General features: G+C 36.2%; 1 pseudogene; it reads right to left on the reverse strand.

The window, feature by feature from the left end:
• Positions 1-45089: 45089 nt before the first annotated feature.
• Positions 45090-59489, reverse strand: LOC101275854 (serine/threonine-protein phosphatase 4 catalytic subunit-like; annotated as a pseudogene).
• Between the last annotated feature and the right edge of the window lie 12600 nt (positions 59490-72089).

Here is a 72089-nt window from a genome sequence, read left to right on the forward strand (position 1 = left end):
TATAGATGTTAAAAATGCCAGTATATGTAGAGAAATAAAATGGAAATACTGGGAGGAGGTTAGATATTTAGGACCAGAGCTCAGTAAATTTATTTGGGTTAGAAATACATAGACGTATGAGAAGCTGGCATTATCAGTTAGTAACTGAAACAACTGAAATTGGCAAGTTCAACTGAGAAGAGTGTGAAGAATAAGAAGAGAAGAAATACCAGGACTATGCTGCTGAGAAACAACTACCTTTAATGGTGGGAAGAGAAAGAAGAGTGAATAAAGATATAGGGAGGTAGAAGAAAAGCCAGGAGAGCCTGGGATCTTTCAAGCCAAACTAAGAGTTTCAAGTAGAAGCAAAGGGTTAATGGTATTAAATGCTGCAGAGTAAAGTAAAATAAGGACTAAAAAGATATTTTTAAAATTTTGTTTCAGTGAAGTTCTCAACGGCCTTGAAGAGAGCAGTTTCGTGGACTCAGTGAAGAAACAAGAGTGAGATAAGAAGTACACAAAAGGTGAGGAAATGAAGATAGTGTGAGCAGATCACTTTTTCAAAAAGTTTGTTGTGAAGAAGAGAAAAAGAGGATGGTAGCTGGAGGAAGATATGGAATCAAGGGAGAAGAATATAAATACGGTGAGGTTCTCCAAGGCGACTATGTTTAGATGGGAGGAAAGTCATTCAATTCATTGTAACAGGAAGGAAGGAAGATTTAGAACCAGATTTGTGTATGTGCAGAAAATAGACATTTAAAAGAGTTTTAACCTGATGGCTTTATTTTCTCTATGAAACAGCAGTCAAGCTCATCTGCTGAGAGAAAGGAGGGAGGGTTAAGAATTATGGAACAGTTTGAAATGACTCTGGAGAATGTGTGACCATATTGACCAAAACAGCGTAACAGTCAAGGGCATGATTAAGGACGAAGACCTCAAAAGGACTGTGGTCCTCTTCATCTACTCTTCCTCTTTCTGCTTCTTAACATATACACATTTCCATATTTCTTGTTAGTTTTTTCTTAGGTATTTCTTTTATTCTTATTAGGAGATTTTTTTCCATAATATTTTCCAACTAGTTATTGCCAACATAATTTAAATTTTCTATATTGACTTCTGGCCTCCGTGCTGAAATTTGTTATCTGGAGTGGTTCAGTTAAAAAATACCTCTGCAAATAATGACCATCTCATCCCTCCTTTCTGAAATATATTTCTCATTCTTTTCCCTCTTCTATTCAGTTACTACAACTTCTGAATAATGATGAATAACAAATGTTACAGAAATAATCATTTTCTTGTTCCTGAATTTAACGGGAAAGCCCTTGGTATTTCGCCATTTATTAGGATTCATTTAGCTCATAAATATTCATTGAGCAACTATCTCATGTAGTCATTGTGTTAGGTACTGTGGTGAAATAATTTGACACCATTTTGGATGTCATATAATTTAAAGTCTAGTGGAGACATAAAGATTTTAAAAGGTTATAAAGATATGATCTCACAGTTATAACTTGTGATAAGTGTCAGGAATGAAAAAAAGGGGGATGCTGTGAGAGAAAATAATTGGAACCCTAATTTAGATTGGAGGGTGAAGGAATTCCTCTCTGAAAAAGTGACATTTAAGTTAAAACATAAAAGTGAAGGCAGAATTATAGAAAAATCAGGTCAAGATGTAAAGGTAGGAATGAGTAAGTGGAGTGGGAAGTTAATTAATATAAGAACATTAAATGAGATTACAGATTGAGATTACTTTGTATAATGGAAGGTATATAGAGCATATAATAAGTGCTTAATAAATGTTAACTCTACATATAATTTTAGATGATAATTTGAAACCTTTCTTATATTAAGAAAGTAAACTTTTATGCTTAGTTTACTAAGAAGAGTTTTTAAAAATAGGAACAAATTTAGCATGTTACCAATAGGACCCACAATTGCATTTTGAGGTGATCATATGGTTTTTCTTCTTTACATAGGAGTGTGAAAAATTATGTGACTTATTCCAGGAATAAGTCTCATGGGGTCATGATGTTTTTTATCAATATATTTTTTTCATTTAGCTGGGCTTTGACTTATTTGAGATTTTGTAAATATATCAATAAATTGGTTTTTAAGATATTTTTGGTTGTTATTTATTTCTTTGAGTTCATTAACGTAAGTAATTGTCAGCTATATCATTACCAAAGTTATGTTGTTTGGAAACAACTTCACCAGCATAAGAAATTTTAAGGTAGCATTACTGTAAAACCATCTGAGCTTTGTGATTTAGAGGAGCACACATTCCTTTGGCAAAATTATCAATTATTTCTGGTTATGTTCTGTTTAGGTTTTATGTCTTATTTTGTGCCAGTTTTGGTAATTCATATTGTCCCAGTTTAGGTGACCACTGGTTTTCCACTAGGCTGCTTACAACTGGTTTCTAACTGGTCTTACTAAATTCCAGTTTATTCTTTTCATAGTAATGTCAGTGTGATCTCTCAGAGTTGTTATTCTAATTAACTTACTTCTCTGAAGACACCTCAACAATTCTCCATTTCTCTCAAGATATTGTAAAATACAAACTCCTTACAAAAAGTATGAGTCATGAGTCTCTTCATTATTTTTAAAATTACATCAATTAACTTTCTCTCGTTTTAGAAAAAAATGTTTTTATTGAAGTATAGTTGATTTACAATGTTGTGTTAGTTTCAGGTGGAGAGCAAAGTTTTTCAGTTACATATATATAAAACTGAAAACAATATGTATATTTTTCCTTTTATTTCAATTCCCAGAATATGCTAGGTTCACCCTACCCCTGGGCATCTGCTAGCATTATTTCCTCTGGCTAAAATTCCCTTCTTCATCTGCTTCCCAAACTCTGGATAACCCTTCTTGTCCTTCAGGTTTCTGCTCTGATGTAACTCTCCCCAGGAGGCTCTCCTTAATTCCCAAGATTATATTGTGTGTCCCTCGTACTGGAGACCTATATAGCTATGGAAGGACAGTAAGAGAGTATTTGGTCACTTGTTTGTCTCACACAAAAGACTATAAGCAAATTGAGAGTGGAAATATTGTTTTATTCATCTTTGTATTTTCAATGTCTGGAATCAAGGCTGACACATAGAAAGGACTCAATAAATATTCATTGAATGTTGAATGAATGACAAGTGTGAATAATTTCTAATTACACTGAAATTTTTTGCAACTCACATTTATTTAGCCCTTCCAAAGTATTTAACTTAGTTATCAGAGAAATAACACATTTTTCCTTTTCCATTCATGTATCATCAGTCTATATAATATTTAATTTAATTACATAGTTACAAATACAAGTGAAACTGGTATAAAGAAGCTTAAGAATAAAACCTTGACTCTTGCTTGACACATAACTGAACCCATGAGGGCAGAAATAACTTACTAGCCATGAGTACAGAGATGGGCAATATTTGTTCATCTGTGAGCTGGTTAAGTGGAAGTCTTAGAGTTTCTATGCAATCTAGAGGCAGCTCATAATTTGAAAAAAATAGTTGTTGAAGTTTATTTGTAAGCTTGTCAAGTTGGAACCTAAAACATATTTTGTCGCTCAAGATAAGAAATGGATAAGGTTCACAAAATTCTGCAAAAAGTCCTCCTTAACATGGAAGTTGAACAAATACCATGTTATTATAGCCTGAGTTTTAGGCCCAGGGAGCTGGGGACTGTATAATATAGAAGGAAGGAGAAGAAATCATATGAAAAGGACTTTCTTTTTTCTGGTTACTGAAAAGACTCTTGGAAAATTTCCACAATGCATAAAAAAGATTTTATTTGTGAACTCAGTTGCTTCTGCACATTTCTCTTATCTCTTATTCAATCTCTGCCTTGGGTATTCCAAAATGTTCTATTTACTAAAATTATTCAGAAGTTCCTAATTTTTAGAATTCACTTCTTTTTCCTGCTATTTCTTTACTTATTGGCAAAGCACCACTTAATCATTCCACTGATGTATGTCAAATAAACAAATTTTTATACCTAAACTGAATACAAGTATAAAACTTCTGTTTTGGAAGATACCTGGCTTACACATTTTGGGACTTATCTTTGGAATCATTCACTCTGTTACTGCTAATAGGGTCATGCACATTGTATTTAGATTGTTCAGACCTCAAATTACCTGTGTAAGAGATGAGGAAAACTGATTTACACAGTTTTACTAATCCTTTTTATTTATCCGTCTATCTCTGCAACACTAGTTTACTAGAAATGCCTAGTCAATATCTCTGTTCTCACACATTGCTCTAAGATAATTTATCTCCCATTAAATGTTTGCTGAAAAACTTAAGCTTGGTGTGCAGATAAACACCAGGGAACTCTCTATTGGCCATTATAGGATTTGAGGTAGAAACTGCATTCAAGTTGGGATCTCTCTCGTTCTGTCTCTCTCTCTCTCTTTCTCTGTGTGTCTCTCTCTGTCTCCCTCACCTATATTGAGTCTGTATGTTGTGACTATTGATCTGGACAATTAGCTAGAGCTGGACTTTGAGCTGGTCAAGGGCAATAAAGGATACATTTATGGAAAAGCCAAAACTAAAGAGCCTTTCCCAGGAAACAAGTTAAGAAAAAGGCAGACATGCAGAGAGAAGCACACCAGGATGTGGCTACAGAGGGAAAGAGGCAAGATGGCAGCCTGATGACTTTCAGATCAACTGGAACCAGGTATCCTGCAAGTGCTTTATTTCCTTGAGATTCTCTAATTCAATAAACTTGCTAATTTGCATAGTGTACGTGGGTGTATGTTTCTTGCAACCAAAAGATTTCTGGCTCATTCTCTGTACCATGTTGAGAATTTGAAAACAAACATGTAAACTTTCAGCTGGAAAATGTGACTCATTGAAGAGATAGGGTAACAAGCAAGAAAAACATCAACCCCTCCACCCCCACTCCTGCTTTTGTTGTCCTTTTCCATATAAATTGTAGGGCCCAAGCCCCCCACTAGGCAGATATCAAAATCAGAAGTTTGCCTCTGAGGCTCTCATTCTTTCCTTTTATCTATTCTCTAACTTATAGAGGGACAATCTTCTTTTTTGGTGCCTAGGGACTCATGTGTGCGTCTTTCTCCTTATCATAACCAATTTCAGGAAAGCACCTTATACATTTATTTACACAAAGGGAAAATTAATTTTAAAACTGTTTTCCATCTTTCATTATTCATCCATATATGTCAGAGAAGTTCCCTTTTACAGTATTCAAACTGTTATGGTACAAAATAAATCTCAAATTGGGAAATTTCAGCTGGTAAAGGAATGTATTTTGGGGGCAACCTGAACATGTTTGAAATCACACTGCAGAGATGGCTGTCTCCTCTGTTTCTGTGTTAAGGCTTGCTCTGATTTGAGTATGTCTGTGACAGGGTGTGGAATGTGAATATTTGAGAAGAGACCACCCTGCCTGTTTGGATTAGTGTCTGTATCTATTTTAACAAGTATGGTGCCTGGGAGTTCAGTTATTATGAGTTCAACTCTAGTTTGGGGTTCTTCATACATTTCAAAGTTAAAGGGCAAAGTACTTGTAGTCTTTTCTCTCTTTTCTCTATGCTTCATAAGACTCTTTGAAACATAATATTTTCTCTTAAGTGGACATGTCTTCAAAATGAGCCAGCTGGTTGACAGATAGCTTGCATATGCTTATGGAGAAGTACGTTCATAACATACAACTATGCAAAAATGCCAGAATTGTTTTCTCAAAATTCAATTTTGCATAGTTCTGTTAATTAACTCACTGTCAAACTCTGCATAAATTTGAATTGCTTCACTTTGCAGTTTCCATGCTTCTAGAAAGCTTGAACGGAGATCAAACAAAAACTTTCAACCTCACTAATGCCAATGACAATGTAAGACCAGCTCCAAATTTTTTCCATCATGTAATCAATAAAATCATAAGAATTTGTAAACAGTTCTGTCAAATCTCTGGACATATATAGCCTCAGACTTGAGGTAGCCTGCAAAGTCACAGAAAAAATGTCTGAGGAATTTTGGTTTTCTGTTAAAATCCTCCAGACTCAACTGAAACCTGGTGTGCTTAGATTCGTTTATTTTAGGGTATCATGTCACAATTTCCAGCTACTGAATAATGATGCCAAGGAAGTTTTATTAGAATTTTTATTCTGGAAGAGGGTGCACAGTAGAATTACAGAAACCCAAGTTGAGAAATTAGAGATATGGACTTTATTTCAAGCCAGATTCTTGACTCATGATGAATCATGCATTTTATTTCTAAATCTTTCCATTTGAAAAACAGGACAATACATTAACAGTGTCCAGAACTCCCCAAGGAAATGCAACTCTGGGTGATCTGATGAGCGTAGATCTTAACCCAGGGACCTTGTTTTTGTCCCTAATGCTACTGTCTTAGTTCATTCAGCTTCCTATAACAAAATGCCACAGACTGAGTGGTTTATAAATAACAGAAATTTATTGCTCACAGTTCTGGAAGCTGCAAAGTCCAAGATCAAGGGGCTGGCAGATTCTGTTTCTGGCGAGGACCTGCTTTTTAGTTCATAGATAGTTGTCTTTGCACTGTGTTTTTACCTGGAGGAAGGGTAAGGGATCTCTCTGGGGCCTCTTTTATAAAGAAACTAATCCCATTCACAAGAGGTCTGTCCTCATGACCTAATCATCTCCCAAAGTTCCCATCTCTAAATACCCTCACACTGGGGATTAGGTTTCAGCATGTAAATTTGGGGGGAACACATTCAGTCTATAGCAACTGCTATTAAATTTTTTCTAACATGACATCATTAATCCACTTATTTATCTCACTAATCTTCTTTGAGTGTCTACTAGATGCCAGGTTCTGTGCTGGGAAGAAGAAATTCAGAGGTGAGTAAGTTACGGTCTAAAGAGTTTACAGTTTGTCAAACAATGTGGAATTATAGTGATAGAAATAAGCAAAAGTATTATGTGAACCCCAAGGAGTGACACCTAACCCATTTGAGTGGGGGGTCATGGGATGGGTGAGGAGAAGAAGGGAAGGTAAATTGAGGAGGTGATGATACTTGGGTTGAACCTCCAAGGACATCTAGATGAAAACCACACCTAGAAGTCAGCTTGGACAAAGGAACCCATAAAAGAAATAGCAGAGAACGAGGTTTTGGTGTGCTGGAGTTAAGGGTGAGGCAAGGATGCTGAGGGATGGCTAAGACTGGAGAAAGAGGCAGGGGCCTGATAATGAAGGATCACAGACGTCAGCAAGTCCCATGAAACCCTTAATCCAAATACCTTTCACCAAATTATGGGGAGATTAGCCATTTCTTAATCATCTTTCTAGCACCCAAATATAACACAGGCCTACCAGCGAGTAAATGCTTAGTATAGTAAGTATTGCCTGGGTAGATTCTCTAGGTCTGTTTATTTTATTGTTATAAAAAAAAAAAAAGAGAGACATTTTAAATTTTAGATATCACAGGTTTAATTAATCATGTAAAATTGGCTCAAAATTTTTTGTATAGAAAATAATGTCAAATATTCTTTCATCCATTGTTTCATGTCTTACAGAGTGAAAAATACTTCAGGCAACACAAATCAATTAAGAAAAATGGACAACCCTCACTGGATTGAGTGGTATCCAGGTGCTAAGCCCTGTGGTGCATCTTAGCATGTGTATTATTTAATACATAAAACAACCTCATCAAGTAGGTTCTATTATCCTCACTTTACATATGGAAACGCTAGTGTCAGAATTGTGAAATAATGTGCCCATGTTCAGATAATAAGGGCGGAGGCAGGGTTTGGACCTCGTTTTGCTGGCTTCAAACTGTAGTATACTATAGCACTTCCAGAGCTAGGTAACAAATAAACAGGAAAGAACTTCTATTTAGATTAATGCAAAAAGTTTACACACACACAAAAAGGGCAGACTTTTTTTCTTCATTTGATGATATTTGATCTAAGATTACTAGATATTATCAGGAAATGTTTGACCAAAAATTTAACTAACATTATGTTTTATATTGCTTTAATAGATCAGGACCTTCTGATTCGGAATTGCTGAAAAAAACCCAATACATCACTCTAAAATCTTTTGAAAATACCTCTTAACTGAAGCTGCCTTAAATTGAATTGAGAGAGGGAAGCTTGTCTCTTCTCCTGTGGTTCTTGGAAGGTTTCTGCTCTCTTTGTGGTTAGACATGCCCTTGGCATTTTTTCCTTCCAGGGAGACTGTCTGAATAGCAGCATTCAGGTTGTCAGAACTTTCTCTCTGCCTGAGACTGTAATGTGAGAGCTTATAATGTAGAGTTTGTTACTGGGCTCAAGTGATTATACCAACACACCCAATGTTCACTCTAAACAAAAATGAATGGAAGAATAGATGGAAGATACCCCATCAAGACAGGAAACTAATGGTAGCCAGATGAGCTTTATGTTTGGAAGAAAAGGTATATAGGGCAATCATACTGAAAACTTGGGTTGCTTATAATGTTTATGTTTGTTTTTCCTAAAAAAGATAAAAACAACTCTAACCTCTTTTCATGGGGCTCCATATATTTCCAATTTTTAGTAATTCTTCCACTAAAATGTTTAAATAAAGAGGTGTAAAGAAAGAAAAAAATCTATGTTTTAATCTGCAGTTAAAGGCTTGCTTTCTTTAGTGATTTTCCCAGTATGTTAGCTAAAGGGTGATTTAGTCCCATTTTCTCACCCCTAAGCTTTTCTATCTCTCTAAAAGTCATTCTTTTCTCTGTCTTTCTTGCACTCCGACATTCTCAACTTTCCTCTGCTGAGAAATATAGCCCCAAGTTTCAGAGCCCCAGTGGGAGGCGCCACATAACACTGATTGGAAGACGGACGATGTGACGGTTAATTTTTTGTGTCAACTTGATCAGGACATGGGTTGCCCAGATTAAACATTATTTCTGGGTATGACTGTGAAGGTGTTTCCAGAAGAGATTAACATTTGAATTGGTGGACTGAGTAAAGTGTTTTGTTCTCCCCAGAGTGGGTGGGCATCATCCAATCCACTGAGGGCCTGAATAGTACAAAATGTGGAGGAAGAATAAATTTACTCTCACTGTCTGACTACATGAGCTGAGATGTCAGTCTTCTCCTGTCCTCTAACTGGTACTTATATCTTTGTCTTTCTTGGTTCTCAAGCCTTTGGACTTGGATTAGAATTTATATCAGTCTTTCCTGGGTCACCAGCTTGCAGATGGCAGATAGCTGGATTTCTTCCTCCATAGTTACATGAGCCAATGCCTTGTAATAAATCATATATATATATATATATATATATATATATATATATATATATAAATTATCCTATAGGATACATCTTATTGATTCTGCTTTATCTGGAGAAACCTGACTAATGCAGAGGGCATGTGTGTATTTATATTCTTCCCAAGAATATGATCTTTTCTTTCTTCCCCAATGTTTGGGTTCAAGTCTTCAGTGCACAGGCTCAAGAGGGCACACAGTCTGACAGGACCCTACATTCTTGAAGCCTTTAGTATTACTTCTCCTATCTGTCTTCTTTCCTTTCGAAAGTTCAGACATGACTAAAAATTATACCAATTCTGTTGCCAGCTCTCTCCTCCTTCCTTTCTTTCTTCACCTTCCCTTCCTTCAAAATGTCCCCACTCTGACAATCCTCAGGGACACTGGACCTTCCTTTCCCCATCATCATCATCAGATGCAGTGTGGCTAGTGATCTCACTCTCTCAAGTTCAAGAGAAGTCCATTTGTCAAATAATTTAAAGTACATTATTGATGGCTGATAATATATTAAAATTGCTTAATCCTAAAGGAGTAAGTGATATGAGATGTTGACACACTCTCATAAGTAGAAGAGAAGGATCTTCTAAAAAGGAGCAACCAATCAGCAGGGCAATCATGTCCTCACCTCCAGAGATGGTCTCTTCTGTACCATCATGGGTCTAGAACTGCCACTCAAATACCTCAGTCCTCAGATGATTTATCCTTGTCTCTCTTTTAAGACTGAAAAGTACTAATCAACTTTTATCATGTTGATGAAAAGTATTCATCAATATGTTTCTGCATTGGATTTTTGTTCATTTTTTTTAGAACTGGAAAATATCATCAATTTTAAAGAATCTATTATCAGATAGCATCTATTAATACCCCATAAATTTTTTTTTTGCACAAACAATGAAACATTTCAATCAAAATATAACCCCTAGAGTAGCCATAGAGGAATATGTTGCCCTTACATTAGGGAAAGAATGAGGAATTTAGATTGAAATATGGTATTTTATCACATAATACATAAGATCTCAGCATTAACTCTTGGTCCAAGTGGCCCTTGTCCAACGTGTGTGTTTATATTGGCATCTCTTTTTGAAAAATTTTTTTATAAACAATTGACCTCTCACCATAACTTTTCTCTTAACATCTTCTAAAAGAACTATGATCCATAATAACATTGCTTATAATACATATAAAGAACATTCTTTTTCCTGTAATTTGGTAAGAGTCTTAGATTTACAAAAACTCTTATAATTTCAAGAACATTAAGTAAGGTAAAAGCTACAACAAACATTCAAACACTTGCAGTATTTTCTCTCTCTTGAAAAAGGGTAAACTTTTTAAATGTTGTTTAAATGCCTTAAAAATCATGTCCCCTTTGATTTAAGTTTATTCAACAAACTACTCAGTTTCTATTTTCTGTTTTATTTGTTCCTGGGTGTGTCATTGAGAAGAATAGTTTAGCACTTAACAGTAATGGGAATGCAAAAAGCTCGGTCAAGGAATTTGGGGGTTTCTGATAGTAGTTTCAAGTGATACCACAGTTTGTGTATGAGATCATGCAGGGCGTGGAAACTGAGGAACTAATTTATGCACCAGAGCAACAATTTACTATGCATGCAATAAGGATCAGACCTAGATGAGACACATTGTTGTCTCTGATCTTCACAAAAATCCTGGAGGGTAAGATTTCTTGCTGTGATTTTACAAGGGGAAACAGGTAGAGAATTAAAGCAACTGGCTTAAGGGTACAGAGCTCCCAGGTTTTAGAGCAGTGATTTAAAGCTTAGACTGTTGGCTCCCAAACCCATGTTTTTGCCATTAAACCTTAGTATTAAGCAAGATGTGCCCCTGAAACAGTGTTTGGTTCTTCCAAAAATGGGATCTGCTTTAATTTTTATATACCGTAATTTCTGGAATAAGTTTTAAAATAATGCTATCTGGGACAATCTTCCAGAATCTCAGTGAAACACTGTAAACAATCTAAGAGTCAATAAACAGACAAATGGATAAAGAAGATGTGAGATATATATATATATATATATATATATCTCACATCTTTATATATATATAAATGAATAATATCTATCTATCTGTCTATCTCAGACACACACACCACACACACACAATGGAATGCTACTCAGCCATGAAAAATAATGAAATTTTGCCATTTTCAGCAACAAGGATGAGCTTGGAGGATATTATGCTAAATTCAGTAAGTCAGACAAAGAAGGACTAGAACTGTCCTTCAGTGTCTGGTTTTAGGTGGAGTCTGGGCTCTGCTGTCTCACCTCTGTGGCTCATTAACTCCGAGCGCCTTGGAAAGCCAGCCCCACAGTTCCTCTTGCAGCCCCAGCCTTGCCCCCACCCAACCCTGTGATTCCACTTGCTGTTTCCCTATGGATCTCCGTTGCTCACCTGTGGGCCACCTATGCATTTAAATAATGTAACTAAACTCTTCTCATTTAAAAAAATCACTTATATGTGGAATCTAAAAAATACAACAAACTAGTGGATATAACAAAAATGTAACAGACTCAGATATAGAGAAAAAACTAGTGGTTGCCAGTGGGGACAGGGAAGGCAGGAGGAGTAGGGGATTAAGAGGTACAAACTATTCTGTATAAAATAAACTACAAGGATGTATTATACAACATGGAAAATATAACCTATATTTTATAATAACTATAAATGGAGTATAATTGTTATAATTTTTATAACAATTAAAAATTATGAATCACTAAATTGTACACCTGTAACTTGCATAACATTGTACATAAACTATACTTCAATTAAAAAAAATAAAATAAAGTCTTTTCTTGGTGAAAATAGTCCTCATATACAGTAAGTCCCCTACATAGGAATGAGCTCCATTCTGAGAGTGCTTTCATAAGTCCAATTGTTCCTAAGTCCAACAAAGTTAGCTTAGGTACCCAACTAATACAATTGGCTATACACACACACACACACACACACACACACACACATATATATACACACACACACACAAACATACAGTATATATACAGTACTATACTATATGTACATTATGTATAGTACTGTAGTGTAATAGGTTTGTAATACTTTTCACACAAATAATACATAAAAAACAAACACAAAAGTAAAGAAAACATTTTTAATTTTACAGTACAGTACCTTGAAAAGTACAGTAGTGCAGTACAGCAGCTGGCATACAGGGGCTGGCATCGAGTGAACAGGCAAGAAGAGTTACTGACTGAAGGAGGGAGAGGAGGTGGAAGATGGTAGAGCTGAAGGATCATCAGCAATAGGAGACAGAGGGCAGGCTGCAATTTCACTCACGCCTGATGTTGATTGCAGAGGTTCTGGTTCCTTGCTGGATTCAGTTCTATCTGCCTTCTTGAAAAAATGATCCAGTGATGTCTGGGTAGTAGCTCTTTTTTTCTCATCACAGTTGACATGGTAGCACTGGACTGCATTTTGAAAGGCTGCTGCAACCTTTGTGTACTGTTCTACATTTGGGTCCTGTGCCTCAAAAACTAACAGTGCCACGTCAGATAAAGAAAATCCCCTCTCTGTTACCTGTGTCGTGAATCTCTTCTGTTCTTCAGTTACTTCTTCTTTCTCTTGTCGCTCCACTTTCTCAATTATTTTCACTTTTGTTTCCATCGTTATTGCTTGGCGCTTCTTAGCAGTACCAGCTACACCACCACTGCTTTTATGCTTGCTTCCGAACATCCTACCTTTGAAATAAAGATGCTGTACTACTGTAGTCTATACAGTACTGTTCGGTAAGGTACACAAAAGCACAACCACTTGCAGAGGATGCACGCACATGACAATGTATGCCAGACATGTGAACTAACTTATGTGATCAGACATGCAATGCACGTTCACATCTTTGAAAGTTCACAACTTGAAGGTTTGTATGTAGGGGGCTTACTGTAGTACATAAAAGCGCATACAAAAAGCATCTTATTATACACATTGTCTTAGAACTTGATATTTTTGGTTTAAAAATTGTTTATGAGTGTTGACCATGTTATTATCAATAGTCCTACTTCATTCATTTTTTCTCCAACTTTTGTAGCTATAGCAAAACTATTCTTCAAAGTCATGACAAATCATCCTCCCAACAGAAGTGTATGAGTATTCCCATTTTCCACAACCTTGCTGTGGCAGACACTACTAGTTTTCTATCTAATACCCATTTGCCATTTTTTTCTTACTAAATAGAAGCCAGATTTCTTTTGGTGGTAACATGTCTAACTTCTGAAAGTATATTTCCCAGCCTCCTTTGCTAACTAGAGGTGGCTGTTTGATTTAGTTCTGGCCAAGGAGATGTAATCAAAATCTGTTGGATGATTCTAAAGTTTTTCATCTGTCTTATAGGTCCCAGCCCTTCTTTGGATGTTTCCTTGTTTTTGAACTGCCCTGAAGTACAGATATGAGGTTAGAGATAGAACAGTGGTCTTGAGTCCATGAAATATTAGTATGAGGGTGATAAACCTACAATAACAATGATGTAACAGAAAGATAAAAGGATGCAGGGCCATTGATGGAGCTGCTGTATTGGCTATGACTGCCAATCTCTTTACTTCTGGTTAATGGAAAAAATAAGCCCTTATTTGGTAAAATCATTGTAGAGAAACATCTGTAGAGAAAAAAAGACATTGCTCTGACAATTTTCATTACATCCTTGGCAGGTTATTGATGCATTTTAAAAAGATGATTTTTACATTTAAGCCCACAATTTTAGATGTTATGTATTCAAAGATCTCAGAGTATCTAATCATTATTTTTGCCAAAAAATGAAGCCTCTTCAATCCTTTAAAATTTGAACTCTTAATTAAATCAACACTTTGCATACTTGTTTGAAAAAATTAACTAAAGTTCATAGTAACTCAAATAATTACTCTTTTCAGTTCTTTCCTTTTCATATAGACTGATCTGTTTTCTGGTCCATTTGGCAGGAATACAATAGTAAAATTTCTGTGATTTCAGTAATAAAAAAAGCTGGGAGGAAAAGTACTTCTGGAGTGACAGAATGAGGAGCTCTGCTTACCTTCTCCCCCGTGAAACAATCATGACTAGTGAAAATCATATTAAAAAAACACCATTTAAAGTCTCTGGAAATTGCCCTAAGAGCACACAGCAAAAGGAGAAACACTTATTTAGGAAAATTTATTAAATCTCAGAAGAGTGAGAGTCTGTTTCATTTGAGTCATGACCCATTCCCCCACCACCAAGCCCTCAACTAAATCTGCCTCTTCCTCCAGCGCATTGTCTAGGATTATATTTTCTCTCAGTGAGGGACAGGCCACCAGCATTTCTCATTCTCTCCAGTCTGTGTTGCAGAAGCTCTAGTCAGCCAAGCACAGAAGTCTGGGATTCTCTTATTCCACCAAACCCTCAATCATAGACTGAAGGATTGCATTAACCCCAGTTCGCTCATAGAGCAGAGATTCCACACTGGGAGAGAAAAGCCAAGAAGACCAAAGGCTACTGCCCCCACTCAGTACCATACTCAGAGAGTAGGGATGTCCCTTGGAGACAAGCAGACCATCATATAGGTTTTGCTTAGAGAGGGAGGCAGGCTGTAAACACTGAGAGTTCTATAGCTCATCCCAAGGAAACTGGGTTTATTTGGAACAGAATGAGGAAGTTCAAGCCTAAAGATTCTATATTAAAAGAAAAAAGGAGACTTTGGTGTGAGCAGTTAAGGAACAGCTAGTAGCTCCATGATAGCAACAAGTGAAATGATAGATTAGCTAGTAGTCTAGTTAAAAAAAAAAAAAAGATGGAAAGAGAAGCTAAGAAGAGCTCTCCTGGGGTATGACCAAGTCACAGAGACTGGCGTAAAAGACTACTCTTGCAGAAAACCTGACTTTAATTGGTTCAGAATGCAGTGATTTATGCCCTTGGGCATTTCCAAGAAAAAAGAAAAAAATCAATCAGCTAACATTCATTAAAGTTTAACAGCTGGGGAATAATAACACTCTAAGACTAGTATGAAGACACTAGAGAACACTAATAATAACACTAGAAAATTTTAGTATGAAAATCAGGAAAAGAGAAAATCAAAGACAGCTCAGCTAAAACCACTGTCATCCCTGGGCAAAATGGATATCAGTGTGACTGTGCACTTGCTCAAGGCTATGCTATCTGAGCAGTGACATAAAGGTCTTACACTAAAGCAGAAATAGAATTCATTGAAATACTCCCCAAAGTCACTAAGCAACTAAACAAGTAACAACTACAGTAAGCCCTAGGTTGGCAGGAGGACCAGTATCCAGAGTTGTTACATCAAGTTTTCAACAACAACTACAAAAATTTGCAAGAAATGCAAAGAAACAGGGAAGTGTGATACATACACAAGCAACAGAGACTAAGTTTAAAAGGACTCAATAGTGGATTTAGCAAAGACTTCAAAATAGCTATGATTAATATGTTCAAAGAACTAAAAAAAAAAAAATCCTTAAAGAATGAAAGAAAGACATGATGAAAATGTCTTATCAAATAGAGAACATCGGCAAAGAGAAATAGAAGTTACAAAAAAGGAACTAAATGAAATTTTGAATGTGAGAAGTATAATGAGCAATATGAAGAATGAAAACTCACTAGAGGGGATCAATGGTAGCTTTGAATTGGCAGAAGAAAGACTCAATGAACTTGAAGATAGATGATTAGAGGTTATGTAATCTGAAAAACAGAAAAATGTATGAAGAAAAATCAACAGAACCTAGGAAAAATGTGGGATACTATTAAGTATGATTGAAATACAGGAAAACATTTTTAAAAGAAAGAAGCAGAAAAATTATCCAAAAAGCAATGGCTGAAACCTCCCAAATATGATGGAAAAAATGAAGTTACATATTCAAGAAGCTTACTGAACTCCATCTGGAATAAACACAAAGATATCCACATCAAAACACATCATGGTCAAAAGGTTGAAAGTCAAAATCAAAAGGAAAATTGTGAAAGTAGCAAGAGAAAAATGACTTGCCAAGGACTTGGGATTACCCCAATAAAACCAACAGTTGATTTATTCAAAACAAAAGAGGCTGGAAGACAATGAATATTCAAAGTGGTGAAAAAAGTATTATAAATCAAAGTTCTTATGTCAATCAATAGTATCTTGCAGGGCTTCCCTGTTGGCACAGTGGTTGAGAGTCCACCTGCTGATGCAGGGGACACGGGTTTGTGCCCCAGTCCGGGAGGATCCCACATGCCGCAGAGTGGCTGGGCTCGTGAGCCATGGCCGCTGAGCCTGCGCGTCTGGAGCCTGTGCTCTGCAAAGGGAGAGGCCATAACAGTGAGAGGCCCGCATACCACAAAAAACAAAACAAAAACAAAACAAAATGAAAAAATATCTTGCATACTAAAGAAAGTTCTTCAGTCTGAAGAAAAATAATCTCAGATTGTAATTCAAATTCACATGAAGTAACAGAGTGTTTGTAAAGGTAATTATGTAGGTAATTAAAAAAGACACTATAATTGGATATTTTCTCCCTTCTGTTAACTTATTTAAAAAGCAGTTGTATAAAACAATATGCATGTAATTATTTTGTTGTGCTTATAACATACAGAAATACAATATATTCACAAAAGAAGTGGGTGAGAGCAAAGCTGTATTGTAGTGATAAAGTGGTACCAGATCATAACTCAAATCTACAGGAAGATGAAAAAAATAGAAATGGTCAATAACAAGATTAATATAATGAAGTTTATAAATATATAATTGCTCTCCTTTCTTCTTTTAGCTGCTTTAAAAGGCATAAAATTCTACAAAGTAAAAATATAATAGTGTATATGTAATATGTATAACAATGTAAAACATTGGTAGCACAGCAGAAGAGAAAAAGAAATATAACATTTATAACAGTCACATTTCTATATCTCAGTGGAACTGAGTACTATAAATCTGAGGTACACTGATAAATTAAGATGCATAGTGTAATTTCTAGGACAACCACTAGGAAAGTAACTCAAAAAAGTATAGTGAAAAAATTGTTACAGCAATTAAAATAAATACTTGCTCTCGTCTCTTCTTTCAACTTCTTAAGAGACATAACAATTATATAAAGTAATAATTAGAACTTTAGAATAATTACAATACTGTGTTCATAACATAGTCATAACATATATAACAAGAATAGCATGAAAAGAGGGAAAAGGGAATAGTTCTATATAGAAGTACATTTCTATATCTCATTAAAATTAAACTAGTGTAAGTTTGATATAGATTCTTCTTCTTTTTTTTTTTTTTTGTGGTATGCGGGCCTCTCACTGTTGTGGCCTCTCCTGTTGTGGAGCACAGTCTCCGGACGCGCAGGCCCAGCGGCCATGGCTCACGGGCCCAGCCGCCCCGTGGCACGTGGGATCTTCCCAGACCGGGGCACGAACCTGTGTCCCCTGCATCAGCAGGCAGACTCTCAACCACTGCACCACCAGGGAAGCCCTGATACAGGTTCTTAAAGTAAGTTAATACATCTATTGTAAGCCTAGAACAACCACTAAGAAAATAACTTAAAAATATAGCAAAATAACAAAGGAATTAAAATGATACAACAAAATTATGAATGAAATATTAATAAAATTCATGGAAAAGAAAGAAAGAAAGTAGGGACAGAAGAACAAAAAAGACATGAAACATATATAAAACAAAAAATAAAATAGCAAATGTAAATCCAAACATATCAATATTAACATTAAGTGCAAATGAGTCAAATAACCCAATGAAAAGCCAAAGATTGTGAGACTAGTTTTTTTTAAGTCCAATTATATGTTGTCTACAGAAAATATATTTTAGATTTAAAGATATAAATAGGTTGAAAGTTAAAGTTTGAAAAAAATATACCATAAAAGAAGCAATCATAAGAAAGCTGGAGTGGCTATACTATTACTGGGCAAACAGACTCATATACAAAAAAATGTTGCTAGAGTTAAAAAAGGAACATTTTATAATGATAAAATTGTCAATCTGTCAGGTATTACACAATAGTTATAAATATATATGCATCTAACAACAGTATCCCAAAATACATGAAAGAAAATCTGATAGAATTAAAAAGAGAAATAGAATATTGAAAATAATAGTAGAAGATTTCAATACCATGCTTCCAATGATGGATAGAACAACTAGGCAAAAGACCAATGAAGATACAGAAGACTTAAACAACACTATAAACCAACTAAACCTAATAGAAATGTCTGGAACATTCCACCCAGCAACAGCAGAATACACAGTCTTCTTAAGCACACATGAAAATTTTCCAGGACAGACCATATATTAGGTCATAAAACAAGGTTCAGTACTTTTAAAAGGATTTCAATCATATAAAGAATGTCTCCAACAAAAGTAGAATAAAATTAGAAACAAATAATAGAAGAAAAGTTGGAAAATTCACAGTAATATTGAAGTTAAAAAACAGACTCTTAAATAACCAATTGATCAAAGAAGAAATCACAAAGGAAATTAGAAAATACTAGGAAATGAATGAAAATGAAAACATAAGATACCAAAGCACGGGACACAGCTAAAACAATTCTTAGAGGGGAATTTATAACTCTTAATGCCTATATTAAAAAAGAAAGATCTCAAATCAATTATCTAGTTTCCACTTTAAGACACTGGAAAAGAATAGCAAACTGAACCTAAAGACAGAAGAAGAAGGGAAATAATAAATATTAGAACATAAATTAATTTGAAATTTAAACTACAATAGAAAAATCAATGAAACCCAAAGTTGGTTCTTTGAAAAGATCAGCAAAATTGGCAAATTTTAGGTAAATTTACCAAGAAAAAGAGAGAAGACACAAATTACTAAAATAATGAAAGAAGAAACATCACTACTGACCTTTCAGAAATAAAATTAATTATAAGGGAATACTGTAAGGAACCATATGCCAATAAATTAGATAACTTAGATGAACTGAACAAATTACTAGAAAGGCACGAACTATTAAAACTGGCTCAAAAATAGAAAATCTGAATAAATATAACAAATAAAGAGATTTGATTAGTAATTTTAAAATTTCCTACAAAGTATGTGAATTGGTTCAGCCACTATGGAAAACAGTATGGAGGCTCCTTAAAAAACTAAAAGTAGAACTACCATATATATGCGGCAATTCCACCCAAAACACTAAAATCAAAAAGATACATGCAACCCAATGTTCACAGCAGTACGATTTACAATAACAAAGAAATGGAAGTAAACCAAGTGTCCATCAACAGATGATTGGCTTAAGAAGAAGTTTTATATATATATATATATATATATATATATATATATATATATACATACACTATGGAATATTAGTCATAAAAGAGAATGAAATTCTGCCATTTGCAGCAATGTGGATGGACCTAGAGCAGCAGCCCCCAACGTTTTTGGCACCAGGGACAAGTTTTGTGGAAGACAATTTTTCTGGTGGGGGGGGGATGGTTCAGATGGTAATGTGAGTGATGGGGAGTGATGGGGAGCAGCAGATGAAGCTTCGCTTGCTCACCTGACACTCACCTCCTGCTGTGTGGCCCTGTTCCTAACAGGGCATAGACCGATACTGGTCTGCAGCCCAGGGGTTGGGGACCCCTGACCTAGAGAATACTATACTTAAGAAATAAGTCAGAACTAGAAAGACAAATATAAGTTATATGTGTGGAATCTTAAAAATAATACAAATGAATGTGTACACAAAACAGAAACAGACCCACAGACATAGAAAACAAACTTGAGGTTACCAAAGGGGAGGAGGGAGGGACAAATTAGGGGTATGGGATTAACAGATACGAACAACTATACACAAAATAGATAAACAACAAGGATTTACTGTATAGCACAGGGAATTATACCCAATATCTTGTGATAACCTATAATGAAATTTAATCTGAAAACATACTAAATCACTATGTTGTACTCCTGAAACTAACACAATATTGTAAATAAACTATAATTCAATTAAAAAAAAAAACTTTCTACAAAGAAAAGCCCAGCCTGGATGGCTTTACTGGTGGAATCTACCAAACATTTAAAGAAGCAATACCAATTCTTCACAAACTTTTCCAAAAAATAGATGAGGAGGGAATAATTTCTGACTCATTCTATATGGGTGGCACATCCATGATATATATGATAAGGGATTTTAATTTAGAATATATAAAGGACTCTTATAACTTAATAAACAAATATAAATAACTCAATTGAAAATGGGCAAAGGATCTACATAAACATTTCCCCAAAGAAGAGATATAAATGGCCTATAAATGCATGAACGGGTATTGAACACATTAGCCTTTAGGCAGATCAAAACCATAGTGAGATACCCCTTTACATCCACTATGATGACTAAAATAAAAAAGACAGTTAATAAAAAGTAATGGCAATGGTGCTGAGAAATTGGAACTCTCATACGTTGCTGGTCGAAATGTAAATCAGTTCAGCTGCTTTAGAAAACAGTCTAGCACTTTCTCAAAGGTTAAACAGAGCCAACATATGACAGAATTTTTGCTACTAGTTATATACTTAAAAGAAAGGAAAACATATGTCCACACATGATCTTGTACACAAATGTTCATAGAAGCATTATTCCTAATAGCCAATTGATAAATTCATTTAGTGGATGAATGAATAAATGTAGCTTATCCACACAATGGAATATTATTTTCCATTAAAAAAATTGGAGCCACAACATGGATGAACCTTGAAAATATTATGTTCAGTGAAAGAAGCCAGTCACAAAGGACCACATATTGTATGATTCCACTTGTATTATGAAATATCCAGAATTGGCAAAAGTATAGAAACAGAAAACATATTAGTGGTTGCCTAAGCCTGGTAGAAGTGGAAGGAGGTGGAATTGGGAGTTGACTGCTAATAGTACAGGATTTTAGAGTGGCGAGTGATGAATGTTCTGAAATTGTGAAGATTGTTGTGATGTGGTTGCACAACTTTGTGAATACATTAAAAACCATTGAATTATATATTTTAAATGGGTGAATTTTATGCTGTGTGAATTACATCTGAATAAAGCTGTTTTAAAAATCCTTAGGAAGGGTAGCTGCTAAAACATTACATTTTAAAAAATTACTTGACTTTTTCTGTTAGCATATATTGAAAGAATTTCTTCATCTCATGACTGATATACTGTAATAGAGGAGAAATGGGAAAAAACAAGGATCAAAAGAACCACATTTGTGCTTCTTAGCTGGTGGTTTACATGAAGAATTGTGAAATACCGAAGGCTTCTTTTTCTTGTAGATTATTCAGACACAATGGAATGCTTAAGATTCAGAGGAACTTAGAGATCATCTACTCCCCCTCCCCAAAACTTTTAAAAAAATTAGATATGGAAAGCACTAGGCCTTGAAAGATAAAGTGATTTGCCCAAAGCCCTGTGATGTTGGAGCCTCAACTATAACCCAGGTCTTTCGTTTCCTAGGCTGGGACCTAGTTCAGATTATGATTGTGGTTGTGATACATGACATTCAACTCATTATTTTTTTGTTCTTGGATTCATCCAAAATCAAAATACCTGTGCTAAGAGGCATAGCTTCACACCCTCACAACAGGATTTGATCTTTACTCCTTTATTTTCTGATGCCAAGTTTTCCGATTTGTCAATGAAACTACAGCATATATTCATGCATTCATTCATTTTATTTAAACAGCGCTGTTGAACCCATACTATCTACCAATTTCTGGGCCCCGCAATTGCTGATCTCTATGTGGGACCACAAACATGAATAAGACAGACACTCTACAACCTGGGATACTAAGGTAGAAACATTACCCAAAAACTTAACAATAAAAACAGATTAGTAAGCTAGAGAGAGAAGGCAGAAAAGGTGTTCTAAAGAGAGGGACCAGCATGTGCTAAAGGACAGAATTATGTTGGAAAAGTATAGTGGGCAAGTACTTGAAGAGGCACTATGAGTTTCATATTATTAAAATAGAACATAAAAATAGAACAAAGGCACAAATCTAAAGGAGGCTGCCGGTGGATTTTCACAGAGAGCAGGCCTATGTCACCAAAAGACAGAATAAAAAACTGAATGTTATCAACAACCCAGAAATCCTCCTCTGCCCCTCCAGATACTACCTCCCTGCAAAAGTCACCACAGTCCTATTAAAAGGCTTAAAAAGAGAATGAGACAATCAGTGTAGAGGATCAACCAAAACAGAAAGGGATTAATGGAGTAGGGCAAACAAATTTAGCAAACCATTACACAGTCTTGGAAGGAGATAGAAAAATCAAGGAAAGTAACTCCAATAGGGATGGAGAGAATAAAGGGAACTAGAAATTTGAGGGCAACGTTTCTCAAACTGGACTGTGTATCAGAATTATCTGGGAGTATTACACAGAATACAGGTTCAACACCACTGAATCTCTAGGTTTCAAGACCTGGAATAAGCATTTTAAAAGCTTATATGTTTTCTCATATGTAAGCAAATTTAGGAACCACTGACTTCAGAGACAGAACTCACCAGTCATGGAGATTGCTTAACTACAGGACATGAAGAAAAGGGACAAGTCAGTAGAAGCCATGACATTTCTGTCTTGGGCAGCTGAGAGAAATAAAAACAAGAAAGTTGTTGAGTTTGAGGTGACTCTACAGCATCAGAGGTAAAGAGATGATAAGCTACTGATATTATTAGTCTTGCATTAAGAATAGACTGTGATAAAAATCTGGGAAGTTTTAAATGTATGTGGTAGTTGATCTAATTGTATTGAAAAGTTTATTTATTTATTTGAACCATTACTCAGTTTCATTGGTGTGGATGACAGAGTAGTGACTACACTTTAGTTATTTTGAACTAAGTATCTAATCCTGTCTTCCAAATGGTGTACTAGCTGACTTAAATAGTTTAGTGAATATGGATTCCTATGACATCTTTGAATATATTAATAGCAATGGGTAATCTGACTTTATTTCCTTCTCCTATATGTCTCTTGTGTTTTGAGATGAAGGGAGAGGTAACTGGACAAAAATATAAATATCACAACAATGTTATACACACAGATACATTTTAATATGAACCATTGGTGGCCCTGTATGATTAAACAGTAGAATAAGATAGACAACTGGTGAAACTACTGCTCCTCCATATATTATGAATATTAACAACTCACTTTAAGGAAAAAGACTTAAAGGAATGTTGCTTTACGCAAAATACGAAAAAAATTTCTTCTGCCCATTTTTTAATCAGATTGTTTTTTTGATGTTGCGTTGTATGAGGTCTTTATATATGTTGGATATTAACCCCTTTTCAGTCATATCATTTGCAAATATTTTCTCCCATTCAGTAGGCTCTTTTCATTTTGTCAGTGGTTTCCTTTGCTGTGCAATGGGCAGAAGAATTGAATAGACATTTTTCCAAAGAGGAAATGCCGATGGTCAACAGGCATATGAAAAGATGCTCAGCATCACTAATCATCAGGGAAATGCAAATCAAACCCACAGTGAGATGTCATCTCACATCTGTCCGAATGGCTATCATCAAAAAGAACACAAATAACCAACGTTGGCGAGGATGTGGAGAAAAGGGAACCCTCCTACACTGTACATGGGAATATAAATTGGTTCAGCCACTGTGGAAACGGTATGCAGGTTCCTCAAAAACTAAAAATAGAACTACAATATGACCCAGCATTGTCACTGCTGGCTATATATTTGAAAAAGAAAACAAAAATACTAAAATCAAAAAGATACATGCACCCCAATGTTAATAGTAGCATTATTTACAATTGCCAAGATATGGAAATAACCTAAGTGTCCATCAAGAGACAAATGGATAAAGAAGATGTGAAATATATACACACACACATATACACAAAATGGGATGTTATTCAGCCATAAAAAAGAATGAAATTTTGCCATTTGCAACAACATGAATGGACTTGGAAGGTATTATGCTAAGTGAAGTAAGTCAGACAGAGAAAGACAAATACTGTATGATATCACTTATATGTGGAATCTAAAAAATACAACAAACAAGTGAATATAACAAAATAGAAGCAGACTCACAGATATAGAGAACAAACTAGTGGTTACCAGGTTGGGAGGGGTGGAATATAGGTGTGGGGGAGTGGGAGGTACAAACTATTGGGTATAAGAGAGGTTCAAGGACATATTGTACAACATGGACAATATAGCCAATATGGAAAGTAACCTTTCAAAATTGTATAAAAAGTTGAAAATTAAAAACAAACAACCCCCCCCACAAATTGTATAGAGGTGGTATAAACTAATAGCACTAATTGTGCAACAAAATATTATGCTAACCAAAATAAACAGTTATATAATTGCCTTGAAACATAAACTGAATAAACTTCTCATCTCAAAAAAAAAAAAAATAAGAAAGATAGGAATTTCTTGGTTTCCTTAGTATGTGACCCAGAGGCTTCTCTTAAATTTGCAAATATGCTTTGTTTAACCACTTAGAATTAAAGTAATACTGAAATGAATATAATCACAAGGAAAAATATTGCAATCCACTTCCAAATATTTTTGTTTTAAAGTCATATTAAGATATTTGAATAAGCTTGTAGACCTAGTCTTAGAACTCTTCATTTGTTGGTTTACACTAAAAAACTAACAAGGTGCCCATCTTTCTTCCCTCCCCTGATATTTATTGAGAGGGAGAAGAAATAAATGAAGGAATAATATATGAACTCATTGAAAATAACTAGGCCCTGACCAACCAGATATTAATCCAGCTCCCTAATTGAGTCAATTGAATTGCTATTTTCATCTGTCAGAATTCAAACTGATACCAACCTCTTCAATTTTTAGCAGGTTTTCTTCATAATTTAGTGTAATGTAATATTTTGCCCATTTTCAATACATTTTTCACTAAGAATGATCACTTGGAATCATGAAAACAACCACTATAAAAGTATGATTTTACTTTTTCCAAGATTTTTCTTCAAACAAATTTTTAAGCTCTCTTTTATTTTATTACTCGATAGAGGTTTCCATGTATGTTAAAGTGAGTATGAAAATGTGTGTATAGCAATAATCTAAATTAATTATTTAAGCCCCGCTGTATTATACACATTAGGATAAATGTTACCATTCCTAAACTACATTATCTAAATCAATAACATATCACAAGGCTCATTAATTCCCTATGTGTTAATAGTGAAAATTAAAAATCTCCAGGTAAATCCATCATTTTCCTTCTCTTTTCTGTGCTACTCTAGTACTCTGTGCATACTTCTAGCCTAATGCTTATCCCCGGAGCCACCATGCTACCCAGCGTCAGGGAAACATTCACACTGTAGTCTTTTGAATAGCTGTGTGTGTTCAGCTCCAGTGGGCATCATTCGCAGAGGCTGCAATGCAAATATACCCCTGGAGTATGGCCCTGCTTATATCATTAAACCCTAACTATTAACTTAGTTGTTTGTTTGCCCCACCAGAGAGAAAGCTACCTGAGGATGAGAATCATGTCAGGCTCAATTTTGCATCCCTATCTCTAGCCAGCTTCCTGGCATAACACTAGTGCTGAAGAAGTTTTTATTGTGCAAATGAATAAACTGATTCATGAAATATGGGAAGCAGTCATGCTGTACAATGTACCATGTGATTCAGATGTTCCAATTATCTTTTGTTATTAGCCGCAAAATTAGTGGCTTAAAATATGAGCCATTATATTTTTTAGTATTTTTAAATTAAAAAAAAATTAAAATTATTTTTCATTTCATTTTTTAATTGAAGTATAGTTGATTTACAATATCATGTTAGTTTCAGGTGTACAGCACAGCAATTTAATTATATATATATATATAAAAATATATATATACTCCTTTTCAGATTATTTTCACTTATAGTTTATTACAAAATATTAAGTATAGTTTAGTTCCCTGTGCTATACTCTTTGTTGGTTATCTATTTTATATATAGTAGTGTGTATATGTGTTAATCCCAACCTCCTAAATTATCCCTCCCCCCACCCCCTTTCCCCTTTGGTAACCATAAGTTTGCTTACTATGTCTGTGAATCTATTTCTGTTTTGTAAATAAGTTCATTTGTACCATGTTTTTTAGATTCCATATATAAGTTATATCATATGATACACTTAAAAGCTTTTGCACAGCAAAGGAAACCATAAAGAAAACAAAAAGACAACTTACAGAATGGGAGAAAATATTTGCAAGTGATACAACTGACAAGGGATTAATCTCCAAAATATACAAACAGCTTATATAGCTCAATATCAAAGAACAAAAAACCCAATCAAAAAATGGACAGAAGACCTAAATAGACATTTCTCCAAAGAAGACAACCAGATGGCCAAAAGGCACATGAAGAGATGCTCAACAACACTAATTATTAGAGAAATGCAAATCAAAGGTACAATATCACCTCACACCAGTCAGAATGGCCATAATCAAAGTCTAAAAATAATAAATACTAGACAGGGTGTGAAGAAGAAGGAACCCTCCTACACTATTGGTGGAAATGTAAATTGGTACAGCCACTATAGAGAACAGTATGGAGGTTCCTTAAAAAGTTAAAAATAGAACTACCATATGACCCAGCAATCCCAATACTGGGTATATACCCTGAGAAAACCATAATTCAAAAAGAGTCATGCACCAAAATGTTCATTGCAGCTCTATTTACAATAGCCAGGACATGGAAACAACCTAAGTGTCCATCAGCAGATGAATGGATAAAGAAGATGTGGTACATATATACAATGGAATATTACTCAGCCATAAAAAGAAATGAAATTGAGCTATTTGTAGTGAGGTGGATGGACCTAGAGTCTGTCATACAGAGTGAAGTAAGTCAGAAAGAGAAAAACAAATACTGTATGCTAACGCATATACATGGAATCTAAAAAAAAAAAGAAAAGAAAAAATGGTACTGATGAATCTAGTTGCAGGGCGGGAATAAAGATGTGGGCATATATCTGGAGAAAACTCTAACTGGAGAAGATACATGCACCTCGATGTTCACTGCAGCACTATCTGCAATAGCCAAGACATGGAAGCAACATAAATGCCCATCAACGGATGAATGGATAAAGAAGATGTGGTACATATATACAATGGAATATTACTCAGCCATAAAAAGAATGAAATAATGCCATTTGCAGCAACGTGGGTGTACATAGAGATTATCACACTAAGTGAAGTAAGCCAGACAGTGAACCATTTTATTATATCATGTGATTTTTGTGAGCTAGGAATCCAGGCAGGGTTCAGCTGGGTAGTCCTTTTTTTCTACATAGTATCAGCTGGGGCCAGAGGGAGTGAGTCTTGTCTGGAGGGTCCACAAGAACTTCATTCACATACTTGGTTCCTGCGCTGAGTTGGCTGGAACAGCAGGGGATTGGCCAGCATCACTTCATCTCTCCACATGGTCTCCTTGGTCTTCCTCACAGCAGGGTGGTCCCAGGGTAGTTGGACTGACAGGGAGCCCAGGGCTTTAAAAGCAAGTACTACAAAATACCAAGGCAGAGGCTGTAAGATTCATGTCCCTTGCATTTTGTTCATCAACTAAATAGCTAAGGCTAGCTGAGATTCAAAGGAAGGATCGTTAGATTCTACCACTCAGTGGGAGGAAAAGCAAAGAATTTTTGGCCGTCTTTAATGTATCACAGATATTTGGATCCAACCTTTGTTTTTCAAGAAAGAGGTTAAGTAAATTGATAAGAAAATTGATGTCAGGAATGTTTATATATTTCGTGACTTCTTCTAGGATTGGCACCTCTTCCACCCAACGTTCCAAATCATCTACATTTGCATCTATAGCTATATATTTCTAAAGTTTAGAATAGAAATAAGGAAAGGAATCTCAGTAATCTTTGAGATCAATTTCACTATTATAAGTTTTCTTTACAAGTTTCCTAAAAATTAACCTAAAAGTTTAATATATGTGTTATGCATTCTGTTGAATAACCTGGAGATAGGCAGCACATTTCATAAATATTTTCATTAAAATTCAGGAAAAAATGTCAAAGATAACCTCCCACTGTCTATACATAGGAATTTTAAGGTGTACTTTTAGGAGTATTTGACTTTTACATATTTCCTGGCTAAAAGTATTGCAGTAATACTTTATGGAGTCCAGTGTGCCCTCTTGTTGGTTCGTTTCTGTTAGAATGGTCCGAATATGACTTTCTGAGCGTAGCCTTGCTCTGCTTATTTATTCCTTAACTCACCATAAAGTGCCTCAGTTGTGATTTTCCACTCAGGGACTTCTATTGTTTGTTTTCTCAGTCTTTAGGGGAGAATGTCAATCCTACCCACAGCTCAGCTGCTAACGCCTAAACTCAACTGGCAACGGAATACAGCTGTTTTCCGGCTACTTGCAATGTGAATACCTATGAAGGCTCAGCTGAAAGAAATAATATTTGTGGAGGACATCTTAGAAAACACCCATCCCATCATCTAGAAACTCACAGCTCTCCCTCTTGGTCAAGTCAGTCTTGGAATTACACATTTTAGAATGCATCATATTGAATTCTGACAGATGTGCCTATCGCAGAGACAATCTTACAAAACTCCCTGCAACAGAATAAGAATGTGGGTTATATTACACAAAGTTCTCACTACACATATCAAACAAAAAATTCCTCTTTAGTTTCAGTATCAGGATTGGTTGTATGCCTTAAGTGTCTGGGTTTTTTTTGTTTTTAATATTGTGAAGACCGTGGATCATGTAACTGATCAAATTTCTTTTTTCTGATGGCTGATAGTAAGTTTATAGACAGTGGCCCAACTCCAACAATCATAAGAGACTTTGTGACATCAGATGATCTGCACTGATATAATTCCTCGTCCTACTAAACTCTTTTCATCCTATTTTTCTTTTGCCCATTTTTTTCCTTTATTTTAAAAACAGATTATCCTGCTATGTCGAAGTGAATCCAAATCCATGACATGCTTTAAACCATTTTGAGAATAATAACGGGGTACAAATTAATAAAAAATTCAAATGAACAGCTGCCGGGGACCTGTTGGCCTATTTTTTCACCTACCCTGGGATTAAGGTAGCTGCTTCTAGATTTGAATATAAAACCTCTGGTAGAATAGCTTTCTTGTTTTGTAAAAAGAAAGAAATAGCTATGCCTATAGAGGACTCCTGGAGAGAGATACCCTTGTATTAAGCAATTATGCCGCCTCAGAGAGTTAGCAAGTTTGGGGACTACGGAAGAGACCCCTCCAATTCTCAAACCCCAAAACTTTCTATTCTACTGCCGAGCTTGCAGAGGGCGTGTTCGCATTCTGCTTCCTGGGCCTGGGACAGAGGATTCCTGGCACCCCAGCCTGGCACAGGGACTTAACTCCCACAGAAAGAGTGTTCTAACTTGTAGTTAATGTATGGTTTAAAAAAATGGTGAACACACACACACATGCACACACACACACATATTTTAGACACATATAAAAGTAAGTACAATTTTTGAGCTTATGTGAATATCTTATCATAATTTTCTAACATCATTTCTATGCAAGTTCCAAATAGCCTTATTAGTAAATTTTCTGAGCAAAATTTGTGAGCTGGGGACTTCCTTTGCCTATATTTGTGCTTATATTGAATATATTTTTTCAGGAAAAGAAAATGAACACAGGCTATATCTTCATTAAACACAGCGGAGGAGGGATAATTAGTATTACAAAGGATGCTATTTGCACTCATTTACTCAGTAAAGGAATTTTACTGCTTGGTATCTGGCATTTGTGTTTCTTTACAAACCATAAAATCAAAATCTTATTTGTAATGTTTTTGTACAGTATGCCAAATCAGTATAGAGTAACTAAATTAGAGGGGAAGAGAAAAAATATTTAAACTATCATCTATTTAACAAATGTTCAACTATCAACTGCTTAGTAGTAAAATTAATACTGCATAAAATTGCATTTGGGACTACACTTAAACAAGTAAAAATAAGAAAACAAGAATGATTTTAAAAGTAAAATTCATGAAGAGTGTGGAAATTTCCAGAGCAATGACTCTTATCTGTGTCTATGTTGAACAGAAAATGAAATCAAATTAACTTCTCATCTTCACATGATAACCCTATTTACACAGTGACAACTTCTTTGCCAATCACCGGCTGAGAGTAGGTCTTCAGAGAAGTCCATAATGGCCTCCAAAAGGCAAGACTCTGGAGAAATGAGACAGCGAACCACTGCAGTGAGTTTCTGGATGTAGTTGAGGACAGTGTGTGTGTGTGTGTGTGTGTGTGTGTGAGAGAGAGAGAGAGAGAGAGAATCTGTTACCAGGGTGACCAGAGTGTCACGAAAGGCACAGCTGGCTGCTTTTGTCTGATGGGGCAACTGAGAGGCCATATATTGTACCTCAGAACAGTCCATTATAGGAGAAGAAGGGGTAAACCATTTATCTGCTGGTTATTTCCAGTCTCATATGTCTCACTGGTCAGCCTGAGGAATATTATCACCTCTGAACCTTGGCCTTGTGTTATTGAGTGGTTCTGGGCAGCTCCTGGGGACAGCTGAGTGTTAGGAGTTTCTCAGTGGGTGGCAGAAACTTTATGACTAAGGGGGATGGGATGAGCCATCTCCAGAGTCACTCTCACCAGGCAGTTGGCAAGGCTGAACTGATCTGGGGTGGCACAAAAACTGAGGTCAATACACACATCAGATAATCTCTACTCTTAAATTTTGCATAACCACCAAGAACATCTAACATTTATTTGCTGCTTACTACATTCCAGGTTTTATTTTAAGCGTTTGATTTATCTCTTCTAATGCTCAAAAAAAGACCTGTAAGAAATGCACTATTGTTATTTCTATTTTATAGATAAGTGAACTGAAGCAAAGAGGGTACAAGTGGAGTTGGGTGGAGTTGGGTGTAGCTGCCCGATAAGTCTTGTTCATAAAACTTCTGGGCCTTAATATGACAAAGTTTGGTAGAGCAAATACATTCCACTGAATGAGGAATACATTTTAATTCTATTACTTTTCAAATAGTTGACTCAGTTTTAGGTTTCATAACAACATTATGGATAACAATTGATTTATAAGAGCAATTTTCAGTTGAATAGCTTTTTTTTAAATTAAAAGTTTTATTTTGAGATAACTGTAAATTCACATGTGGTTCTAAGAAACCGTACAGAGCTACCCAGTTTCCCCGCATGGCAACATCATGCAAAACTCGCGTGTAATATCACAACAGAAGGATGGCATTGATACTGTCAAGATACAGAACATTCTATCACCACTGGATCCCTCCCACTGCCCTTTTATAGCCATCCCCACCCCCTCCTCCCTGGCAATCACTGTTCAGTTCTCTGTGTCTATAATTTTGCCTGAAGAGCTTTTTAGGAAGTATTGCAATCAGTGTTTTCTTGACCAGAGCCTTCTATAATTACTCCTCTCTTCAAATACCTTCCTTTTGAGGATTTCACTATAATTTAGCAACTCCTTCAGTAGATAAAAGGAAAAGAGAGAAGAAATTCAGTAAGCATTCAAGCGCTATCAGATCCCCAAAATGGTTGGATGCAAATAGTAGTTTAAATAAAATCCTCAGGAAACCTAAAATATTTACTAAGTGACCGTCTTCCATTGTCACAAATAATTTAGTGTTGATGCTATAAAAGACTCCTTGAGTAGGGTGAGCTTGGAAATAATTAAAAATTATCACGCTCTGATCATTCATTAGTAATTTTTAAAAGAATGGAGCATTGTAGATAACTTAGCAGCCGACTTAAAAAAATGCCATGAGCTGAGCCAATTATTTTATCATCATTCAACTGATGAATAAAGTGGATGTGGACTTGGTGTTGTGATTAATAATAGGTCACTTGGTTATGAGCTTTGTGCACAAAAACAATTACACATCTAGACCTTGAGAGAAAATAGTCTTATAATTCGGGTGGTAGTCTTAATGTAATTATTACCATCTGGGTCTTCCATTGACTCCCCCCACTCCCATTTCTAATACTGTTAGCAGCAATATCCTTGCTTCTGTTGCTGAGGATCCCTTGGAATAATAGTGGTCTCACAGGAATGATTAATGACTCAATCAGAGAATGGGGGACAGGCTTCCAAGTACCGATTCAAACACTGAATATAATTAGCATATTCGTTTTTCAGAAGCCAGTCACTTTTTATTATAGCTCGTGCTGTAATTCTTTGACTGAAACTTGTAAGTAATTATTTTACATCCCTTTATTTATTGCAGTGACCTCTAATGCTAAGCATGCTTTTAATTTGGGGAGAAGACTGCCTGTTGCGTGACTTCTTAGGGTCTAGGCTTTTGATGTTGGATAGTTTGTCCTTAGTAATAGTCTAATTATCCCACTGGAGGAGATGTTTTGTTTTCAAAGGGGATTATTCATGGCTTAAATCGGATACCCTGAAGCTGCCAAGTAATAAAAGAGATGGTTAACATTCTAAATCATCTTGCCTAACTAGTAACTAAAAGCCAGAAGTGTTGGTGTTAGTTTGGTGACCAGAGTATTGCATTCTTCTTGCAAAACTGCATAATTGAAAGGGTGGGGTCTGGTTTACATTCCATCTCAAAAGACTTTTATAGCCCTTAGAAAGCTGGAAATCTGCTTCTTGTCGAACATCTCTTTCCACAACAGATTAGGTTCATCCTTTCTTCACTAAAGTCATTGGAAAAACTTCAACATTCAGTTTTTTTCAAGTCTCAAAGTAATGAATCCCCTCAATATCTTTTTAAGTTGAAACACGTTCCAAATAATTTAGTTCCAGCTTAATTTCTTAGTAAGCAATAAATAACATTTCATTGGTGAGCAAAGGCACATCGAACATCTGCTTTGGTGAGCTGGAAATTTCCCAGCTTGTGGGAAGCATTTCTCTTCCCTATGTTGCACTTAGCCTGGATGAACATTCTTGATGCCAGGATGCAGTTTCTGTTCCCCCCTCTCCTTTTCCCCAGTAAGAGTTAACATAAGGTGGGAACAAAAGAAAAATCAAACACTGAATTGGAAAGGAGGACTGGAAGTAAGTCTTTGATCCAAAAAACAACTGACTTGGGCAAAGCAAATAAAAAGGTACAGTGAAGGAATGAGGAATTAAAGAGGAATAGCATATATGACCAAGTCCTCTGGACGGTCTGCCATAGCACTGTGACTGAAAGTCCTGACAGGGTCTCTATTGCTCTCCCCTAAACCATTCCATATGAATGTCTAGCTTGTTCTCCAAGGAGGAAGATTTTCATACCTGCCGTAATGAATGTTTCTGAGTTGCACTTATTTCCCCATTCTCATCCAAACTCAGAGCCCGCTGCCACCATTGAAGGTTAGTTATTCTTTTCTTTCTCCAGGTGAAATAAAGAATAATTAACCACTATTTATGATATAATAGCTCTTTCTAGCCCAGAACAGTGATTAGCTTACCTCTCAAATACTTTTCAATCAGGTTATACTAATTTTCAAATATAATATTGCTAGACTTTATGGGCTGGGTCTCTGTACAGCCAACATAACTATCATTATGCAGCAAATTATAATATAAAATTAATATGACTTCCATTCTTAGTCAAATGTAGATAAAAATCTTTTCGGCTTTGTGCCATTTTACCCATTAGTAATATCTTTTTTTCCCTTTATTTCTAAACAGTGGGAAAATTCTCTCATTGTTGTACTTTGAAATGGCCCCAATCTCCCTACCCAAACAAATAATTCTACACTTATTTTTACTACAAATTCTCCTCTCTTTATTGCCCATTTGCTTCATTTTTACCTTGTTTTGGCTCATTTTTCATTGCCCTTTTTTTCCCTAAAACTGTTTTCAAAAGCAAATTTTCTGGCTTTTAATTTTATGTCTTAATGGGATCTTAGCTGACTGTTGTCTCCTTCATGCCCATATGCAGTCAACTCTCACTGAATTCTAAAAACAAAATCACTTTCCACTTTTAAATTAATATTTCATTCAAGTTTTGGAATTTTTTCTTTACCTTTTTTTAACAAGTAGATAATTAACAATTCTTAGCCAAAAAAAGAACAAAAAGGAAAAAAAAACAAATAGGAAATTTCTGTCTACAGTTTTTAAAAAATACAATGTATTTTTTACATTGTAAAATAATTTATACAATGTAATTGTATATACAATTTTATACAATGTAATTGTATAAAATACAATTTTATACAATGTAATTTTTCTTTTAGTCTTGTAAGTTGCAATAAAATTAAGTTTCCCCACCCAATCAATTGCTTCACATTGGAAACTCTCACACATCAGGCATCTGGCTTTTAGAAAGGGACCATTGCCCAACTGCTGTGGCCAAAATTGAGTGTGGCTTTAAGAACAACTGGCAAAGCCTTGGAGGAATGAACAGACCAGATTTCATGCCTATCTCCTAGGAGTTAACTCAAGGTCCACATGTCCTATCACCTACCAATTGTATGAAGGTACTCTGTGAGTAATAAAAATATATAATTGCAAATTACTTTCCTTTTCTTTTCTGATAGTGTTTTGTAATAATGATGATGATGAAAACTGCTATCATTACTGATAAGCTTGGTGTAATAGAAGTTTTTGGAGCCAGACAACCCTGGGGTTGAACCCCAACTCCACCACTGTGTGGCCTTGGACAAGTGACTTGGCCTCCTTAAATTTCAGTGTCCTTGCCTAATAAACAGGAAATAATACAACCTATTTATTGTAAGGATAGAATTATATACTTAAAGTATCTATTCTACTGCCTGACACAAAATATAAGTTCAAAAATACTAGTTTTCCTATTTCAAAATCCATTTTACAAAATTATAATCAACACTTTATCTACTTCAGAAAGTGTTTTAAGACAAACACAGTGATTAACAATATCAAATCAAAGTTTGAGAACTAGAGGAACTTTGAGAATCACTGATTCAAAGGTTTCTCCAGTTTTATGAGCAACAGGAATTACCATTTCTGTCCTCAGAACTTTGAGATTACCAGAAAGACAAGTGTCTGAGGCACTTTTGTAAGCCCAGAAACTGTAAAGAAAGACAGCTCTCGGGGAGGGCTTTGCATGCTCTACAAGATTTACATCAACTAGTTGAAAAATTCTACTCATCACAGCTCCTTACTTTAGAGACGAGGAATCTGGATCTCAGAGAGTTCGTGACTTAGCCAATTGGTGGTACTGCTGAAAACTAAAAACTGGTGTGCTTCCTAGTTGAATGCTCTTTCCATGAGGAGTTATTTTGAGTCAACCCCCAAATCTGCAAGAACATAAAAATAATGCTCTTTCTCCCTCTGACCTCAATAATTAAGGATTTAGAATGCTTTGGAGCAAATCCTCAAAGCAGCTGCAGGTCCTCAATGTTCCAGAATAGATATTTGAAGTTCTTCATGCAAAAATTCCTGAAAAAGACCTTCTTTTAACAGTAACTAAAAAGGCTTCCTGCTCTTTTGTCCTGAAGCACCTATGGAGACATCAAATACAAGTTGCTCTCCTTTTAGGTAGCAGGAGAGGGTGGACAGAGCTCCAGAATGGATATCAAAAAACACCTTGATCCTAGTTCTAATTCAAGTTTATCCTTTATGTGGCATGAGCTAAGCTTTAGATATCTCTGAATTTGAAGTTATTTTTGACTCTTCATTTTCTCACACACTACATATCTAGTTCAACAGCAAAACTTGATGGGGCCATCTTTAAAATATATCCAGAATCTGATCATTACCACTCACACTGCTGCCACCTTCATCCAAGAAATTATGATTTCTTCTCTGGGCAATTGAAGAAGTCTCCTAATGGGTCTGCCTGTTCTACCTTTTTCTCCTCCATACATTAGTGAGAATAATCTCAGAATTTGTTAGCCAAGCTTCCATAACGGACTTGTCCCTTGATTAACAACCTTAATTTTTTTCTAAAAACCCTGCTGCTAAGTGAAAAGTTATTGTATGGGAAAGCTTCTTCATTAATTTTAATGGAAAAATTATGACGAATTTCATTCCAACCCAGGATACCCCAAAAATGTTTATAGAAAGAAAAATATTTTAATTGAACAATCAAAATACTGTTCAATTGTTATGACATTATGTAAGTAAGAAACATGGAATTTAAAATAAATAAAGTAGTTTGTGCATAAAAATTAATGACGTGAAGTTTACTGTACTCACCAAAGCAGGAAAAGACGTGATGGAGGGTATTAGTGGAGGAGTGTTGAAAGTAGCTGTTCTTTGTGAGATACATTCTTCCCTCTGAACAACTTTCTGTATTAATGTTTTTAACAATTTGAAGGATCGTGCTTATTTTGCACTCAAAGTGCACTTAAAATTTAAAGTTATAGCATAGAAAGATATCTTTAGTCAAAATAATATCTATAGATTAGAGCACTCGGAAAGACAATAAAGTTTATTTAGTACATAGAGTGAAAAGTCACCAAAAATGTTACCTCTTTGTCTTTCTGACTAAGCACACTTAAGCAAAACAAAAGACTTTTAGTTTATTCAAACATGGTGCACAGTTCAAATTTGTTTCATCTGATATTTGATGACTAATAACTGAGTCATATAAAAAAGAATGTTTTTCCTGGCTGGGACTTCTCTGGTGGTCCAGTGGTTAACACTTTGCCTTCAAATGCAGGAGGTGCGGGTTTGATCCCTGGTCAGGGAGCTAAGACCCCACATGCCTTGCGGCCAAAAAACCAAAACATAAAACTGAAGCAATATTGTAACAAATTCAATAAAGACTTTAAAAAAAAATGCTTTTTCCAAAGACTACAAGGTCGAAATATCATTTTTATGCTCAGTTGCTTTATGTGCTTTGGGAAATACAGGTCACTGTATCAAAAAAAGAAAAAAAAAGGGTTGTTTGGAAAGTGTCACTTTTTCAAGAGCCATTATGGCAAAGAACGGTTAACTGAATAGGCATTCTGTATGGTAAATCTGTGTTTACCGGTCTTTTTATTAAGGTTTATAATTCCTTGTGTGACAGTATAGAACATTGTTGGCTTGTGTATAATCCAGGAATCAAAACCTTAGGGAACCTATGGAACCTTATATATTTCATGATCAATCAATACAACATGCATTTTTAAAGTACTGGTTATATACCAGATAACCTGATAAAACAGGTAAGCCAAAGAAGAAAAGTGTTAAGTATTATCCTCACCCTCGAGGAGTCCTCAGAATAGTTGGAGATGGGGGAGGGTAGATGTATAAACTCTATTATAACATTATGAGTGTTACAATACAGAGTGCTCTGGAAGCAGAGGGGAAAGAACCACTAATTTTGCCTGGAGTAGGGTTGAATTTTCAAGGGGCAACACAGAAGAAACATCTAAAGTGGACCTTGAAATATCGGCTGCTTGAAGGTGAAGGTGGAGGTGGAGTTGTGGGCAGTCCAGGCAGAAAGATAGTATATGTAATGGCTTGGAGTCATTGAAAAGAATCTTTTCTTCAAGATGTAGCGTCTCTGCATTCAACAACTTTCATCTATGTTGATTATGCTTTGTTTCACCAAGGAGAAATAAAGTCTACTGAAAGGTTTAATAAGAGAAAAAAAATGATCACCATCTCTAAGCGTCAGGCTGTTGTGAAAATATCATTTCCTGTTGGAGTTTTCTATTGCTGCAAAACAACTCACTCCAAACCTGGAGACATAAAGCAGCAACCATTTTATGCTTATTAATGATGTAAGCCAGGAATTTGAACAAAGAATAGCAGGGAGGGCTTGACTCAGCTTCATGAAACTGGGTACTCACCTGGGAAGATTGGAACTGCTGGGGGTGCCTTAAATAGCTGGGAGTTGGAGTCACCCAGAGGCTCCTTCACGCACATGTGTACCACCAAAGCTGAGGTGGTTTTAAAGCCAGAGCACCTACACAGTTGGCCTTCCATATCTACATCTACCTGGTTGGTTGATCCATAGATGTGGATGGAACCTGGGGACACAGAGGGCCACTTTACCACCCATTTTACATAAGGGACTTGAACATCCAAGGATTTGGGGCTCCACAGGGGCTTCTGGAGCCCAATCCTCTTGCAAATACTGAGAATGACTGTACATGAATTGTCTAGGTTTCCTGGGCTTCCCTCAGTAGAGGCTGGTTCCTAGAGGGAGTGCCCTCAGAGGAAAAGGCCTAAGAACAAGCTTTCCAAAGAACTGGATGGAAGCTGCCTACTCTTTACCGAATTAGCCTCAAATGTCACAGAATGACACTTTCTTCATATTCCATTGATTGACACAGTCCCAGTGGAAGGAATAGGGTCTTAAACCCCATCTCTTCATAACAGGGGTGCCAAAGAATTTGTAGCCATTTATTTAAATCTCCGCATTTGATACATCACAAAACATCTAACAATCACACTACAGTATTTTCTGCGTAGGTTATAATGGAAGAAATTGCTTTCTGGTGTTAACTGTCAGGTAAAATCTTTCTTCTTCTGCACAATTGATATTTTTACTTTATGGTTACTTGAATCAGAAAAATGACTGTATTTCTCTTAAGTTTGGTGAACTTTGAACACTTTTATGTTGTTATTTAAAATATTTTTAAAAGAAAGCACAGAGTAAACAACTAAAATCTGTTTCTAGGTGACTATAGTTTTAGTTCACATGCATATGGAGTAAGGGCAGGAGATGAGGATGTGAAGATAGCCAGGGGCCAGATCATAAAGACCATATATGTTCTGCTAAAGACTGCACTACTTTAATTTATGTCATCTAATTTAATCTTTATATCCATACTATGGTATAGGCATTAACACTTAAATTTTGTAAAGAAAATGACCAGGATAAATGATTTTTTTTTTACTTTAAAGTTCAAGAGCAGCATGATGGATTTATAACTACATATTTTAAATCTATCTTTCATTTTATTATAACATTGTAGTTTAAGCAAAATAATTTTACAATATTTCCTTTTGAGGTAAACTACAGCAGTACTTCTGGAACTATCTGTGGTGAAGGACCCATTTTATTTTCAATCTGCCATTCACTGACAGTTTATGTAAAATATAATTACAAGTAATTATAAGAAAAACGAAATGAGAAAAGACATATGAAATACAAAAGGGTTGACAACTACATTTAGGGACACTAACCAATTAACCCAGTTGCTAATCTACTTGTCTTAGCTGGGCTGGTCTACCACGGTTTTGTCAACAATGTCTTCTGAAAAAAAATCATCTACTGAGGGATAAGAATCAGGAAAAGAAAACTCTAATCCTTTGAAATTCACTTTGGAAAATGTTATGCCAATCTGATGTTGCCAAACCTCATGAGGCATCCAAGATTGGAAAATTCTTCTGATATTAAGTTAAAACTGCATTCTTTTCTCATTTTTGGAAAAGGAGCTTAGAAATTACTCATGTAGCATATAGTTTACCACAAAACTCTAGCAAAAATTCAGCCAAGCTATGCAAAAAACAATTCTTAATCTTATTTATCTTAATCTAATCTTATCAGCCCCATCCATGAACTCCTATGGTTCCCAAGTAAAAATGGGGACAAGGCAGCCAGAATATTAACATTTAGATGACCTTATTCCACATTCTAAACCAGATTCCCATTTTATACAAGCACAAATTCAAATAAAATGGAACGAGGTATAACTATCAATGACAAAACTGAGAATATAAATTTCTGGGTTATGTTTCCAATACATTTCTATGCCTGCACTGGGTACATGCAGACACTGAAAACAGAGCAATTTTAACCTCCATCTTCCATAGTTAATAAGGTATGGGGATTTATGTGCTCACTGATTCAATTGGTGAATAAGGTGAATTTTAGAGTACTCTTTTGGCAAACAAATACACACAGCAGGTTAAAATTGCCTTAAGAGCTAGTTAGTATCTCAAGAAGCAAACACTTCCATATCTACTAACTAGGACAACTCTGCCTTACAAATGCACGCCATTGGTCACAAATACAGCAAGGAATGTGGTGGCATTAGTACAACCAACTGCCATTACTAGAAAAACCAACCATAACCATGCAAGTCACAATTCGTGTATTACATTTAAATGATATGTATTACCCTGAAGTCAAGTTTTTTTTTTTTTTTTAATTTATTTATTTATGTTTGGCTGTGTTGGGTCTTCGTTTCTGTGCGAGCGCTTTCTCCAGTTGCGGCGAGCGGGGGCCACTCTTCATCGCGTTGCCCGGGCCTCTCACTGCTGTGGCCTCTCTTGTTGCAGAGCACAGGCTCCGGACGCGCAGGCTCAGCGGCCATGGCCCACGGGCCCAGCTGCTCCGCAGCATGCGGGATTCTCCCAGACCAGGGCTCGAACCCGTGTCCCCTGCATTGGCAGGCGGACTTTCAACCACTGTGCCACCAGTGAAGCCCCTGAAGTCAAGTTTTTTAAAAAAATAATTTCCTTTTTAAAATATTTATTTATTTATTTGGTGCACTGGGTCTTAGTTGCAGCACGCAGGATCTTTGATCTTCATTGTGGCACGTGGAATCTTTAGTTGTGGCATGTTAAATGTGGATATTTGAAAATATTTTTAATTATTTGATCAATACATACAACTAACCTGGAACAGAGAGAAATCAGCATATATTTGAGAGCTTCAGCAATCTTCTACACATTCTAAATTCACAGGATAATTGTATAGTTACACATTATATGGTGTCACAAGTTTGTGAAGAATGTGCAAAGCTCCTTCTCTAACCTGTGATATGATTTAGACAATCAGGTCATTACAACCCCAATTGTTATGCAAAAAAGAGCTTCTATAATTTGTGAAGTTTGAGTTAAAAATAGGATGCAAAGATTTCATTAAACTCTATTGTTACTAACAATATTAAAGCTGAGCTTCAAAGGTAGTTAATACAACATACTGAAGTAGGTAGTCCCATGAATGCCAAAATGGTTAATCAATTTGTTCATAAATTCAGCTCACTAGTGTTTGGGATATTATAAACAGAAGTGATTGTCTTCCCATTTTCAAACAGATGTTACTGATGTGGATTAAACACAGATAAAAGTGAATCAATTCAGACAAATATCAAGAAAAATACAACCAGAAAAAATGCTATGGTCTATTTAGAGAATGACTAATTCGTTATTTCTATGGTGTTGAAAGGAATTTCCCAGAAAATAATACTTTTCCAGAAAATAATAATATTTTCCAGAAAATAATAGATTATATGCTGTAGCAACAAACTTAATTTCAAAATCATTGGAAATATATATTTTTAATTTTGCATTTCCCAATCTGTGTTTCCATCACAAAATAATTTTTTCCAAAAATTGGATTATTTATGAAGCTTTTAAAAAATCCTTCATCTTCATGTTCACCCTCAAAATTTTCATTTATTGTACCAGACAATATTTAGTTTAAGGAGCACATATTTCCTTATTAATATTCTATAGTAAGTTTCTTAGGCTCATTGATCAATGCAATGCAAATCTCCCTCGATTTATGATAAGGTTACATCCTTTTATGCCCATTGTTAGTTGAAAATATCATAAGCTGAAAACATCATAAGTCAAAAAAAGTTATACACCTAAATCTACTGAACATCGTAGGTTAGCCTAGCCTACCTCAAACATGCTCAGAATTAAATTAGCCTACTGTTGGGCAAAATCACCTAACACAAAGCCTATGTCATAATAAAGTGTTGATTATCTCAAGTAATTTATTGAATGCTATACTGAAAGTGAAAAACAAAATGGTTCTGTGGGTACAGGATTTTTGTGAGTGGATCAGTTGTTTACCCTTGTGATTGCGGGGCTAACTGGAAGCTGCAGCTGCTGCCCTGCCCAGCATCACAAGAAAGGATCGTACTGCATACTGCTAGTGCAGGAAAAAAAATCAAAATCCAAAATTCAAAGTATGGTTTCTACTGAATGTGTATCACTTTCACACCACGGTAGAGTTAAAAAAAATCATTAAGCCAAAGCATCATGAATCAGGGACTCTCTGTACAGGCAATATTATTTAGTGACGTTAAAAACAATTGGGTCTAAACACTGTCTTAATTTCTTTTCCTAGCAATGGGTTCATTCACTTCAAACCAGACAGATTCCAATTTATTACACACATTCACTATGAAACTGTATATTTCAGGCTTACCACAAGACAGCAGTAACATTCTAAAAGCAGAGGTATACACCTATAAATATAGAGACCTCAAACTATCTCTTACAGAGATGCTTGTCAGTATGGCAAACTAAGCTAATCAGATGCTCTGCTTTTTACTGCAACACTTTAAAAAAATACAGTAGAATTAAATATTTAAATGAAAAACATTTAAATTACACGGGTTAATTCAAAAGGAAGAAACCAAGTGAAAAAAACATCTGAGTCAAAACGATAAGGACATTTACATTTTAGCTGCTTCCAGGAGAGTTGGGACCTCCTCTACATCTTGGGCACTAGAGTTTTAACATCCAAAAGGGTGTAGGAAATGGCTCTTCTAACATGTGGAGGCAGAAGTTGGAACTGAATCCCTTCCAGAAACCCTAGAGCCTTACAGAGCTGTCCCGGCCCTAATAAGAGAGTAGAGGAAATGCCATACAGCACTCTGGGTAAGCAGAGATGTAATAGTTTATCTCTATCAAGTGCTTGTTGTAAAAGAAGAAAAAACAAGGATTCTAGGAAAAATTAAAATTCCAGTTAAGATGTGAGCCTAGGGTTGTGTTATTCCAAGGCTCTTGTTCTTTCCTTTGGTTTATGCTGGCTGTCCTTTCTCAGAATTGTCTTTATATTTGTGTAGAGTAATAGAGTTTCCCTCTTGAATCCAGAACCTAAGCGTAGGATTCTCTATGTACACACGATTTCTACAACATTTATATACATGTCACCCTGCCAGCCTTTGTAAACTCTTTTTTGGTGAGGATATGGTCTTTCTCTTGTTTTTTTTTTTTAAAACATCTTTATTGGGGTATAATTGCTTTACAATGGTGTGTTAGTTTCTGCTTTATAACAAAGTGAATCAGTCATACATAAACATATGTTCCCATATGTCTTCCCTGTTGCGTCTCCCTCCCTCCCACGCTCCCTATCCCACCCCTCCAGGCTGTCACAAAGCACCGAGCCAATATCCCTGTGCCATGTGGCTGCTTCCCACTAGCTATCTACCTTACTGCCTTTGTTAGTGTGTATATGCCCATGACTCTCTCTCGCCCTGTCACAGCTCACCCTTCCCCCTCCCCATAACCTCAAGTCCGTTCTCTAAGAGGTCTGCGTCTTTATTCCTGCTTTACCCCTAGGTTCTTCATGACATTTTTTTCTTAAATTCCATATATATGTGTTAGCATACGGTATTTGTCTTTTTCTTTCTGACTTACTTCACTCTGTATGACAGACTCTAGGTCTATCCACCTCATCACAAATAGCTCAATTTCGTTTCTTTTTATGGCTGAGTAATATTCCATTGTATATATGTGCCACATCTTCTTTATCCATTCATCCGATGACGGGCACTTAGGTTGTTTCCATCTCCGGGCTATTGTAAATAGAGCTGCAATGAACATTTTGGTACATGACTCTTTTTGAATTTTGGTTTTCTCAGGGTATATGCCCAGTAGTGGGATTGCTGGGTCATATGGTAGTTCTATTTGTAGTTTTTTAAGGAACCTCCATACTGTTCTCCATAGTGGCTGAACCAATTCACATTCCCACCAGCAGTGCAAGAGTGTTCTTTCTCTTGTTTTTTATGCAATTATTCCCTAGCATAGATCTCAAAGGTCTGCAAACTAGTGAACATCACAGTAAAACAGTGCAAACTTCAGCCCCCAGCTTCAGAGTTTAATTAGGTCAGAAACTGAATTCCAGTATGCCACGGTGTATGCTCCAGAGCAGAATTTCATTGATTCCCCCAACAAAATGCACTTGAGTTAAACGGCATTGTTGCAATCACAAAGCCTGATTTGTGAGAAAGGATGCAGGTGGATAAGAATATTGGATTTGAGTACTGAAGTTACCTTAAGAAGAATCTTGATGTTACACTTGTGATTTTAAAAATAAGCGGTTGGGGGCTTCCCTGGTGGCGCAGTGGTTGAGAGTCCGCCTGCCGATGCGGGGGATGCGGGTTCGTGCCCCGGTCCGGGAGGATCCCGCGTGCCGCGGAGCGGCTGGGCCCGTGAGCCGTGGCCGCTGAGCCTGTGCGTCCGGAGCCTGTGCTCCGCAACGGGAGGCCACGGCAGTGAGAGGCCCGCGTACCGCAAAAAAACAAACAAACAAAAAAAAGGCAGTTGGAGACTAACTTGTTGCCCATGAAGGGGCTCTGAAATACTTCAACACTGCACCATATAAGCAGAGTCATCTATAAAACTGTATACTCAAGCATTACACATGTACCAAAAGTAAGATCATTCATTCTTTAATTGCACACACATTTTCATGAGCTGCAAAGATGAGACGAGTAAGTAGATGTAAGCACTGTATAGATCCTCTTATTTCATCTCTCCTTAACAGGCACCCCTTCTTACCAGGGTTTATCATGAGGTTGATAATTGAAATATTTATCCCTAATGTGACATAAATAGTAAATAAACCCATCTGATAGACTGATTGACATATAATAACATAGGTTACCAGAAATAACTCTAGAATAAATTATATGCTAGGGAAACTTAAAGCAGAGACCCTGATCAGAAAGAAGCGTGGAATAGAAGGGTGCTTTCTAAACTGTAATCATTAAAGCCACATTTTTATGATTTTCTGTATCTAAATAACTCCTGAGCTATTATTTACCTAATATTTTCCTTTAAATTGTCTGTTTTTAATTTAATCAATCAACATCTTTTTCTCAAAATTTTGATCTCAAAACAAACAAAAAAGGAAAAAAAGAAAAACAAAAACGTTATTGGAAACTTCATGGTTCCAGTGGGGAGAAAGGAGAGAAGGAGCCTGGAGCTGAGGCTCTGAGGCCATCCAGAGAAAATCCTCACCCTTGAAGTGCTCTCTTGAAAGGAGCACTATACACAGCCTCCATCTGGAGAAGAGGGCAGATCCAATAGTGGTCTGAGGGCCAGAGGACCTGGAAGGGGCAGGGGCCCAAAGGCTCACAGGAAGTATTCAGCCACTGGCTTCTTGAAGGGGATGCCCCATGTCCCTCAGGAGTAGCCTCAAATATACTGAAATCTTCCTGAAGATGCTTATACAGCTCCAGGATAGCTGCCACATTCCCACAGTTGTAGCAGTAGTTGGGTGACAACTGAACAGTGAGCACAGTTTCACTGAAGTGCCATTCATAACCTGTCACCAGGTGGTGGGCCCGGATCATGTCAGTGTCCTTGGTTGAATGGAACTGGGTCACCACATCACTGCAAAATAGGTAGCCGGTCCCACAGGGCTCCCACACCATCCTGTTGTGTCTTGAGGGTCGGACCAGAGCAGGTCACACACAGTCCATCAAGGGGCACGTCTTGCTTTTGGTCAATCATCTGCATCTAGTCCAGGGCCTAGATGGAGGTGGAGAGGCCCTGTGCACACAAAAGATCTTGTGATCAGCGACGGCCAACAGGCTGAGGTAGTCAAAGATCTCGGAGCAGTAGTGCTACATGGTGACAGAGCCACATTGCACCGGCACTCAGCAGAGAAGCCATAGACCTGGGCAATCTGGAGGCTACATGGTTGTCTGGGATCAGGGTGATACCGTCAGGATGGCCAACCTTAAATGCCAGCAGCAGGATTGTATCAGTGCCATAGAAACTATGATCCATGTAGTCTCCCATGAAGAAGTAGTTGGCCTCAGGGATGTGGCCACCCTCTCTGAACAGCTCCCTGAGGTCATAGAATTGTCCCTGGCTGCAGCCATGTGCTGTGACTTGCAAGTCCAGGTTCTGCACTTTGCTCTCCAGCCTTAGTGCACAGGGCCTTGACTTCTCTCCCCTTGATGATCTTGCAGCATGACAGCTGCTGGATCTGCTGGTTCAGGCGGCAGACCTTTGCTGTGGTCCACCCCTCCCCACCCCACAGGTCAGTGTGAGCTGTGGTGCACACAGGTCTGCACCCCTCCCACTCTGGCTCCAGCTCTCAGGGTCCCTGCCTTCCTCCTTCCCTCTGCTTTGGCCCTTTGCTCTGCTACTCAGTCTTTCATCCTGGATCTTTTTTGTAGCTTTTCTCCCTTCTTATCTGTAGTCTTCCCCATTTCTCTTGATTTCCATTCATTTCTTCTTCAGAATTTTTTTGGCGATTTCTTTTTTCTTTTTTTGTTCTGTTATTAGTTCACATTCACTGTCCTACATTGCACCTCTTGTTCAAGATATTCCCCCCAATGAAAAGTTAACTCTCTAAAAACTGTTTACCTACATAGGAATGCCTACCTACATAGGAAAATTATATTTAATAAAAATGTAATGTTATATATAAATGATAAAAATATAACTAACATTTACTGAGAACTTACTATATGCTAAGTATTTTTCTATTTGTTTTACACGAATGCACTCATTTAATCCTCTTAAAAAATACCTTGATCTAGATAGTATTTTATCCAGTTTATAAATAAGGAAATGGAAGCCCAGAGATATTGCCCCAAATCTATATAGCCAATAAGTATTGGAGCCAAGATTCAAACTCTGACATTTTTACTTCAGAACTTATGCTCTTAACTTTACAATATAATGCACCCAAAACATGTGGAAACTACTGCTATTAAATCTCAGGAACACATGTAATGCCTTGTCTCAAAGCAAATACTGTGGAGAACTATATTCCATGATAAATGGCTTCATGTAAGTAACAAGAAAACAAAAAGCACGTAGATGATCCTAAGTGGGTAATAAGGTAGTAAAATTATAGTAAAAATGTGAATGTAATTGGTGAAACTTCATTTTGTATTGTCTTTTGAATTTAACTGAAGGCTTTGAATTCTTTTGAAAATAAACAATGGCATGGAAATTTTCCTTTCATTTAAATTAATGAGTTTGGCCATGTTTTTCAATGAATCTTAAAAATAGAAAGTATGACACATTGTATATACATTCTTCTTTTCCTAATTACTAGTTTGCAAGGAAGAGGGTTTAATAGGTAATTAAAAATCTCAGAGATTTGAAATTGATTCTGGAAAGTAATTTTATACAATTGTGATTAACTTTTTCAACAGGGTGTATGTGTGCATGTGCAGGCATCTATCATCTGCAATCCCCTGGACCCAAGGAGGCACTGCCATTTTTCTGGGATGGTCTACACTCAATGTCAATAAATGTTGGCAAAATTTATGCCAGTCAAATATGGGCAAAATAATTCTATAAATTCTAATAGTAACACATGTTTTATGTACCTTAACTTGCAAATTATATAGACAATTTCCTGAAAGAGTATTTTTTTTCAATGACAAAATCTATATGCAGACTCTAGAAAAGGTGTTAAAAAGCTGAGTTAAGGGAGGGAAAAGGTGAGAACAATTATCTATCTTTAGAGCATAACAAATAATCATGATGTAAATTAGGTTCTTTAGAGAGGGAATAAATTAGCACTCAACTCTACATTGCAGCATAAAAGTGAACTATGCTCATAACATCAGAAGTAAGAGAAGATGAACACAGCCCTTTGCTTGTCATCTTGGCTAGATCTGAATGTGCAGTGATGAAGGAGATTGATGGTTAGATCCTAAATTTGTTTTTCCATCTTCATTCTCATAACATCCTCATAGGAGAGTGTCAGTATGTATTGATCTTTCTTTACTAATGAGTTTTCTTATTGCTCTGCCTTCAGAGACCTTAATTCCTTGATATGTTATCACACTCCAACAAAAGAACAACCTAACCAAAGTCTAATAATTTTTTGCAATATGTGGGGAAAGTATGTTTACTTTAAAGGATTCTTGCCAGACTACCAGAAAATATTCTAACTTTCTAATAGAAAGTTGTTTCTACGAGGATGAGTTTATGTGTTTTTGTCTTATTTTTCTAGACACAATACAAATCTAAGGAACTTTCTGAAGTTTGGAATTTCCTGAAGATGTGAGATTCAGGCAAATAAACAAGATTTGTCTGGTTCAAATGTGAAAACATGATTGGTTTCATGGTGACATTTTCAATGTGCACACCAAGGATTAGGAGATGTATAAGGTAAGGAGCAAATGCCAAAGAGAGAACAATTGTGCTTTGCTAAACACTGCTTAAAGCATAGGTTTTTATGCTGTTATTACATCTGTAACAGCTAGGGTTTGGAGCTCATATAAAATTATGAATTGTCCTGAGATGAATTAATAAGTGTGGGGGTAAGGAAGTCATTTTTAAAGTATCATTTTGCAAGAAGTTTAGCTTTTAATTATCAGTGACAAGGAAGAAAAGTGACAAAATTATCTCCTTCACCACTAGGTAAACTTTCATTTTAACAAATTTGAAATAGTTACACTTGACATCTAAAGCCTGAGTAGATGGCAGATATCTATACAGGGGGATTAGATTCAAAGGCAGAAGCATCTATATTTTCTACATACTGGAGTGCTGTATTATCCAAATTTAAGCTGATTTTATACTATTAAACATATATTATATGCCTGGCAGTAAACACTGCAAGTAGTTTAATAAAATGTTTTTTCCATTATAAAAATCTATTACTAGAGAGTTAAATTTCCCATTGAACTCTGCACAAACACTTTAAAATTACTTCTTGTCTTTCCTTAGGGGATTAAAGATATTGTAATACGTAATCTGATTCTGTCAGAGTGTATCAGCCTGCCCTCACTTGTTTCAAACTTTGATATAATAGTTTCTTCTTGTAAGCATTTTTACTCTAATAGGACGCTCATAATAAAAAAATTAACAGCTGAATTTCTATGTAGCAAAAATTTCTATCATTATTTGACTCTAGCTTCCTGTTCACTGTTCTAGTTGATAATCCATAATATTTTATTTTTTACAGTTTAATCTTTTTAAGGGCTGTATAATCTGCCATCATATACATGTATCACATATTATCTATTTGTATCTAGGTTTTCCTAATTTTTTCCAGCTTTATGGATATATAATTGACATACAACATTGTATAAGTTTAGGGTATACAATGTGTTGATTTGATACACTTATATATTATAAAATGATTCCCACCATAGCGTTAGCTCTGACACCTCCATCATGCCACATAATTATCATATCTTTTTTTGGTGAGAATATTTAAGATCTATTCTCTTAAACATATAATATAATGTTGTTAATTATAGTCACCATGCTGAACATTAGATCCCCAGGACTTATGCATCTTATAACTGGAAGTTTGTACCATGTGACCAACATCTCACCATCCCCCCTGCCCCCCCATCCCCTAACCCTTGATAACCACCTTTCTACACTTGTTTCTATGAGTTCACATTTTTATATTCCACAATTTGAGATAATACAGTATTTGTCTTTGTCTGTCTGACTTGTTTCACTTAGCATAATGCCCTCAAGGTCCATCCAAGTTGTCTTACATGGCAGGATTTCCTTCTCTGTCATGGCTGAAATCTTACATCTCCTTTATCCATTCATTCCTGAAGCTGAATCGTAGGGAAAGGAGAGAACAAAGTAGAAATTACAACTAAATCTTCCACGTCTGAACATTTAAGAATATTTTAGAGATGTAGGGGGCTATAAATATTTCCATTCTCCTCATTTGGAAATTTCCATTTAGATTTAGAATTTATGAGCCCTTTTTCTCATTGTATATTTTATAGATTTTAAGTGGCTCACAGTTAAACTTTCTTCAGCAATTTGAAATTCTCTTTAGGTTTTCCTAATTAGTGGGCTGCCTATTAAAAGAAATACTAAGTTGAGAGGCTTGTGGTAGCTCCAGCATTTTATTAAAGATGGGTATGACTGCATGGGTTTTGAGCACAAGTGATATAATTAAATATATGGAAATTCTAGGGATACTGCCATCTTAGTTGGAGGATTCCTTTAAAGTGTGTTGGAAACTATACCTATTATCTAATTTACCACCAAATAATTAATTAATGTTGACTTTTTTTGTTATTGTTAATAGGGAGGATGTTAGTAAAAAGCTTGGATGACAGGAGTGTAGCAGGCATAGAGGTTTAGGTAAAGACAGACTTGAGCCCAAAAAACTAAGAATGGCTGGCACATATGACTTCATACTCAGCAGTGCATTTTATAAATATAAGCAATTATTTTTCATAAGGAGACAAACCATGGTTAAATCCCTTTCTTCTATCCTTCCTTCCTTCCTTCCATCCCTTTTTATCTCCATTCCCCACTCTCTTTCATCTCCCCACCATAGACAAAAATTTTTAAATGTTTAATGTATTGGGGCTCTTTTATAAATGTATATTACTTTTTTGTATGCATGTATTTTCATTCACATAAACAATGTTGTATATTTATATATATTTACATTTATGCATATATCATTGTTTCTTTTACCCCAAACTATATTTATGAAAGTATATATATTTTGAACTATGATATATATACAGAGAAACATGCAAAATGTACAACTTGAAGAATGTTTACAAACAAACACGTGAGTTACCAGCATCCAGATAAAAAAATATAACATTATTAGCACCACAACTGCCCCCTAATGTCCCCTCCCGGTCACTTCCTCCCATCAAGGGAACCCACAACATGACTTCTTTTTTTCTTAATATTTATTTATTTTATTTATTTATTTTTTGATTGCATCAGGTCTTCATTGTGACGCACTGGCTTCTCTCTAGTTGTGGCCTGTGGATTTTCTCTTCTCTAGTTGTGGCACTTGGGCTCCAGAGTGTGTGGGCTCTGTAGTTTGCAGCACATGGGCTCTCTCGTTGAGGCACTCGAGTTCGGTAGTTGTGACGCAGAGGCTTAGTTGCCCTGAGGCATGTGGAATCTTTTCCCCGACCAGGGATCAAACCCAGGTCCCCTGCATTGGAAGGTGGATTCTTTGCCACTGGACCACCAGGGAAGTCCTGTGCATCATGACTTCTAATACCTAATTAGTTTTGCCTATTTTGAACTTTATATGGTTGGGATCATGTGATATATACTCCTTGGGACTGCTAAACATTATGCCTCTGAGATTCATCCACGTGGTTGTTTAGCAGTTTTTCCTTCTTTTTTACAGTTTTCTATATTATGAATATACCATACTTCACTCTAATCTTGTTGGACTTTGAGATTTTCCAGGGCGGGTTATTACTAGCAATTTTACTTGTGCATATAATTTGGTAAACATGCAGGTATTTCTCCTGTCTACAAACTTAAGAGTATAACTGCTGGTGCATCGTGTACAAGTTCAGCTTTAGGAGACATTGTCAAAGAATTTTCTAAAGTTGTTTATCGCATTATCCTCTCATAACTGTGTGTGGAAATTTCACGTTTGCTAATACTTGGTACTGCCTGCTTTTTGATTTTATCTATTTTTGTGGCCATAGCAGTATATCATTATGAAGTTATAAACAACTTTATTAAGGTATGATTGACATACAATAAGCTGCACATATTTAAAATATATATTTTGATACATTTTGATAAATGTATATGCCTGTGAAACCATCATTGTGATCAAGGTAATTAACATATCCATCACCCCTAAAAGTTTCCTCATACTTCTTTGTACCTGCTCCATCCTGTCCCTCCTTTTCTCCCCTTCCCCCAGAACGACCACTGATATCTTTGTTCCCATGTACATGTTTCTTTTTTCTCCTTTAGCTGCTTCTAAGATTTTTCTGTTTGTCTCTGGTTTTAAGTCATTTGATGTGTCTTGGTTCTATTTCTTCATATTTCTTGTGGTGGACTTTGTTGTACTTCATGAACTGTGGGTTCATTATTTTTATTTAATTTGAGAAATTTTGGCCACCATTTCATCAAATATTTTTTCTGGCTTCCCTCTCTCTCTTCTCCCTCAGGGACTCTGATTACACATATGTTAAGCTGTCTGAAGTTGCCCCATAGCTCACTGATGATGATGTTTTTTTTTTTCTTATTTCTTTCTGTGTTTAATATTGCACAGTTTATTGCTACATCTTCATGTTTTCTCTTTCTTCTGCAACATCTAATTTCCTGTTTATTCCATCTGGTTTATTTTTGTTCCCTGAAATTTTTTCTGTTTAGAATTTTATAATTTCTATTTTGTTCATTTTTATTTTATCTTCCATATCTCTCATTAACATACTCATGTCTTTTTCTACCTTCATAACCATGAAATATAGTTATAAAAGTAGTTTTAATATTGGTTTTTACTAACTCTATCATCTGAGTAATTTGGGGGTCTGTTTCTATTGACTAATTTTCTCTGCATTTCGGATATTTTTCTGCTTCTTTGCACACTTGGTAATGTTTTCTTTTTATTATTATTATTGAATGCTAGGTAGTGTGAATTTTAACTTGTTAAGTGCTGGATATTTTTGCATTTCTCTAATTTTTTTTTTTCTGGAACTCAGAAACAAGTTTAATCCTTTTGAGGGTTTCCTACTAAGCTGTGATGGGCATGACGAGAGCAGCCTGCAGTATAAATGTCTATCCAAGTCATTCGTCTGTTTTTCTGTTGGGTAATCTACTGTTTTCTTAATCATTTTTAGGATATGTATTCATTCTACATATGAGCCATTTATTGAATATATAGGAAATATCCTCTTTCACTCTGTGGCACGCTTTTTTAACTTTCCCTCAATCAAAACGTTGTTTGCTAAGAAATACATAATAAATATTTCCCTCCCAGGACAAGGCTGTTTGCATTGTAACAGGGACATAAATGGCTTGTCAAAGGATGAAGGTCTAATGGTAGAATTTCCGTTAGCAGTTCAGTATGTCAGGAAGTTCACTGTAGCCCATCCTGGTATCTCTTCAGTCATAGCACAATCATGATATCTCCTTTGCTTATTGCTGGGATTGATTAGAACCTGTTATAGAAAAGGAAAGACCAGCTTCCGTATGACATGTGTTTGCTTAGAGTGGGCCCTGCAGATAGAATTAATAATAAAAAAAAAAATCTGGAGATCATTCGCCAAGAAACATCATAAAATAAATGCAGAGTCTTCCTTTTTATTAAAAGCATACTTTTAAAGGTGAATGCATATTCAGAGATGAAAATGACTATAGGAATATTTTCCTAGAAATATGAATCATTCAGTGCTTTGGCTTCTCATTAAAAAAGAAGAAGAAGAAGAAGAAAAAGAAAATGAATCTTTCTGCTTAACAGCATCTGAATGTGAACCTGTTATATCAGCTATTTGTGTTTCAAAGGCAAAAGTTAATTAAATAGCTTCAATTTAATCACTGTAAATTAAGTAACTTCTGTCTCTTTGTCCAGATAATTTCCAAATATTTATTATCCCTAAATCATAAGGACTGGGAAATTGACCTCCTTATTTTTCCCTACTTTCCATCCCAGATAATACTAATTCATTTATCTTTTCAGAAGTAATTACCTACTATGATACAAGACACACTAAACTAAACCCTAACTCTCCCCCAAAGGAGTTTATAGTCTAGAGGAAAGAGGTATGAATCAATAGGCAACAGACATCAGTACAGCCTTTCAGTACCAGTTGCTGGTGGGTCTACCTCGTTAGGGACCAATGCCTGAAGGAAGAGACATCTAATCTGACTTTTGTCTAAGATTTTTAAGTGTTAAATCTTAGCATGTAATGAAGTTAATGGAGTCTCTCTAAGCCAGGATATTGTTGTCTTTTCCAAGTAAATGAATATTGTAGATCTTTAAGTATGACTGTGTCTGATGTATGTGTAAGGGAGAAGGATGGGGATAAAGGAGCAGGAGGGAAGAAATCTGTAGAGAATTAACTAGATTCTTTTGAAGAAAACTATACAAAACAGAGGAGTATATTCCCACCAGCCATCATCATCCTTATCATCATCAGAACTACTGTTTATTGAGCTTCAACTCTGTCCTGGGTGACCTACATGCATTGAAATCTGGTTTCCATAATGAAAGGTCTTTAAGGTCTTGCTGATAGTAGCTAGCAGAGCAAGAACTGGATTCAAAAGATACACTCTTTCCCTTCACTAGGGTTTCTCAGAGATTTATCGGTACAGTTTAATCCAGTAAACTGGAAATAAGGGAACCACTTAATTGCTTGAACTTGATGGCACCCATAAGAGATCTGCATTAAGGCTCAGACAAGTAGAATATCTTCTATCTAGAAATTAAAGAGCTGCTGAAAATATTGGATAATTTAAAGAAGACTGGTAAAGCTGTAATACAGAAACTTCAAGTGGTAGGGCCTAGAAGGAACACCCAGAGATTAAATGGGGGATGGTGGCTGGCAAACTGCCTGGAGGAGTTGCTTAGTGCCTTCATCAAATTAGCTACCCACAGTTGTAATATCTTCACTCTGGATAGTTTGAAGGGGACCAGGATATGCCACCCCCAAAGATGCCACTTGGGCATAAGGATTATTTTGAGCTGAAGGCAGCTGAGAATCAACACACACACGAAGAGTTCTCTGCTCTGCCTAAAATGAGGGCATAAATTTTCCTTTGTGGAATGTGCCCAGGAAGAGGAGACTGACTTATCAGCAGAGACAGAGTCACACAGAGATAAATCTGCATGAAAAAAACCTTACTAAAATAACCGTTGCCTTCCATTATATTTATTCCCCTGTGGGGTCTTCCCAGATGGATTGATAAAGTTAACCCCTGTGACACTGCCCTGTTACCTCACCATCAACCAATCAGAGGATTGTGCACGAGTTGAACACATACCCTGCAACTCCCCTTCCTCACCTTGCCTTTAAAAATGCCTCCCTGAAACCCATCAGGGAGTTTGGGTCTTTTGAGCATTAGCCGCCTCAGACTCCTTGTCTGTCACCTTACAATAAATGCTGTGCTTTCCTTCACCACAATCCTGTGTCTGAAGATTGGCTTTACTGCGCAGACGGAAGTTTGGTTCAGTAACAAGAGTAAAGGAAAATTATTTTTCCTCTGCCTCAGTCTATACCCTAGATTTTTTTCACTCAAGGGGTAACATAATGTGGTGGGAGAAATATCTGCCTAGGAATTGAGATACTTATCAGTCTTGACCTGAACTTTAGTTACCTCTGTGACTAAGTTAAAAAAGATTCTATTACACGTCTTTGTGCCTTAATTTCCTTATCAGCATAATAAAAGAATCAGACTAGAAGAAGGTGGCAAATATCAAGAGTATTCACTTCATGACTGGAGGGCTTGGTCAAAGATTTAGAAGACACACGTGTCATGATTAATTGCTAACATCTATAATAGGCACTGGAGTTGGCTGATTCCGTATATATGCAGAATATATGCCATCTATGGAATAAAAAATGGATAAAACTTCTTTTACTTCCAGCGTTCAATGAATCAATTTGTACCCTTTAATAGGTTGTTGACACAGGTTGGGAAAATTCAGCATGCTTCAAATTCCACCAGAAGAAAAAAATAGGCAGATGCCAGAAGCAATGATACAATGTTTAGGGGAGAAATGAAATCCTTTTTGAGTCTTGGGTGGTCAGAGAAGCAGCAATCCAAGATCTACCAAGGATACAGTTTTCCACTGCACACTTTGTTGTCCAAAAACTGTGTTTGAGTGCTACAGATGTCTATAACAGTATGTAACTAACATATAGAGATAGATAGCCCTTCTGTCTCAATTCTAATGTTTAGGTTAACTGGCTATCCTGGAAGGAATATCCATGTATCTATGAGGAATCTATTTAATATTATCAAAGAGTTGGTTTTAACAAACTGATCATGGATGTTCGGTTTTTCCAGTGTGAAAAAAGTTGAATTCATTTCAATATGACCATCTTTGTGACACGTTGGCCTTTGAAGTTTAAGAAACTCGTTCCCACATAACTTAAGTTTAATGCCACCTCTTTTCTCCCAGATGCCAGTGTAATTTATGTAGAAGGGGACATTAAAATAAGATACTCAGTGCAGACTTGCTTTCATTTACATAATATTCTTCCGGGGGGTGGGTTGGGGGGAGAGCATTAAATCAATTTTAACCTGTTTGGGCTTGCATCCAAATAATGTGCAGGCCTGTTTGAAGAGAATTGGTTTTGAAATTTGTAAAAGAGATCATATGAAATGCATTACTCAATTAAGTAAAGGAATTTATATTTTAGTATAGAATACTGTACCATCTGCTGGATGAATATAACTAATTAAATTTGACTTGGTATGTGATTCGAACAAACAGTTGAAAAATGAAAATTCTATAACGAATTCCTCGGCAGCACCTGAAATGATAGATACCCACTGGGAAAGATTGCAGCCAGCCCTGCTCAGGTTGCAAGCAGACTTTCCATTGTCTGGCTGCAGTATGCATAATGTTTGCATTAAAAAGCAGGTCCGTTTCAGTAACTGCTCACCAGCAACACAGAAAACCCAAACGCAGTGTTTGTCTGCTGTTTTCAAAGAACTAAAAACCTAACAGGATAAAATCAAAATGATTGCAAAGCTTCCCTGGCCACAGAAAACAATGACTTCGTTCTAAAGTATACTGCCAAAATGCCTGTTTAAGAAGGGGGCAACCAGGGCTTCCCTGGTGGTGCAGTGGTTGAGGGTCCGCCTGCCGATGCAGGGGACACGAGTTCGAGCCCCGGTCCGGGAAGATCCCACATGCCGCGGAGCGGCTGGGCCCGTGAGCCATGGCCGCTGAGCCTGCGCGTCCGGAGCCTGTGCTCCGCAACGGGAGAGGCCACAGCAGTGAGAGGCCCGCATACCGCAAAAAAAAAAAAAAAAAAGGGGCAACCAAAACAATCCTGTACAAAATAGCCATTGTTTGTAAAACTGAAATTAAGTTGAAATGCTACAGTGACAAATCAGGCTAAAGCCATATAACTCTCTGGTCTTGAATCTGAGGCAATCAAAGGTAGCTGTCTCTATAGGTATTGGTTGTACCTGTCAGATGGAAGTAGTATTATGTCACCTTGTCAGGAAACCTATTAGGGGAAACTAAAGGATTTAGAAAGTGCTTTATACCAAACGTATAAACTTACCTATATAGATACTAGGATAACAAAATGTTTAGTTAAGAGAGAAACATTTCTATGGAAACGTGATTACTCAGTGTCAACTACTGAAACATCACGCTTGACTTACTCACTTTTCCTCCAGATGTTCTTTCTCTGTGTTGACACAGCCTTGGTACTTTGTATCAGCCAAATGCATCATTGATTGAGCGCCCACAAGCTTTCTGTCTTTGGTAAGAACGACGTCTTTTGAAGATCAGTCATCATTTCTCCAGGGAATTTTTGGCAAAATTAATACATTTTCATATTTAAATGATGTTTTTTTTGTTTTGTTTTGTTTTGTTTGCGGTACGCGGGCATCTCACTGCTGTGGCCTCTCCCGCTGCAGACCACAGGCTCCGGACGCGCAGGCTCAGCAGCCATGGCTCACGGGCCCAGCCCCTCCGCGGCATGTGGGATCCTCCCGGACCGGGGCACGAACCCGCGTCCCCTGCACCGGTAGGCGGACTGTCAACCACTGCGCCACCAGGGAAGCCCCTTAAATGATGTGTCTTTAAAAAAAATAACAGTATATCATTTTCTTTTTTTTTTTTAACAACTTTATTGGAGTATAATTGCTTTACAATGGTGTGTTAGTTTCTGCTTTATAACAAAGTGAATCAGTTACACATATATCCCCATATCTCTTCCCTCTTGCGTCTCTGTCCCTCCCACCCTCCCTATCCTACCCCTCTAGGTGGTCACAAAGCACCGAGCTGATCTCCCTGTGCTATGTGGCTGCTTCCCACCAGCTATCTATTTTACATTTGGTAGTGTATATATGTCCATGCCACTCTCTCACTTCGTATCATTTTCTTAAAGGGGCATTTCAAAGCATTCCTTCGTTTGTTCAAACAGTTGAATGAACAGTAGCATTTAATAAGAAGGAGATGAATGAGTGCTGCTGGCTCTGGGATCCATAAACAGAGGAGAACTGGGTCGAGAAGCGGATCTATATAATTTGGTGATAAATGCTTCTGAGTAGCATATGCTTCCACTTTGGGCTGATGGTGTTTAATGAAGCACTCAGTATCATCACACTTCAGAGGAGAGTTAGGGTTGGACAGAAAAGAAAGCAGGTTTGCCTAAGAAGCGGGAGTTGATTCCAGTAGCGCCTAAATGAGGACAGAGGTTTCTCAAGTTTCATTTGTACAGGAATTAAGAATCCACGGGAAATGAGCATTTTGGAATTAACTAGCTCATTCAAATACAGAGGTTATTTTCCTCTAACCATTTCCCGTGGTATGAAAATCATGGTCATCTTGGAGGACTACATAAGACAGTGGAATTCAAAGTAACCTGTTGACATATGGGAATGATAGGAACACATGCCAAATCGAAATAAGAAGGAGCACATGAAATAAATCACTGCAAAGCTGAACACATGTAGGTAGAGCTGGCCAAATTAGACTTCAGGAAAACCAAGAAAAAAACCAGAATGAGATAAATGCTTGAGGTTAGACTCAGGGGATACAGTCATTCTCCTGAGGTCAGAAGAAGCTTCAGCATACAACCTGAGCTATAGGATTTGAAGGTATTTACAACAAAATTCCATCTAGCAAAGCTGTCAAGCCTGATTCTTTAATTGTATATTTGTTAAAGACACTTCACAGGCGATCCCTGTTAAGCTGACCTGCCTGTTTATAATACGTGAACACTTAAGAATGATTTTATAAACATATATCGTTTGCCAAGGTTGAAAATCTCCAACATGTTTTATAAATATGTTATCCAGGCATTATTAAAAAACTGGAACTCTTGCCCTGGTGAGAGGATTTCTGGCAGGTATCTGCGGGATTTCCTGTTTTTCCTGTTCTAACATCGTCTGAGTAGGTGATGACCACATGTCAGTCAGAAAGAATGGTGACTTGCACCTGTACTCCTTGGAAACACCATCTTATCAGACTGGGGCTCTGGATCTTCCGTCCAGTAGCCTGTCTGAGGTGGCGCTGGCCGGAGAAGAATCTTGTCATACTTTTGAAGTTTCCCTTTCAATTTGTTTTGAGCCAATCTGTCAACAGGTGTATGCTTTTTCTGCCAGGTAGCAGCAGTTAAGCCATCAACTGCTATTTCCTTGACTGCAGAGGGAGAGGAAGAGGTGAAGATGTACTCACCGAGCACAGTTTAGGTTAGAGGCAGATCTGGGTTTCTGTAAGGAAATTATTTTAACCAGTTTGGCAGTTGACCTGATTGAGGAAAATGGCATCAAGTGACATTTTTCCAGTCACAGAAAGGTAATGTGGAACACAACCTTAGAAAGAACTGTCATTGAGACCCACTGTCCCCACAGAGACTGGATACAGCCACTCCTCTCCTTGCTTAAGAGGTTTGAATTTAAATAATAGAGACACACTTTAGGTTTTTATTATTAGGTATTTTAAAACTAGTTTCTTAGAGGCAGATCTTTGGTGTACATATTTAATTTTTTAAAAAGATACATTTTTTGGAGTTGATACAATTCTGCTTTTCTTTTCTTGATTTGATGTGACTCACCCACCACCATCTGGGAAGCTCTATCAGCTGTTGCACTTCCCTGACCCATGTTGGTTGGTTTGTTAAAGGCAGGAACTGAGACAATATTAATAATAATTACAGCTATTATTTATTTAGTGCTAACTCTTAATGTGTTCCATGCACTTTGCCTGTATTATCTCATTTAATCCTCACAAAACCACTCTGAAATAGGTATTATTGTTATTTCCATTGTACAGATAAGGAAACTGAGGCACAGGAAGTATAGTTAATATTAGAGTATTCCTTTTCATCTTTCTAACTCCAGCTAACATAATTCCTAGAACAGAGTGGTTATATGTTAGGATTACGTTGTAACCTGCCTCTGGTGTCCTGCTTTCAGTCTCGACTGTGGGTCCTACCTTAACTGACTTCAACTCCCACTCTGAGTCAATTGTTTTAAGACAATTGCCTTTAACCCCTAGCAAAAATAACAACTATTACTCAAATCTAATCTAATATGTATGATATTAGCATATTTCTTAACTTTCATTCCCCAAATTCATCAACTCACTTTAAACAATACCGATTGCTTGATCACTTCACTCATTAGTTCATAAGCTTAACAACAATTCACTGAGTGATGAAACCAAAATGTGGAGTCAAGACCTCACTTTAAATCTGGTTTCTGCCATTTACCAGTTATGTAGTCTGAGACAGGATCCTCTAGCTACAAGAGCTGGATCTTTGGAATCAGACAGATCTGAGTTCTTAATTGCTGACCTCAGATCAATTGTTTTAATTTCTCTAAGCTTCAGTTTCTTTATCTGTAAAAAACAGGATTATTGGGAGGAGAATTAATATAAGCAGAGTGCCTAACATTGGGCTGAGTACAGAGAATGTATACATTAAATTGTGCCTATTGCTAATATGTAACTTTTCAAGGAGAACATATCTGTTGAGTCAAGGTAGATGCAAAATGATTCCCAGGGAAAGGCAAGAGTGGTGTGACCAGGGTTCCAGGGTCCACCTCATGTCCCTGCCCACTCCTCATTTCTGTTCCAGGGACCCACTCTGTCCTGAAGGTCCAGAGCTGGGAGTGAGCAAATGGTGGGGAGGCATGAATTAGAAGGAGATCGTCCAGTACTCCTCCTGACTGGCCTATCTCTGCATCCTTTTTCAACTCCAAAAGTAATTAGCACATATTTCTTCACACTAAGCAGCTGTGTGGGGCATTTATAGATAGTGCAATCCAACTCTTAGTAGAAAGTAGGCGTTGCGGTCCTCAAAGATCATTCACACGGATCTGACTGATTATGAGGATGATTGTTGACATGTACAGATGTAGAAATTATCGGTGCTTCTTACTTGAAGAGAGCCAGGTGTCTGAAAAGCCAGCCATGAATAGTCATGCATAGAAAGATAGAATGAGAAAATTTAAGGAGGAAAAAAAAACCAAAATGAGATACTACTTTTTTTTTCTTTCTTAATGGTCTCTGCTTCAGAAAATATGTAATTGATCAAAAAGAAAACTTAATTTCTCTCTCACTTTATAAATACTATATTGTTTTGTATAAGTATGGTATATGACAGTAGTTTCTTCTTAGTGTTCAGTATTCTCTAGGACAGCGGTCTCCAACATTTTTGGCACCAGGAACTGGTTTCATGGAAGACAATTTTCCACAGAGTAGATGGTGGGGGTGATGGTTTCCAAACTGAACCATGCAGGCAAGCTTCAAGCTTTTGTTCTCATTCAGTCCTCTAACAGGCCACTGGCCAAAGTATAGTCAAGGCCAGCATCACTTTAGAAAGAAGTATTAAGTATTTTCTTAATACTAAGTACATTAAGTACTCTGTCCATAATTGGGGCTGGAGGATGGCACTGCCAAATTATATGATAGAGGGTGTGTATACCTGATATATGATCCTTATCCATGTAAATAAATTCTATTGCTTTTTATGAGTTTCTTGTTTGTTTGTTTTTTAATCCTTGCTGAACTCTTACCACTGTAATAGTTGTTGTCACTTTTGGGTTTTCAAAGCAGATAATCAGATAATTTGTATATAATGACAGTTTAATGTCCTCCCTTTCAATGCTTATACCTATCATTTCTTTTTTCTTTCCTTAGAGTATTGGCCAGGACCCGCTCTGTTGAACAGTAGTGGTGATAGTGGGCAACTTTGTCTTGTTCCAGATCTTACAGGGAATAAGTATGATGTTTCTCCATTAACTATAATGTTTAATGTAGGTGTTTTGTATATAATCTTATCAAGTTAAGGAAATCCCCTTTCATTCTTAGTTTTCTGAGAGTTTTAACCATAGTCATTAAATTCTATCAATATTTAATAGTTGAGATAATTATATAATTTTTCTCACTTGATTGTTAATGAGGTTAGTTACAGTGATAGAATGTCTGATGATTATCCTATAATTCCTATTTGAACTGTATTAATTTTTAAATAACCTGAAAGTTAATTTCATCTGTGTTCATTAGTGAAATTAACCTACAATCTTTTTTTTTTTTTTAGAAGATGTTGGGGGTAGATGTTTATTAATTTATTTATTTTTTATTTTTGCTGTGTTGGGTCTTCGTCTCTGTGCAAGGGCTTTCTCTAGTTGTGGCAAGCGGGGGCCACTCTTCATTGCGGTGCGCGGGCCTCTCACTATCGCGGCTTCTCTTGTTGCGGAGCACAGGCTCCAGATGCACAGGCTCAGTAGTTGTGGCTCACGGGCCTAGTTGTTCTGCGGCATGTGGGATCCTCCCAGCCCAGGGCTCGAACCTGTGTCCCCTGCATTAGCAGGCAGATTCTCAACTGCTGTGCCACCAGGGAAGCCCTTAACCTATAATCTTTTTCTGTCATTTTTACTGTCTTTATTCCATTGTGCAAGATTATGCTAGTCTGATAAAACGAGCTAGGTAGCTTTCTCTTACTTTTTATCTGAAATAACTTACAAAATAAGACTAAATTTTCTTTACATGTTTGGTAGAATTTACCTACAAAACTACCTGGGGCTGAAGCTTTTTGGAGGTAGAGACTTTTGATTGCTGTTTCAGCATCTTTAAGTGTCTTTGGACTTTGTGTTGTTTGCCCTCTTTCCCACCTTTCTTTCTCCTCTCCTCTTCCTCTTTGTCCTCCTTTTGCTGTAAACTCACATCAACTTTACTTAGCTTGTAAAGACCAATTCTTCTTTTACAGCAATCTTTACCAATTCTTTTGAACAGCAAATACACTTCTTAGAGAAATATCATACTCTAGGCATGTCTTTGTTAATTTAGATCAGCAGCTGGAGTACCTCTTGTGCCAGTTTGGATTTTAATACTTTTCTACAAATTGACTCATTTAAAATTTGAAATTTATCTGTTTCATCTGGGTATTTATATTCATTGGGTATTCATACTTATTAGCGTATAGTTATTCATAATACTCTCACCACTTTTAGTTTCTACTAAGTCTGTGGTTGTTTCTCCTTTTTCATTCTGTATTGTTAGTTTATCTTATTTTTTCTTTATAAGTTTCACCAGAGATGTATCTCACTAAACTTTTCAAAGAACCAGCATTTGGTTATATTAATCTTCTTTATTTTTATTTTACTTTTCATCTCATTTATTTTGGCCTATGTCTTTATTATTTATGTTTGTACTACTGCTTTCTTTACAACTTCTTGAGTTGAATGATTCACTTACTTACTTTTATCTTTTATTTCCTGATAAATATATTTAAATACAATAGTGTATTTAAATGGAAATAGAGCTTTAATTTTAATTCAACACACTTAGGAATATAAGTATTGTTATGTAAGTTTAAACATTTTGTAACTTTTTCTATGTTGTCCTTTTTGAACTCAAGAATTATTTAGTATTGTTAAATAATTTTATATTTTATATGGTTTTATCTAATCTTTATTCCTTTCTTTAAGACTTAAGCTAGTTAAGTAGACAAATGAGGGCATACAGATGGTAGTTGAAAAGGGGGTAGAAAATGGATTGTAGTTCCCTGAAGGGCCAGTGAATTAAAGGAATTTGGGAATTAGATTGAGCTGGAAAGAGCTTAAAATATGGAGCTCACAACTGAGATTACAAAGTGGTTATGAAGTGGTTTCAGTTATCACTAATGACAAGGTCTAGGGAAAGCCTCCAGCATGAATACTGAGGTAGAGTGAGGACACCTTCCTCATCTGAAGAGAGAGGTCATGGTTATGGAAGGCCATGAACATCATCCTTTTCCTTATATGGATAAGGAAGTCACCTAAGACTTAAGACAGGAGTAGTGTTGGATAGAATGACAGAAGCCAAGAGCTAGATCTTCAAGGAATGGCAGGGGTAGTAGATGATTACAGCAAAAATAAACAGAGGATTGACCTGAGAACCACAGCTGGAAGTGTTAAGGGAATAGGACAGGGACTGGACTAGAAGCAACAAGAAGATGCTAGGAAGACATCTGCAGTGTCTCTGGGTTCCAAAGTAAGAGGGGTGTGAGAGAAAATAGTCACCCACTGAGAAGACTGAGGGGAAATGGTGTCCTTAGGGGAAATCCAGGTTTTTGTAGAGCCTGAAGGTAAAGAGAGGGTGTAGCAAAAAGGTCAAGGATATGAGTGATTTGCTGAGGACTGATTGTGACATCTGGAGGGCCCAGTGGAAAGGTTTCAGGACCTAGGAAAGGGTGGGAGATGGGTCAGAGAAGGAAGCATAAAGAGATATAAATTATGGGAGATATAGAATGACCTGGGATTTAATATAGTGGCTGATATAAAGAAGTTACACACCATAGTGAGATTAGTCCTCCTGTTCTAACATAGATAAGAGTCATATGAGTGGTGGGGAAAGGCTTAGAAAAAGGAGGGGAGCTTATAAGAGGGAAAGTCTATAAAAAGCATGAAGGAATCAAGGTCTCCTTCAGATTATTAATGTTCTTTTTATGTATGTTTATTATACTTATTTAAAATTTTTGTTCCATTTGTTTCAACAATTCTACTTCAGGGATTACATGTTGTTTAGCTATTGTCATTTAAATAAGAATTTTTTTTTTGAGGTCCAAGAGGGAAGGGATATATGTATACATATAGCTGATTCACTTCATTGTACAGCAGAAACTAACACAAAATTGTAAAGCAACTATACCCCAATTTAAATAAATAAGAATTGTTTTTATCAAAGGAGGGCCAAAGGTCAGATGTTTCCTGGCGAGTGTAGGAGAAGAGCACAAGTTCAGGGCCAGGCCACTTGTCTCACTTCAACTAGAAATTTCCTTGTCCTGGATTCAACCTTGAATCCTCGAGTACAAGCAGCATTAGCATTGGCAGGGCACTCTCCTGTGGCTGTAATCCACCAGCTCTGGAGGAATGGCTTTGGGCTTCCTCTGGCCGAATGGCCTTTATACACTAGTGTTTCCCCCTGTGTGGAACGCTCTCCCTTCTTCCACTCTTCTCTTCTCCCAGTTAACTCCAGCTCAAGAGTCACTTTACTGGGGAAACCCTCCCTCCATCCCCAATCTAGACCTCTTGTTTTATACTCTCCTAGAACCTTGTTCCTTTCCTTCAGAGCATTTATCTCAATTTGTAATGACAGGTTCATTATCATGATTATTTGATTTATGACTATATTCCCACAAGCCTGTAAACTGCATGAAAGTGGAAATGGTGTCTCTTTATAGTTATCATATTATCGCCAGCATTCTGGGCAGTGCCTGTCTTGTAGCCCACACTTAATAAAGGAATGTATGAATAAATGATTTAACAGAAGAACAGATGATGCTGAGGACAGTTTCCATTGAGTACAAGCCCTTAATATGTTTTTAAAAAAGGAGGGAGGTGGTCTTAAGAACAGATTATTTGAATTAGCACTTCCTGTATTGTGTTGGGTAGCATTCTAAGACAAGCACTCATAACTTTCTTTCAATTACTATCTATAGTTTTTACTACTGTATCAAACTTCTAACCTGCTACTTGAAGGTGGGAGAATGCAAACCAATAAGAACTTAAAAGCTTTCTATATATATATATAATATATATTATATACAAGTTATATATATATATATGTATACATATATATTTAATATCAAACTTTCATATGGAAAAAGCACAGAGTTATAATGTAGCAAAACTATTTTGGAAACTGCTGGATTAACTTTATTGATATGATCGATTGCAGATGGACCAATGCAAGGCATAGTATTTCAAGGTTAAGTACTGCTGTGTTCCAATTAAATTGTGGGTCAAAAGAGCAGAACATCCTCCTTTGAATTCTCTGAATTGTCAAGTCTCATCTACCCTAAACAGGTTTCTCTATGAGACAGTCTTGCTGATAGAATAAGCTTCTCAAGGGTCAAGGTGAATGGTTTATGATTAGATGGCAGCAAAAACATGAAATACATTAATTAGTCTGTAGTGTTTAACAACTGATTTTACTAAACTGATTCCATGATTCTGTCAATGCTATAGTTTGTGTGCCAAACCCACTTTGGTTTTACACACACACCCCCACCCTCTCCCCCTTCCACTCTCTGAATCTGACATTCTGTAACGTCATCTTTATTATCTTGATAATGTTGTACTGTTAACTAAATGGCACTTTTGCCCATTTCTGTCAAGGTCCAATCAACATGGTTAGGCTGTTATTTAGGAATCATAATGATACGTTAGCAGTGAATAATTTTAACATATTAATTGTTTATTCCTCTGGTTGTGAGACCCTGAAGAAACTAATGACAGTAGCCTTGGTTGATTTCACATTTCTTTTAGTTGAGATCATTAGCATACTGAAGTGTTGAAATGTCACTTCTGACATTTTTCTTTGCAATTAAAGTCAGTTTATCTTATATTTGTAATTTTTTTTCAAAAGAAAATAATTAGAAAGTGAGCAGTTTTGTTCATTCAGTTTCCCCATTAGGAAACATTCATTTTTATGTTAAAAATACTCTTAATTATTGTATTAGCAGCTTCAGCAAAATCAACTGGCAAATAAAATTGATATGTGTATATATCCTATATTATGTAATATATAGTAACATAAATGCTTGGTGTTATCTTAACACCTTCTCAGAGAAATTTTAAATGAAAATCTTGGTAGTTCAGTTTATAGGACCCTAAAATTCTTTCAAAGTAACCTATGACCTGTGGAAAGAAGATCATCTCTAGACATTTCTAGACATTTTCCAGTCAGTAATCTTCAGTAAGGTACACACACTCATGCACACACACATATGTATATATACACATATATAAACACATAAATATTATATATATATATATATATATATATATATATATATATAAAATAAAGATTGTAAAATTCCAGACATGGGAGCTGTAATACAGGCAAAGATATAATAAAATACAACTTAAAAAGTACAAAATACAATTGGAAACATAATTAAAAAGCAAATATCTGGGAGATATAATCATTCAAACATAATAGACAAGGATTAATAGACTTAATTATAAATATTTACATTAATTCATGAGAAGAATACCAAAATGCTAATATAAAATACAGTGGGGGAAGGGGGACAAAGAATTTGAGCAGACAGTTCAAGGAAGTGATACATAAATGAAAGATACTATTCACCTTCACTAATAATCAAAGAAATGCAAATTATAGTATCAATAAAACATTTCTTTAGCAAAAATAAAGATATATATATATCTAGTTCAAAAAGAAGGTAAGTCCATGTAAGTCTAGAAACAATACAAAAAATTTTTTAAGTCATAACAGACCACTATAAACTTTATGCTAATATATCCTTCAAAGAGATAGAAAATTTTTTTCAATAAAATTAAAAGGCACAAAATTAATGTAAGAAGAAATTTAAAAATATGGAAAGATAATTATTAAATACATTTAGTCACCAATCAAAAGTCTGTCTCTCATAAAGATTCACCTACGTATGAAAACTTACATGACCAAATGAGGAAATGATGGACTATTCAATAAATGGTACTAGGTAATTGGTTATTTATATAGAAAAACAATAGCCTTACCTCATTTTGTACAGAGAAGTAAATTCCAACTGGAATAAAGATATAAATGAAGAAAGGAAACTTTAAATATTTTAATGAAAACATATATAAAAATATCTTTATAAACTTGTGATACAGGATTACTTTTTAATCATGAGCCAAAATTGCAAATAATAAAAAAATATAACTTTGAATACAATAAAGTTAATTTTTTCTCTATAAATATGATACTGTAAACAAAGCAAAATGATGTTCTTGGTGATAAGTTAAACAAAATACTTATAACTGACTGACATATTATATTTAAAATGTAGAAGGTATTCTTCAATTATAGAATTTTATTACTGGCAATATAGCAAACAGAGACACTGAAAGCCTTTGGCTATAAATATATAAAAGTGTTTGATAAAGTATGTACTTTCAAGTGAATCAACAAGCCTGTGAGATAATAATAAAATGTGCCAGTGTCAGGATCAAAACAATCGTAGAACTACAGAGAGATATGGAGGCTCTAAAACTTCTGGCTATACTAGTCTCCTAGAGCAAAGCACTCTGGGAGTAAAGCCTTGGACTTAGCAGTGCCAGGGGCCAGATTGGAAACTGTCCTGACAAGAGATGCTACACTTTCAGTGAAGTGAGATAAAACACAAAACTGAAAGGAAAATTGTCCCTCTCATCGTTGGCTCTAGGCAAAGGTTTTAAAAAGTCTTTCTTATGACCAATTATAGTACTGCTAGCTGGCTTTATGTGGGTGTGGTTCCTGAAACAATGCAATTTGCATACTTTTTTTTTTTTTTTTTTTTGTGGTACACAGGCCTCTCACTGTTGTGGCCTCTCCCGTTGCAGAGCACAGGCTCCGGATGCGCAGGCTCAGCGGCCATGGCTCACGGGCCCAGCCGCTCCGCCACATGTGGGATCTTCCTGGACCAGGGCACGAACCCGTGTCCCCTGCATCGGCAGGCGGACTCTCAACCACTGCGCCACCAGGGAAGCCCCCAATTTGCATACTTTTAAATACATGAATCAAAAATATAAATAACTTAAAGTAGATCCTATAAGCAAATGAAATTTATCCCTGGAGGAAGTGTTATTGAATTCATACCTCAAAAAATTCTTACAAAAAACCAACTTCAGAAACAGATCTTCTGGTGTTGAACTTAACAGTTATATTATATGAAATAATTATTTGAATATATTTAATGAGTAAAAGATGGAAATAAAAGTGTAAGCAATGAGAGCTTACAAAAATAAGCAGAAAAGTTTGTAAAGAAACAATAAAAATCTTAGAAATAAAAAATATAGTTAATTAAGTCAAAAAACACAATTGAAGGGCTAAGCATAACTAAAGAGAAAATCAGTGAACTTTATCATCAACCACAAGAAATTATTCAGAATGCAGCACAGGGAAATAAAATAGAATCAATATGAAAGAAAGATTTATCAACACAGAAGAAGCACTGATAGGAATTCAAGAAACAAAAGAGATAAAGGAAAAGAAATATTAGGAAAGAAAATGGTGGAAATATTATTCAGAACTGATGAAAGGCATGCAACCTTAGATTCAAGACCCAAGAATTTAAAACATGATGTATAAATTAAAATTCACATCTGGAAATAACAGAGTGAAACTACAATATACCGAAACCAAATTACATCACTCAAAAGAGGAAGAGAGAAAAGAGGTTTCGTAAAAAAATTCATCAATTAGATTGGCAGCTGATTTCTCAGTTGAAAAGATGAAAGGCAAAAGACACTGGAATGATATCTTTGTATTCTTGAAATAAAATAAAATGAAAAACCCAGAATTCAATGCTTAGCAACTCTATTTTTCAACAGTGAGTGAAATATAAAGAGATTTTCAAATATAAAATAATCCAACAATTGTCTGTGACCAAAATATAGACCTAAATGATTTCTTCTGTCTCAGGAGAAATTTCTGAGACCCAAGTAAAGAAAATAAGCATGTGGGTAAACCTAAACAAACAAAAATGGGTATATAAAGCAATAATGGTAGTGTTTAAATGTGACATTAAAATTAAGATAGTATATTAGATACTAGCTATATTAAACCAGGAAGGGAGTGATTATAATTAAAGTATCTTAAAGACTTTTTATTGTTTAGAATATGAGTAAACAGAGTAATTGTAGTCTTTGTTAAGTATGCATGTCAACATTTCTACTGTGAGAATTAAAGAAAGAGAAAAAGAATACATACCTTTACATGAGTGAGAGATGGTGAAATGAGTAGAAAACCAAAAGAGAAAAATATCCTTAGTCTATTTAAATGAAATGAAGGAAAAGAGTGAGGAGGAAGGGAGGAGAGAGAGAGGACAAAAAGAAATTTAAATAAGTATTCTTTTTTTTTTTGCGGTACGTGGGTCTCTCACTGTTGTGGCCTCTCCCGTTGTGGAGCACAGGCTCCGGACGCGCAGGCTCAGCGGCCATGGCTCACGGGCCCAGCCGCTCCGCGGCATGTGGGATCTTCCCGGACCGGGGCACGAACCCGTGTCCCCTGCATCGGCAGGCGGACTCTCAACTACTGCGTCACCAGGGAAGCCCTAAATAAGTATTCTTATAGTTAAATACATACACTTCTCAGCAATTTACTCATTTATTTCTTACAACAATCCTACAATCTTATGAGGTAGGTATTATCCTCATGTATATCTTACAAGTGATGAGGTATTATCCTCACCTATATTTTACAGCTGAGAATCTGAATGATAAAAATATCACACATCAGTTTATTTTTTATCACCTAAAGTATTTATAGGTAACATAATAGCCTTGAATAGTCTTTAAAAAAATTGTGGTTAAAAAACACATATTATAAAATTTACCATTTTAACCTGTTTTAAGTATACAGTTCAGTATCATCAAGAATATTCACATTATTGTGAAACAGATCTCCAGAACTTTTTAATCTTAAAAAACTAAAACTCCATGCCCATTAAACAAAAACTCTTCTTTTCCCTCTCCCCAAGCCTCTGGTAACTACCATTCCATGTTCTGTTTCTATGAATCTGACTACTTTAGATACCTCATATGAGTGGAATCATACAGTATTTATCTTTTTGTGACTGGCTTATTTCACCTAGCATAGATGTCCTCAAGTTCCATCCATGTGATAGCATGTGTCAGAAATTCCTTCCTTGTTAAGGCTGAATAATATTCCATTGTATGTATATACCAAATTTTGTTTATCCATTCATCTGTGGATGGACATCCAGGTTGCTTCCATAGCTTGGCTATTGTGAGTAATACTGCTTTGAACATGGGTTTGCATGTATCTTCCAGACCCCGCTTTCAACCATTCAGATATATATCCAGAAGTGGGATTGCTGGGTCATATGGCAGATATATTTTTAATTTTTTGAAACCTCCATACTGTTTCCACAGTGGCTGCACCATTTTACAATCCCAACAGTGCACAAAGGTTCCAATTTCCCCACATCCTCACCAACAGTTTTTGTTTGTTTTTTAGCCATTCTTACAGGTGTGAGGTGATATTTCGTTATGGTTTTGATTTGCATTTCTCTGATGATTACTGATGTTGAGACTCTTTTCTTTTGCCTGTTGGCCATTTGTATATCTTCTTCAAAAAAAGTATATCCAGGTCCTTCACCCAGTTTTTAATTGGATTGTTTGTTTGAGTCATATGAGTTTCTTATATATTTTATACAGTAACCCTTTATAAGCTATATGGTTTGCAAATATTTTCTCCCATTCCATAGGTTGACTTTTCATTTTGTTGATTGTTTCTTGTACAGAAGTTTTTTGGTTTGATGTAGTCCCATTTTTTTATTTTTGCTTTTGATGCTTGTACTTTTGGTGTCATAGCCAAGAAATCATTGCCAAATCACACATGTTTCTTCCAAAAGGTCAAATGTTGAGGAGCTAAATGTTCAACATAAGAAATTAGAAAATGGAGTAAATCTAAAAGAAGCAGTAAAAAGAAAATTAAAAGATAAGAGAAAGAGGGCTCCCTGGTGCCGCAGTGGTTAAGAATCTGCCTGCCAGTGCAGGGGACACGGTTCATGCCTTGGTTGGGGAAGATCCCACATGCGGCGGAGCAACTAAGCCTGTGCGCCACAACTACTGAGCCTGCGCTCTAGAGCCCGGGAGCCACAACTACTGAAGCATGCCTAGAGCCTGTGCTCCACAGCAAGAGAAGTCACCACAATGAGAAACCCACGCAACCACGATGTAAAGTAGTCCCCCCAGCTCCCCGTCCCTCCAAGGGGCGAAGAAACAAAGACACAATGCAGCCAAAAATAAATAATAAATTAATAAATTAAAGAAAAGATAAGAGAAAGAGTTAAACAGAAAACAAAATATGATACAAAAGATTAACAAATATAGAAATTGATTATTTGAAAAAAACTAATGAAATTTGCAAACCTCTAGCAGCGTAATTAAGAAACAGGGAGAGAGGGAGCTCAAAAATGAACAATATTGATCATGGAAAAGAAACATAACAAATACAACAGAATCTAGATTAGAAAGGTCTAAGAAGAAAAGAGTGTTTCACACTGTAACTCCATTTGATGTGAAAATTGTATCTCTGTTAGCTGTTAAAAGTAGAATGGTCTATGACTAACAGCAAATATTCTTAACCTTGTTTTGAATTCCAACTTTGCCACTTACTATGTGTAAATTATTTAACTTCTCTGTGCCTCAGTTCCTCATCTCTAAATGGAGATAATAGTAGTACATTCCTCATAGGGTTAAGTT

Source organism: Orcinus orca, chromosome 11 (genome assembly GCF_937001465.1).
Source record: "Orcinus orca chromosome 11, mOrcOrc1.1, whole genome shotgun sequence".
Taxonomy (NCBI): domain Eukaryota; kingdom Metazoa; phylum Chordata; class Mammalia; order Artiodactyla; family Delphinidae; genus Orcinus; species Orcinus orca.